The sequence below is a fragment of the Thermobia domestica genome, chromosome 9 (assembly GCF_964235325.1).
Source record: "Thermobia domestica chromosome 9, izTheDome1.hap1.1, whole genome shotgun sequence".
Lineage (NCBI taxonomy): Eukaryota > Metazoa > Arthropoda > Insecta > Zygentoma > Lepismatidae > Thermobia > Thermobia domestica.
The window spans coordinates 177,455,091-177,527,179 of NC_137462.1; the positions used below are offsets into that span (position 1 = coordinate 177,455,091).

The 72,089-nt window shown below is 36.0% G+C and overlaps 2 protein-coding genes and 1 non-coding gene across 6 annotated transcripts in view; 2 read left to right on the plus strand and 1 right to left on the minus strand.

Annotated features, from left to right (window-relative positions):
- The first annotated feature begins 684 nt into the window (after nucleotides 1–684).
- TRNAT-CGU (transfer RNA threonine (anticodon CGU)) lies at nucleotides 685–757 on the plus strand. Its single transcript has one exon. It is a non-coding gene; the product is annotated as a tRNA-Thr (tRNA).
- An 8,918-nt stretch (nucleotides 758–9,675) lies between these two features.
- On the minus strand, nucleotides 9,676–54,448 carry AlkB (alpha-ketoglutarate-dependent dioxygenase AlkB). Of its 4 annotated transcripts, none has more exons than XM_081725500.1 (8): nucleotides 54,148–54,448; nucleotides 36,377–36,505; nucleotides 35,393–35,498; nucleotides 21,968–22,121; nucleotides 18,212–18,290; nucleotides 15,420–15,613; nucleotides 13,834–13,921; nucleotides 10,099–10,232 (listed from the first exon to the last, which is right to left on the minus strand). In XM_081725500.1, the coding sequence occupies exons 2-7, from the start codon at nucleotides 36,494–36,496 to the stop codon at nucleotides 13,861–13,863; spliced, it is 714 nt and encodes a 237-aa protein (XP_081581626.1). In that variant the 5' UTR covers nucleotides 36,497–36,505; nucleotides 54,148–54,448; the 3' UTR covers nucleotides 10,099–10,232; nucleotides 13,834–13,860. The 4 variants fall into 4 exon arrangements, with proteins under 4 accessions (XP_081581625.1, XP_081581624.1, XP_081581626.1 ...); XM_081725501.1 differs by having other exon boundaries at nucleotides 13,834–13,931; XM_081725499.1 differs by lacking the exon at nucleotides 13,834–13,921 and having other exon boundaries at nucleotides 9,676–10,232; nucleotides 54,173–54,446.
- Nucleotides 54,449–66,475: 12,027 nt separating this feature from the next.
- Nucleotides 66,476–72,089, plus strand: part of LOC145660457 (V-type proton ATPase subunit D 1-like) — a 26,011-nt gene continuing 20,397 nt past the window's right edge. Inside the window, exon 1 of the mRNA XM_081725503.1 lies at nucleotides 66,476–66,633. Within this exon, the coding sequence (XP_081581629.1) occupies nucleotides 66,593–66,633 (41 nt within the window). The 5' untranslated portion in view covers nucleotides 66,476–66,592. The remainder of the gene's footprint in view (nucleotides 66,634–72,089) is intronic.

Below are 72,089 nucleotides of genomic sequence, written 5' to 3' on the forward strand. Positions count from 1 at the left end.
GATCCCTGAGGAAACCCACGCACACGGTGTTTGTCTACCACAAAGTTCACTTGGCGAGAGCCGGGATCAAACCCGGGATCCCAAGTACCAGAGGTAAACGCTCTACCACAGAACCACCGCGGCTCCTCAAGACGCTCATTATTTGTGGAATAGTGAGTACATGTTAAACGAAAACTCGCAATACCCATACGTTTATTAATCAACGTTACAAATAATGACCTAGAGTATCGCAAACATCCAAATTTTGGAGGCCTCTCCAATGGGATGGACGAGGCGCGAGTACAACAACATATTTCGAATAAATAGGAAAACCACAACAAGGAGTTGAAAGTTTGATACTTTTTTCCGGAAAACTTCTTAGATAACAATTACATCCAATCACATTCAATAAAAATTGCGCTCACTAAATATTCGATTACACAGGAACATCAATTCTTTTTCTTGGAAACTATTTTCAAGTATCTACTATAAAAGCACTAATTATGAATAATAAGTAAGCAGCGATCCCAATCTTTTTGCAAATGTTCATGAGTACAGATTATTGTGTTAACAGAAATTATTTTAAATTGATGGTTCTTTACATTTTGCTAACGCTTGAGAACCTTAAATCTTGTATAAGCTAGTAAAGAAAGAAAAAGAGACTGTCTACCTACGCCTTGAATCTTGAATATGCCTCACATATTCGCCTCCTTGGCTCAGTGGTTAGAGCACTGGTCTCGTAAACCAGGGGTCGTGAGTTCGAATCTCACAGGGGGCATAAGTCGTATTTTAATTTTTTGCAAATGGCTTTACTTATGGAACAGTTACCTACTGACAAAATATCGATCAGAAACCCAACGAAGTCAGTATTAATAATTTGCTATCGAACTGGTTAATTATAAATATCACAATGCATATTTCCTTTTTTAATTAGCAAGGGGTGATGGAATATATAACCGTCTATTGTCACTAAAATGATCTAAAATACATTATCCTCTATCGTCAGTTCTTTGGTGTTGCGACGTCTGCCGTGTTCGTTCTTGAGGAAGCTACGTTGAGTAATTTCTCGATTCTCTTCGTAAGATAGATTTCCAAAATCCTAGCGGTATAATTCCGAAATCTGAATGAAACAGTTTCACTTTTGCGTAACATGGTTTAAAATTATTACGGGATATGGAGCAAAGAGGATACGAGTACGTTAAACCCGGCGGGAGCTCATGTGGTTCGGATTCCACGTTAATCAGTAGGTCCCGTCTCGTATAGCCTCGCTGCTGAAAGGGACGTTAAACTCAAAATCAACTCAACCAGTACGTTAAAAGCGATGCTATTAGGTTTAATAAATCATAAGAGAATTATCACATCCTCAAATTTTGGGGAGGGGAGATAAATAAAATAATCGAATATGACTGATATTATCGAAACACATCATGGAAAATTAAAAGAATGAATACTGCAAAAACTAAGGTTGGTGGTCTTCCAATTCTACTGGTGCAAGTAGAAAGAAACTCTGCAATTTTATTTTTATTTTATTTTTTTGATACGGGGACTCAATGGCAGAACTCTGATCTCTGATGTGAGGGGTAACTGGTGTGATCCTGGTCATCTGCGTGTGTGGTGAATAGCATTGTGCCCGAAGGTCTTCTCGGAGTTCTGCCGTTTCCTCCCGCGTTATCAGCCCACCATTCGTTCATTTTCAGTTAACCATCCATCTCCTTTAACCTAGAGGGCATAATCGTAGGACGCAAAACTAGAATTTCCATTTAATTTTTTCTTGGTACTAAAACAATAGAAGTGTATTAATTTAATTTTTCAAGTTGCTGAAAAATATGACCTCTGTATATTATTAATAATAATAATAATAATAATAATAATAATAATAATAATAATAATAATCTATACTCGTATTACAAAACTGAAATTGACTATTTGTGACTCCTAATCTTTTGAATCACATCACCAATCTCGATCAAATTTTTAACGCAGATGGTGGTTCTGGTTTGGGATTGTTTGTTATCTATCCACTTTGACGGCAAAACTTAGGGGAGGAGGAGGAGGGGAATATATATATAAAAAAATCAATCTGTATAAAAATGAAAGTGATTATACTTGTGACTTAATACTTCTTTTACTATTACTTAATACTTGTGACTTAATACTTCTTAATACTATTAATGCAGTTAGTTATGGGAATCATTGTAGTAAAATACAATTTCAAATACATGAGTTGTGACGAATTTCACAAATACGTGTATACTTGTTTCAAGATCACTAGATACAGAAGGTTGATCCGTCTATATTTGTCTGATTTTAGCGTCTCACCTACCTTAGGAATAACTACGGGACCACCGTCGGTTGTCCTCGATGTGAGCACCATTTCTTGGCAATAGCCCTGCATCATAACTTCCATTGTAGGAGGCTTCGTTGAAGAAACGGGAATCTTGAGCCGCTCTTCCTGTCAAGCTTTCCAGAGGTCAGGGACAATGGTAACACGAGATGCAAGTCTCTTTTCAATATGCCAAACCCGCGTAAATCAATGGAATTGACATCTGATGCCTTCATTGGTATGTTCTGGAAGATGGATTCCGGTGTTTGTCGCCATCTGTTGCAGAGATCTCTGCGTAGAAGCGGATGTAAGTGATGAAGCCTTATATATAGGCACACTGACTTGATTTATTACATTTCCTTACAAACGGAGCGGGTTGTCTGTATAAATTGGTGTGAGGATATGTTGCTGATAAAATGTGGAGTTGATTTGTAGTTTTTAAGCACCTGCCGAATCGTTAACTTGACTTCATAGCAGTATTCCAGTGACAACCAGAAATTCCTTCTAGAAACTTGCTTTGTAGTGATGGATTAAGTCAGGACGGGTTTCTACGTCTCATGGAGTGTACATTACAGTTCGAATTTTGACACAATCTGATAGATAAATCCAGGCTTTATCCAGTATGATGATAAACTTCCACTTTCCCTAGGATAGATGGCGTTTTTCGAGGCACCTACAATAGATATTTCTTTCCCTCCGATCCTGCCGCAGTAAGGACATGTCCACGACTTTTAAACACCATCAGGAGCTTTAATTTGCCATGTAGGTTCCAGTTCACAGTTGACTGTGCCACGTGTAATTGTCTTGCTATCACACGTTGTATAGGAGTGTTTGCCTGTGGGCCATTCGGCGCAACTACCGAGCTACTGGAGTCACAGCAATACACGGTCGCTTTCTACTCTCCTTACTGGGTGAACGAAGTGCTGGAACGTCCTGGTATTTATATCGATTATGTTCTTGGTGGTCGCTGACCCCAGTGGACACCCAATTTCCCTGCACCGTTTTTGAATCTGTCACAGAAAACTTGGCGTTGAAAAGTGCTATGACGTAGCCTTCACAAAGCAGGTTCACTTTGGGAGCCCTGATGCACATACCACACACACGCCAACTTGGTGCGATACTAGAAGCCTTTGGCTTTCTCCTGCTATTTGAATAATTTGGATCGGCTGATTCTCTGAGCAGAAGTGAAGGTTTAAAATGGAACACAATAGACAGATCAACCTTTGGTACAGTTCTTCTATCAAAAGTGAGGGTTGCATATACATATAATTCTATTCCTGTAACAAATACCGCTTCAATATCGTCAACACAATTACGAGGTAAACAATTTCTAAAATTATTTTAAAAGTCTGGCTTTTAAATGAGAAATAAGACATTCGACAATTTTTATATGATAGCCCTACTTTCAAACAAAAGATTTCATTACGATATTCAAAGAAGTAAAACTATGAATATGGTGCCGATAAGTCAAATTTGAGAGAGAACATTTGCACTCAATCAAGAATGATATAATTTCCCTCAAATGGCCGACATAAATTGGGTTCAGTTCATTTAGAGATAGTCTTGCAACATTCTGGTACCTGCATTTATCACAGTACAATAAAAGCAGATTAACATTCAAAGCCTCTCGTGTTTGATTGTATGCAGTCACCTTCCTGCCAGTTCATCGATTCCATGTCTCGTCAGGTAAAGAAGCCAGTCATTGCTGTTTCCTCCTCCTGCTGATTGATGAAGCATCATCCTTTCAGTGAGTGCAGTAATCCAAAGGGGGAAGGTCAGAACTATATGCCGAGTGTGGTGTAAGTTCGATGCCATCAAGTTCCTGATTTTTTGTTGCGTTTTTTGAGTCGAATGTAGTTTTGCGTTATCCTCTTGCAGCAGGGCAAGTTTCGGTTCAAAAGTGCAGGATATTTTTTCACGTAGTGCAGCATACATCCGCTCCAACTGTTCAAAATAAAGGAGGGCATTGATGGTACGACCGTTAGGAACGAACTCAAAGTGAATGATTCCCTGGAAGTTCCACCACACACAGAGAACGGCTTTATGCTCGAAATAGCCCTCTTTGACGACCGGTGCTGTAAGTTGGACCTTGCTCGACTACTGTGTTGCACATTCGATTTCGAAAAAAAATACCCGTTTTTCATCGCATGTGACAATTAGTTTCAGGAAATGCATATCACGCGATTTTGCAGCATTTGTCAGCACACATCCACTCGCCCCTGGGCCTGAGCTGGAGTCAACTCATATGCTACAATGTAGCCACTTCTGATGTTTCGAGTTCGTGAAGACGCACTAAAGTGGTCTGGGATATATTTGACGGCCATGTGCTGTTGGAGTTTCCAACCCACAACTCTCAACAAAAATTCAACGTATTCTTGCAAAGCATAACATTTCTGCTTCAAGTATTCCCCCCAAAAGTTTACAAAAACATCTCACTGGATTTAAAAGCTATTTTGTCGATCCATTAAATAAGGCAGGTATTTACCGCGTTCATTGCGAATATGATTCCTCATACATTGGCCAAACTAAACGTAATATTAACACGCGTGTGAAGGAACATGTTAGACAATCAAAAAAGTCACAAGAAGAAGGCATGTCGGGTTTAGCGCTTCATCTAAAACAACATTCACATAATATAAAACACGTTAAGGTAATAGGTTCAGCAAAATCCAAGAAATAACGGGAAATTAAAGAATCGTTCTTTATTCATAAATACAAACCTGCATTGAATCTTGATACTGGCAACATTGATCGAACTTGGGTACCTACCTTTGATGTATACTTTGGATCTGGCAATAGTGGCCTAACATAGACACCACGTTCTTTTTTTATTATTATTATTCAGTTCATTCTTTTTTCATTCTGCTCTGTGCTTCTCAGAATCTTTTTTGTTCATTACTTTTATATAGTGGTATATGTTCCTGGTTTTACTCCTTTTTTTTCCTTTTCGTTTTAATCCTTTTTATCTTGCCACTGAGGAAGGAACCAGCTGAGAGTTCCGAAACGTCAAAACCTTTAAATTTTTCAAGGGAGGATTCATTGGTAAGTAGCCAATTTTTTGTTAATACATGGAAAGAAGTTTAGTTGAGAATAGGAAAGAGTAAAGCCTGCGTCAAATAAATCGAATTATTGACCTGAGAAGATCTTTGCTCCAATGTACAGGGTGTCACTCCATTGGACTCCAGTACTTAAACTGTATCATCACGCAAAAACTACGCTGTGAATTAGGATGAAATTTTTAGGTGTCAAAATATTGAAAACTGTATAACTAAGTAAAAACTACATTCTGAATTGGGATAATTTTTTAGTATTTCACAAGTCACCCATCACTTCCATCATCCATCGGATAATTACAATAATGTAATGAAACCATAAACTAAGAATTTAAAAACTAATGACATACACTAAAGGTACTGTTCAGGAATTTTTCTTCCAGTTGGTGGGGTAATGTAATGAAACCATAAACTAAGAATTTAAAAAATCATTTTTTCATAAAAATTATAATGGCAATTTGGTAGGTGAAAATGGAACGAAGTTTTTTTTTGTAATATTTTAACTTTTGGATACGTGCATAACATTATTTTCAAAAATCACAAGGATAGTACTTGTAATCAAGAAATCGTTGGAAGCAGAAGCAAAATAGTCAAGAATCACCTGTAGTCAAATAACATTGCTTGTCAGTAGTAATTAACAAGTCGGATAAAATCACGAAAAAGATGAGAGCAAACCTCAGGGTAAATTAAAGTTCAAAAATACTTATTTGTACCTCATTAGATAACAATATTTTTCAGAAAATGTAATTAGGACTTTCCTAAGATTTTGTAAATTTTTACGTTGGCTTTCAGGCATGTCATTCAATCCGCAATTGATCACATTTTCAAAGAACAATAACAAAAACCAAAAATACTTTTAACTGGGGGAAAACGCCCCACCCCTTTCAGCCGATGAACTCAAATTGATAAAAGAGAATGTGCAAAGAAGAGGAAATGACTCTTATTGAGTGGGCCAAAAGCCCCTTCCCCAAATTGAATACCCATTCCTATCAACAGTTGTTTCACTATATATATATATATATATATATATATATATATAAAAATACCAAAACATAACTTTTTGTTCTCTTTTCTCAGTAACACAAATAGAATGAAACATTGACTTTAGCAGGATTCTAAACCTAATTATTAAAAAAAAAAAAAAAAAAAGTCGCTTTCTGTTGAGTCGATGAAAGTAAAGACAAGACATATGGTGAAGTTGGCATTTTTGATACAAGAATCACTCCCTTGCGACAATCTAATATGATGACGCAGCGACACAGATTATAACTGTCTTTGTCATTCACACAAGAAATACATCGTGGATGGCAATAATGTTTAATATCACACAATAATTCATCAATAAATCAAGTACTTGGAAATACCAAATTTCGTTTGAAACGTAGGACATAAAAGTATGACTTTTTCTTATCATATGATATAGCAGAACATGAATACGTCACTTTTCACGAATCCAATATGTAGGGCACAGAAAAGACACGCAACATATTATCTGTAGTAACACAACCTTATATCTATACGCTAGGATGGTAGAACATTATATGCCGGTTTTTTTTTTTATTTTCTGATATTTCGCTCCAGTAGTTGGCCACACACACATGTATATACTGGAAAATATTGATAATGGCTTAAGTAAAAAAATCTTTACTTTATATATCTATCGTTTTTCACCAGTGAACTGAGGCACTGACCAGTGACTTTTAACTGAATTCATAAAGTTGAAATTTGCTTGCCTGTACAAATGTATGTATCATTTGCTTGCCGGTACTTATCATATCACGTTTTGCCATCCTGCTATACATTAAAAAATGTATTTTTGCAAGCATACGAATGAAATCTTTACCTCCCACGATTATGTCCCTAAGGCTAAAGGATATGGATAATACTGGTAACTAAAGCTTACGGATAATACGGATATGGATAATAAAGCTTAGATTATGACAAAAATTGTGGATGAAGAATGGAATAGAATGAGGGAATCTACGGATACGATGTTTTTCATCATATGCCCATATGGCCGGGATCGAACCATGATGCACTCTTCAAGAAAAGATGTGCGCTCTAACAATCAGCCACTGTTACATCTTTCCGAAGCATTTTCCGTTTCTATAGATAGTTAAAAAAATCTATAGATAGCTGGTTAATAAGCAGCTAATGAAGAGAAAAGAATATTTTTCTTTCACGGCAAAGTTAACGAAGAATAATTAAGATTTTCTTGAGAAATTCTCAGCTTTTATCATCCGTTCTTATCAGGGTGGAAAAAAAAACATGATTTTTTTCAAAAAAATCATTTTTGTTGATTTTTTTGATTTAAATCGATTTTTTTGATTTAAATCAAATCTTTTTCTTCGTATAATATAAGTCACGAACTGAAGAAAAAACATTAGGAAATAGTATTAAATGTTAATTATGTCATTTAAGTGAAAGTATTGGGTTTTAATTGTGAATTAATTCCCAATCGTTAACCTATTTCAATCCCAAACAATGTTTCTTAAGCATTAAGGAAAAAGTACAGCAATGTTTATCAACATGACACTTTTCTTTTCACGAAAGTTACTGATATTCGGCAGGGGCATATTTTTAAACAATTGGAACTAGCTAGCGGCACGAAATACATATAAAGTACATAAATTTCGCCTAAAATTAACTAACTCACTCTATGACCTATGGAACCCGGAGGTTTAATGCCATGTTCACAAAAGCTCTCCTGACTTCTATCCTTAGTCAACTGAATCCAGTTTCTATTTTGTATTCTTATTTCTGCGAGATCCATCTTAATATTGTCCTCTCATCTGCGCCTAGGTCTTCCTAATGGTCGTTTACCGATTGGACTTCCAGTTAAAACTTTGAAAGCGTTCCTACTTTTTTCCATTCTAGCTACATGTCCTGCCCACCTAAGCCTCCAAGATTTGATGACCCTAAAAATGTTTGGTGAATGGTATAAATTATGCAGTCCCCCATCATGAAGTTTTCGCCATTCCCCATTCTCGTTCCTCTTGGTTCCGAATATTCGTTTCAGGATTTTATTCTCAAATACTTTCAGTCTGCGTTCTTCCATCAGCGTAAGCTATCATGTTTCACAATCATACAGCACAACAGGCATAATTATCGTTTTATATATTTTAAGCTTCAAATTCCTCGACAGAATTCGCGACGACAAGAGATTTTGAACTGAATAATAACACGAATTCCTGCAGGAATTCCAAAATAAAAAAAATCAAGATGATCAGTCCCAGAAAAACAAACATTTGTGATTGTTAAAAATATGCTTTATGTGACGTGAAAAACAGTTCAAATGCGAGTTGTCCGTGCATTTAAGACATCTATACATAGCAGGCACGTTTTTATACTTTTCTGTTGGCTATTTTATTTCCTCTGTCATTTTTTCCTGCACAGGCGCGGCAAATTTTCTGCGATCACATCGCAGATCGCGGCATGTTCTGCAATGGGGTCAAGTATCCACTTTATCAAAAGTATTATTCGATATTTTAACGCATCCAAACTTTGTCGTATTACGATCCCGAGGAACTTCTATGTATTTAGTACATAAATTTCGCACAAAATTAAAAAAAAAATTTTTTTTTGTTTCAGAGAGGGGATCGGACCCCTCTAAATACGCCCCTATTATCTGGAAACAAACAAATAGACGTGGACACAAAAGAGTTTTCATCTTAAATGTCCATGGTGATTTCCCCGTTGGAATAAAAATTTTAAAACCCTGTGTTACAAAGAGAAGAAAGCAGGGTTCACCCGTAACCCGTTCAAACGGGATTTTCCCTGATCGTTCCCTATATGATACTCGTTTTCATACTGTGCTTACATACATTTGAGTCTCATTGTATTATGATTATTATCTTCCATAATCAAAATAACAGAAGAGAAACGGGATTTTACTTACTTTCACTTTAAATTAATTCATTTCGGAATTTGATTTAAATCAACGATTTTTATTTAAAAAATCAAGTGATTTAAATCTTGATTAAAATCGTGATTTAAATCAGACTGATTTAAATCAATCCACCCTGGTTCTTATTATGTAGGAAGAGTCAATCAACTTTCTGTCTTCAAAGGAGACTTTTTAACGTAGCCTTCTAAAATACTTACATTTTTGTTATTGTATATAAAGTAACATAAAATACATTTTTACCATTCTGCCACACATGTAAACAGAGCAATCCCGTGAAAACGAATTCAATATACAATTATTATGATTGTTTTGTATGAATTAAACAACATACACTCACTAATTCTTTTTCAAAGCGAAACATGTACAGCCGACAGAAACTACACAAATGGAAACGGACTTAAATAGACCACGAATAAATTAAAATTATTTTATTAATCATACTTCAACACAATTTTGTCCAGACAAAAGAACTTGCCTCACATTTAAATTAATTCTGGAAGTTCTGATGTAGCTATCAAATGGATGCCAGAATTTATCATTCTTAATACAACTCTCTACAAAGTTTCTGAAAAGGGCTGATACTGTACTTATCACTGAGTTACTTAAATCGCCAGCTTTGACATTGCACCTGCAGCATACTTCTTCACATTTCTTATGGAAATCACTACTATTATTTGATGTACACACACATTTATTACAACCCTTCTCATGAAGGAACTGCGAGCTATCACTACTCTTATCCATGTTTACATCCTCCGTATCTCGATGCACTAAAGTTTCAAGTAATGAACGCTCAGTATTATCCATCTGCCATGGATTATCTTCTGACATAATGATTCTGGGAATCCCATGGTAACAAAGTCTACTTAAGCTTGACATTATTACAATATCCCCACTTCGAATGAACAATGCTGTAGGCTTTTCTTCTTTCGAAAATCCACCAATAAGGAAAATAGCCTTCTGTCCAAAACTATAATTTAAAAAAAGAAAAGGAAAAAAAAAATGTTACGTACTACAAAAACTTGAGCTGTTCTTAATAACATATTTTTATATAAAAAGAATGTAACTTCATAGAATAATATTTATTCAAATAAAAATTTAAAATCAATAACTTAAAAGGTAAACAAATAAATACATAAAAATGCTGAAAGTATATTTGATAGAACCTGCTTTTATACAATAAATTAATACGAAAGCTATAGTACTGCAAAATATGTAAGTTCTACATAATGAAGGAGGTGTGTAATAAAGTAACAAGTAAAGTAATAGAAGTAAAACTGTGGAAACACAATCTTTCAAAAAGGTCATTACTATTACATATATTCAAATTACGATGTGTTATATTTTATAGAACTAAGATATATTGAGATGTTCTTCAAACCACAGATTATTCAAAAAGAATTGTGGAAAATTAAAGTGTATTTATCCTGCACTGAAATGTGTAAAGCAAAACTGGTCGAAAAGAAAAAAAGAATGTCTTAAGTTTTATAGTTTGTGTTTGTAGTTTACGTTAAAGCCTTTAGAGGCGCTAGCTGTTTAGTAAACACTTAACAATGCAAATGGTGACCACGAAAGTAGGGTGTACGTATTGTATGATGGAAATTGCACGAGTGGTCTGTCGTAACAGTGCAGAGATAGTTTCGTACAAAATTAAAAAGCACTGCAAAGGATCTGAAAGATTTGAGGCAATCTATCTCTAGTACAGTAGAGCAGATATCCGAGGATATTAGGACGCATCTGGCTAAAACTGGATTATCAGCTAGACGTCTGTTGAGTTACCCAGGGTGCTCAACACTTCCAATATGAGAGCTTCTCCGTGGCTAACCGGTTAGCGTACGCGCCTTTGGCGCGGGAGACCCGGGTTCGATTCCTGGCGGGAGCTCATGTGGTTCGGATTCCACGTTAATCAGTAGGTCCACGTCTCATATAGCCTCGCTGCTGAACGGGACGTAAAACTCAAAATCCATCCATCCGCTTCCAATATGCACAAAATCTTACAACCTTTTTTTTTCTTTCCGATCAATACTGCTTTTGGATGTTATTTCAGTTCAAAATAAATATGCTTCACTTTTGAATCATTCTTTTTCAACAACCCTGTGTATGAAAAAATGTTAAGATTTTTAAAGGTCTGACGTACCAAATACACAAAGGCATATAGCCAAATTTATATTATATGTTAAAGAATAAATTATAATCTAACTTTATAGAAGAAATAATAAACAATATAATTTCCTTCTGTTTTAAATTCTTATTTAATTTCCAAATAAGCAAATAGTACCTGCAGACTATAATAATATGTTTATGTAACTTATGCCGGTCTTCTCTCTTTTCACTTGACTCTAGACAGTATTGCAAGTTACACGTACCACAGATTTAGTTTTATGTACGAGGGTCATTTAACTCGAACTAGTAACATTGCTACGATTGGAGCGTCGTGTGGGCAGGAGACAAATGACGAACACAGTGTGTTCCGTGGATGTGTACGAGTCAGTTCAACGCTGCTGCGGTCCCATATTACGGTGTGTGTGGCGAGTAGACATTGTTAAAGTGATTGTTGTGTGAAATATTGCCCTAACGCAATGTTCACGCGTGCAGAACAGCGTGTGTTTATGAAATCCCAGGTGGCATGAGGGCGAAATGCTAGGACAATTCACAGAGGATTAGTAGAGGCCTGCGGTGGAGCTGCTCCACCGTGGCGAGATGGGTTGCAGCATTTCAGGCGGGACAACAGACAAAATGCATGGTGGAGGGCATATGCGAACGGATACGGGCGAAATTCATCTTGCAAAGACTACGGACACTGCTTGACGGTGATCAGCGCTGGACTTGTAGTGAATTGGCGCAGGAGCTGAACATTTCTTCCGGATCAGTGTTCCGCATGCTAACACAAGATCTTGGCATGCGGACAATTGCAGTCAGATGGGTACCCTATGCTCTGAACGAGGTTCAAAAGTGGCATACGTGGAACTTTGCATGCCTACACCTTCAACGTTACAATGAGGAAGGTGATGACTTCTTGCACCACATTATTGCAAGCGACGAAACGTGGGGAAGATCCTACGTGCCTGAATTGAAACGTCAGTCGAGTGAATGGCACCACACCACGAAGGCATTATCCTGTCACATCAAGTTCCACCGGGCGTTACCGTCAATGCTATATACTATGCTTCATACCTCAGTCACCATTTGCGACCAGCATTGCGGCGCAAACGTCCACACCTCCTGGAGTCTGGACCAATTCTCCTACACGACAATGCAGATACCACACAGCCAATCCAGTACAGACTCTGTTACGACGATGGGGTTGGGAGGTACTGGAGCAACCACCATACTCCCCGGATATGAGCCCCTGCGATTTTGATCTTTTCCCAAAAATGAAAGAACCTCTCAGGCCAAACGTTTCAGAGAAATTCCCAGCATTGTTCCTGCCTTAGGGCGCTCACTGTCAACACCCTCTCACAACGTGGGGCTTTGATAGTGTTCAACTTTTACCAGACATCTGGCGAAAGGTTCAACAGGCTGGCGGAGACTACATCGAAGGACTGTAAGCTTCTTGAGGTGAGTGATTCACTACATTACATTTCATAACTATGTTGCCATTTCGAGTTAAATGACCCTCGTATACTGTCCGGATCTAGCTTGTTTCTCGTTCGAGTTAAATCTACTTCTTATTATTCGCAGTTTATAATTATGTAAAATTGTGTAAAGTAAATGGTTTAGGAATGTTAATGAATGTAGTCATCAATGGTTAATCGTGTTTTGAGGACCTTCTTCGATAAACATTGAATATGCTCTGCTACAGTGACAGGTAGCAATGCAATACATGACATATTGTTTAGTTATGTATCAGTGACCAAAAAATATCAGATATCACATACAGTTACATGTGTTCGATAAGCTCGGCCATTTCCTCATTTGAATTATTTGGAATCACCAAAAGTAATGAAGATTTAATCTTCGTTTTTGCAAGTAATATTTATATTTTGGCAAGTTATTTAATTATAAAATGTATGTACTTTTCGACAAGACATCGAGACTATTCACTGGATGACCGTAATGAATAAGGTGTCTCACTAACCATATACCACACATGGTCAATAACCGACCACACATGCCAGGGGAGCAGAGGTATTTCCGTTCTTAGAATAAGGCTATTCTAGTATTGTCGTATTCTAAATATTCGATTTCGTTAGTTGTGTAAAATATTTTCACAAGTATCCACTCAGAAACTTTCGATGATTATTAAAAATAGGTGAATTATATTCGTAGTCTAGTATAAGTTTACATTTCCATATGTTATAATGTAACTTTACCATGGAAAGACCGTGTGAACCCCTGATCTGCTGAACGTCTGGGGTTGAGACTAGGTATTCGATGGTGGTTTTAAAATGGAAGTCAGGCTACGTTATTTCTGCTCCTACATATATTTGGCAATTTTGCTGCTTTTAGCGAAGGTAAAGTACGTTAGACTCCAGAAGTGTAAATATTAAAGTCCAAAAGCAAGTTCTGAACTGAAACTATAGGAGAAAATCCACTTAATAACTGGAAAAGTATCTCAAGTGTAAAAGTACCTTTAATTTCTTGTGAGAAGTATTATTTCATGAGTGACAACTTGTTTCATCTTCTTGCTGATTGGTAAATCTTGGACAGTACCGGAAGCTGAAACATTCTTCAAAATTAAGGTAAAACTAGATATAACGTTTTGAAAGTTTTAATAGTGCAGTTTAAATTACTTTCACTCGGTAGAAGTTAATTCTGAGAGCATGGAAAAGGCAACGAACATGATTCGTGGCTAGTTTTATTTTATTCCCTTCTTCCACAGAGTAAAATGACTGTATTTCCGAACATTGCACAATATTTTACTACGTATCTAAATTATTAATATTTTAGCACAATGAAAGAACCTTGGTGAATAAAAATGTACTTTTTTAAATTCAGTGATCTCACATTCATAGTATGGACAAAATTCGTCGAACTAGTTTTGTTCCGTGATAATAATACTTATTATTGGACATAATGGAACAAATATAGTTTAATGGATACTTTTATTTAGAATTGTTTCTTGTTAGTGTTTACAGAAATAATTCCCACACATATTTACGCTTGATTATCTTCCTACTTTGATTCTGACACAAATGCATGCTTAGCGGCCCAGTAAAGATGGTTAGATTGTGGTTTAATATCTGTGTTTAATTATAAAAAGTAAAATGTGAATTATGGAATATGAATAGTACAAGAAATTTCTATTTATGTATGGACCAATAGTAGAGTAAAATAGTGATATATATGTTATAATATGTCTAAAAACACGCAAGATAATTGCCCTATTTTTGAGTATATATATATTGTTTTACGTCACACGCTTGTGCCAAGTAGGCTAAAGGAGACAGTGAATATGAGAAATTAATGAAATAGTGGAATGAAGAAAGAGTGAGGAAATGGAAGAAAACCCACGCAACGATGTTTGTCCACCACAAAGCTCACTTGGTGCGAGATAGGATTGAACCAAGCACCCCATGCACCAGAGGTGAACATTCTACCACTGAGCCACCGCGGCCCCTTAATGTAGACCAGTTGTAACTAGAAACTCATTGCAAACTTTCCTTTTCTTTTAAAATGTTTATATATATAATTTGCTGTGAATAAAGATTAACCTAATCATTTCCTTGCATTTTGGGAGTTATTTCATAAGAATTCTTCAGTGTATTTTCAATTATGAGATTATTAAAAATATAAATAAAAAAACTAGCAATACGGTTCAAATGTGTTCAAAGACGAACGTAGAACATATCTTCTGAATTACAAGTTGACACGTTTATAAGTCAGATTTGCAGTTGCTAAAGAATAATAAACATTAATTTTCATTTTAGATACAATTATGTTTTAGCATTTGTAGGGACATTTTTCCTAACAGCTGTTAAATGGGGGCCCTATCAAGGATTGAGATAAACTCATTCGCATTGTCCTGAGTTTCCTTATCAACAGGCTAACAATCAGTCATTTACAAGCCCTTCTCGATATGTTATTTATCAAACATAAATGCAAATGACTTGTCAATGAACACATTTATCTTTGTCTAAAGCAGAAGAAAGAGTCATAGACACACAAAAACTGCAACGATTACATGAAAGAAGTATAACAACTATCCAGAGTTTACCTGAATGACAAGAGAGGGGCTTCTTTGTTTATTTCGGAGTGATCAGTGTGACCCGAAAGAGTAGAATCCATATGATAGAAATTAACAATCGCTGCTTCTGCGTGAAAGTCATTGAATCCTACAACACTCGCAACGTAACACGAGAGTAGGGCTAAATCCTCTGGAAACGGATCTCGTGCAGATTCACTATAGACCTGGAAAGATACACATCTTACTGTATAATGTTCTATGGTTCATTCATATCGCACTGCCCAAGGAAATATACCGTGAACTAAATTTTTGCAACTTGACAGAAGAGCCGAAAGGAAATTTATTTTGTCAATAAAAAACTACGTTGTTATCTTAACTTCTTAGAAAAATATTTATAAATATTAAATTTAAATAGTATCCTGATTCTTCATGAAACAAAAAAACTTTGTCACTTTCTCGTAAAACTGAAAAAATAGGTACTACTTTACTTTTCCTCGGGCAGTGCGATATGTACGACTTACTGTGAAAAAATAAACTATCCATTACGAAAGAAAACAACACAATGTTGAATATGTAATTATTCGCAGAGACTATAAGAAATAGAAATGGTAAGAAATTTATTGTTTTCTCTCTCTCTCTCACACACACCAATAGAATATATATAGAAAGTCAGTCATAATTCATGCAATATTTCCACAAACCAAACAGCAGACGCATGTATACGCCGAGGCCGAAGTTTAAGGTCAAACTGGCTTAAGAGGTAGTGTGCACTATTTAATACGGAGGTACCACTTTATCAGTATTTTGTGGCAGTAATGATTAGTGCTTAACGTCTGATACGCGAACTGTTACTGTATGAATTCGAACCTGGGCATAATTCTGCGGCAGCAACCCAAATTATTCGTCTTGCGAAAGGGAAAGGCGTAGTGAATCACAGCACAGCAATTCGTTCCAGTAATTTGTAAAAAAGTAGTTTTAATAATATCGAAGATCATCCAAGGTCCGGTCGCCCCAGGTAACAAGTTGTGAGGTCATGCAACTCGCCATCGATAAAAATTTATACACAAGAACGAGACGATTATCAAACATACGCGGCATGTGCCGGTCGCTGTAGTGCGTCACCCTCACGAACTCGGGAAGATATCAGGAGCTGCCGAATTGTGCCACATGAGTTGACTCCAGCTCAGGCACAGAGTAGAGTGGATGTATGCCAACAAATGATGTAAAATACGTGTGATGTGTGTTTCCTAAAACGGCTTGTCACATGCGACAAAAAGTTAAGTGCTTTTACGAAATCGCAATGTGCAAAAATAGTGGCTGAGAAAGGGCCAACTTTCAGAACCCGTCGTCAAACAGAAGTCAAGCCCTGGGGTATTTCACTTCGGGTTCGTTCCTAACGGTCGTACCATGAATCCTGATCTTTATTCCGAACAGTTAGAGCGAGTGTATATTGCACTACGTCAAAAATATTCTGCATTGGTGAACTAAAAGTGCGCCCTTAGACAAAACCGAGATTATGGAGGAACCTTCTTTTTACACAGATACAGAATCACGCAGAGACTTGAGTTCGATAACGTTGATGGGTACACAGATCACCATTTAACTCCACTTTACATAGAGCATGTCTTTTTTCACTAGACTACCTCACCTCAACACCTGAAACCACACCGCAGAAGAACGGCAGTAAATTACATCCTATGCCAATCAAATTCAGTCCGGATTGTTACAACCTATGTTCCTTTAGTCTTGCTTTATAGCTTTATATTCTCACATCTTTTTCTCGCCTGACTTAAAGAGTTTCCTCGTGGTTATAATGGTATGCATACGCACCTTCGGTGAGATTCCAGGTGAAAGCTCACGTGGTTTGAATCCTATATTAAGCTCTAGGTCCTTGTCTCATATAGTCTCACAGCATGGATCTATATGTACCTGTTGGGGAGTAAAGGTCACAAGCTCTCGGATTATTTAAGAAATATGCACGAAACACACGAACGAAATGCAGTGATAATGTCGTTGAGAGTTCAGAGGCAGAATACCCACACGACTAAACAGAAAGACAAAAGTACGATTCCCTTCAAGTGTCGATACATTTTGTGTTGCTCTCACAAAACTTACCTGATAATTCGACGGTAAACTGTGGGCTTCACATGAGTTTTACTAGCCTTTCAGATTAATATTAATATATATATATATATATATATATATATATATATATATATATATATATATATATATATATATATATATATATATATATATATACACTTCAGTATGTTGACATTTCCCAACACATCCTTTCTATGGATTTAGAATATCATTTTCACTTTTTAAACAACATCAAAATTATAGGTTCTTTAGTATGCATTCCAGTTAGAATGCGATTTTATGATGATAACTTGTTTCCTTTCGATAGAGAATAATTCAAAATAGTACAAATTAACTAATTTCAAATGAAATGGAAACAACATAACAAATATCAATAGTTATGCCGCACGCAAAACATTTTTAAATACTATGAAATCGCACCTTTCAAGTGTCTTGCGAGACTTTGGCAGCTCGATGTTCGGTAGCTGTACTTCTACTTTCTTTCGAGGTTAGGCTAGGTTTAGTATCTCGGATAATTAATAGATTAGAACAAGATGGTTTCTGTTTTAAAATTCACACTCAATGACGTGTCAATTGCATATCACTGCAAATATCAGATGAATGCAGCGTTAAGTTTTGAAGGAAACACCACAACTGACGGAAGCAAGCAAAAGGCCACGTGAAACATATATTTCCTAATATAACGAATATGGTTTTATTTTATTATTATTATTTACCTTAGTGTCCCAGTTATGATGATAACCTAGTGTAGCCCACCGAAGTTTTTGCATAATATGTTTTCCTCTCTCTCCGCCACTGAAACAAATAAGAAAGAAAAGCACACAAAATTAGGCTCATAACATATTGCTTTCTTTTAATAGATGACGTATATATCACGAGGATATACTATTTTGTGTTATACTCACAGAGTAGTAAATATTGAAGGAAAATTTAAATTTGATTGTTACCGACATCAATATTCCTATTAAAAATCCATAATAAACCACAAAATTTACATTTATCAACAAAAGTATTTTAGTGGCAAACAAATAATCTGATTATTTTGTTCGATTTCTAGATTTAGTTATTTTAACTTGAAAGAAATATCTTTGATATCTAACTTTCGCATATTCCAGGCACAGGTTATCTAATAAAAACAGATAACAACATTATCACTTTGTTCTCTATATGAAGAGAAAATGCGCTCGAAAAATTGATATTATATATATAATGGATGAAGATGAAACAAAGATACGGAAGAAAAATACTTATACAATTTCACTTAAAAAGTGTTTGAAATTTTCACCCATGACACAAGTACGAATCTGATCTTCATAATGTGTTGAAGAGAAACTATAACCTAGGGATGTTATGACCACCGAATTCAGCTTTATAATTTTCTTTTGTATGGAGGAAATAATAAAAAAAAAGTCCATGATACGGCTTTTTCTGTATAATTGGTTGTTGCCTTATTTATATGATATTTCATATAATTTTAATATATGAAATACAAAATATAATCGAATTTATTCTCAGTTGTGCCTACAAATTTAATAAGTTTTTGTCTGACATTCACTTGGATTTTCTGAATAAATATAATCTATACAATGTTGACATTTTTTGGTACACTATTGTTCCTTTTTCAGGCCATCGTTCACATTTGGTTTATCCAGTTTCATAATTATGTTTGCTCTACTGCAGAGAAAGGTAGTGCACGAGGTCTTGGGTTTGATTCATCACTGAGACGCAGAATTATCAGTGCTGATCCAGCATAGCGAAACGAATGGAAACGCTATTTCAATTAAAAGACAGCCAATTTCAATCTCGAAGGTCAAAGTAATGGTGTTGGAAACTGATGCTCTAAGTAATATATATCTATTTTGTCGAAGCATTATACCTTTCCTAAATATATAATATTCCTGCCTTAGCCGTAGTCATAAGCTAAACTTAAAGTTCATTTTTACATCAGAAATATAGGGTAATCACAATATGTATCAATATGCATCATGCTTCTAGTTTCTAGCTGCAAAAGGCAGGCAAGAACTACAATGGGGGCATGGATCTGATTCTTGTTTACTGATTATACTACCTACGAAAACCACGACGACAAATTATTTGCTGCATCTCCCTGGCTGTAGATTTTTAATGATTATGTCCAGTATTACAAAATATTGAGATGGTGAAACTGAAATGTCCGTTTACGTCTGATGGAAAGCCACCCTCGGTAATGCAAAACGAGGCTCGACCATCATGCGTATGACGTCATAAGCTCCGTATATGTTCAGAAAACAGACTGGGATGCCCAGTCAGCCACGAGGTAAGGTGTTATTAAACAAGTCGTGTAAAAGTGCACGGAGAAAGCACATTGCGAGTGAATTTTCTTTTTGAGTTCAAACTCGGACATTCTACAATATAGCAGCAAAATGCTACAACGTATTTGAGCTGGGAGCAGCAATGAACGTATCATACGTGGAATTTGGCTTATGGAATTTTATGCCTGTGACAAAACACTAAAAAAGTTAAGTCCTGCGGCCACCGATTAACAGCATGTTCTGACGAGTTCATCAGGAATGCCGTCGACGTGCACCCTCGAAAGCATGTTCATACAATTGCAGATGTGTTAGGCATACGCTATACTACTTCTCTTGGTGGTTCCGTGTAATAGGTAAAATGAAAAAGTATCGATGCCATATGAGTTGACAACGGTCAACAAGAATCACTACCAGAAGATGAAAAATGAAATGAAATCTGTGAGTTTTACATCCCACGGTTATGCCGGTTAGGCTAAAGGAGACGGTGATTATGAGAAATGAATGAAAATGGTGGAATGAAGAAAGTGGGAGGAAACGGGAGAACCCCGAGAAAACCCACCCACACGGTGTTTGTCCACCACAAAGTTCACTTGGCGGGAGCAGGGTTTGAACCCAGGACCCCAAGCACCAGCGGTGAACGCTCTACCACTGAGCCACCGCGGCCCCACCAGAAGATGAAGTTCTCTGAGATTGGAATAACCAGGAAAGGTTTCCTGGATTGGATACTCACTCGTCATTAAAAGAAACAAGAAAAATGGATCTGCTACGATAATCGTAAACGGTCAGGGGAGTACTTGGACTGTAATCAACGTCCAGGACAGTTTTTGAAACTACCCTTCTACTCGCTAATGTTGTTGCTAATACGGGTGGTCCATCACATCTTTCTCTGCCGAAGCGAAACCATCACTGCGAATCGTTACAGCGCTGAACTCCATGAAATACACAATTAAACATCTTTGCAAGCATTCAGCAATTGTCAACAGATACGGTGTCCCCATGTTACACAAAAATCCACGTCCATATGTCGCTCAATGGACGGTGTAGACTTTCCACGAGTTCCACTATGAAACCATTCCTCACTTACCGATTACCAAATCTTCCAGAATCTCGCCACTTCTAGGCAGGGAAGAGCAGTCGGAGATTACTTTGACTAGCCAGGCATGTACTTTCCGTTTTTTCCCCTTTCAAAGTGATATATGTTAGACGGATATTTCAATCATTCCAGCCCAATAGCTCATTACCTAATTACGATATACATATGCATTATACCTTATGTTATTAAGAATCAATCGCACTTTTATGTGGTACAAAAGTAGCTAAGGCAAATGGTAGGCACTGTGAAAAACTTGAAAATTAAAAACTCGAACACAAGAAGTTTTCCCATTCATTCTGTGGCTGATTCGTGATACCTAATTCAGCGACACCTTTTGATACCAGATGTAAAGAAGTGTCATTTTACTCTACTAACTAAAGTAGCTAAAATCAGACATCTGAATGTTGGTGTAGTGTACAGAAGGGGGTAATCTTCCATTACTATATGGTAACTTAACTCAACGAAGGAGTTAAAAAAAAAAAAATAAATAAAGCTTCCATGCAGCAAGTTGTTTCTATAAACAGTTAAGCTTTGTTTACTCCAAAAGTAAAATCACGATTATCTTTGATTTGAGAAGAAAATAAATCCTCTCGATATTAAAGAAAATTTTTGGAAGCAAAACCAGCAAATCTTGCATATCCAAACATACTATATTATACAATAATGGCAAATTAAGCTTCGTCCCCCCTTCCCCCCTTCCTCAATACCTAACACAGAAATGTAATTTTCCAATACTCCATTACTTTATAGTAAGTCATATTATTTCCCAAATGTAAAAAATAACTCGCACTTGGTAAATTACATCATTATGCAACGAAGCATAAATATTACAGTCACATAATGTCTTAACTATCACACATTACTACCTGGTTTCTTAAGATAAATGACGTAACAAATTGCACAAGTTGGTTCTTTGGCACACAGCATGAGAAACAAATATATTATTTTCCCGATAAATTACTACCTTTTCACAATGAATCATTCTTATTTCTTTAGGAAAGAAATCCATTTTTAAAAATCTGACTTCCAATCGGAATTTAGCGAGATCATGTGTGCAGACCGAAATTATTTCATTTACTATTATTTACCTTATGCATACATCCCACCAATTTTCACTACTTGCCAAATCTCCATGAGCATCGAGGTTCAAGCGATGGGGTTTCTTCGGATAGTCTTTCAGACATCGATGAATCCAATATCTCTGGCCAATTGGTGTGAAAGGATTTGTGATAAACAAAAGACCTAAGTATAACAATAACGTAGTAATCAGTAAAATTATCCTAACTACAACACTACTTCAGTAAATTACACTGAAAACATAATACAACGTTACGCTTCAACTTTTTAACAGAATATAATCAATCTCACTATATGCATGTCACATACAAAATTAGTTTTCCAGTAGTTATTATTTGTGAACATATTATACCAGTGAAGCTATTTAATTTAATATAATTTATTGATTAAACATTAAGGCGTATAATACGTAGTATAACTGTGCCTACAGATGCCCAAACTATGTACATTCACGACTCATTGTATAACATACACTTTAAACTGCGTACATCAAAAGTGTCTTAGTAAAACCAGATTATTTGGGGTCGGTCATTCTTCGTCAAAAGTTATTTTTAAATCAAACTGGACTTTCATATTTTGTGAAAATACTTCAGTTACCACTTTTTTTTTTAAAATATACGAATTTCCACGATAAGTCACAAATTCATTCGGTTTTGAACACACACGACTATTAATATTGTTCCTGTTACGTGGAAGCACAAAGCGTAATCATGAGATAGCATGACTCAGTCATCACGTATACTGCGTCACAGCGCGTTTCCGCATTACAAACCAAGACGGTAAAACATGAAGATCGATCAAGTGGGTATTCGTATACCGTTAAGACACTATTGGAAGAAAGAAATTTGCAAAGCTTCAAAGAAAATCTGTGCTGTAGAAAGGAAGGGAATTGTGAATAATAGAACAGCCCAAAATGTCGGTTGAGATTTAGGTCAGGCGACATGAGGATTGAAAATAAATCCGAGACGATAGACCAATTGCCATGAACAGGAATCTCTTGGAGCAACTGCAGCGACCAATCCACACATAAATACACGTCATTTGTCAACACAGATTGAATCATCCAAAAGTACTGTGTGGCGTTATCTTCTGTCAACTGGAGTTTATCTGCAGACAGCCTCGTCTTTTTCCCCACGAACTGATTAACATGGAATCCGAACCACATGAGCTCCCGCCAGGAATCGAACCCGGGTCTACTACGCCAAAGGCGCGTACGCTAACCGCTCGGCCACGAATGAGCTCGTGTTTGAAACAGTTGCACAATGGATCTTACTCTGCAGCATTTAAGGTAACACTTCGTACAGTGTACAGATGTTTCACACCAAGAAACGAACGAATTTATGACTCATCCTGGTACAATGATAAAAAAACCACAGTCATTTGTATACTTTCGTATCTGGAGTTTTATTATTGCTGTTTGTAATCAATCTTGTAGACAACGATAATTTTAAGTTTCTTGTACTTCCAGTACACTAATTACATTATATTTTAATAACCAAGACTTTTTTCACGCACAAATAAGATAAATGAATTTACACTGTTATATGTAGTTGGAACAAAAACCTAAAATTACAAACTGACCTTCGAAAATACATACAATCACAATCAAACAGATCAAATATCTTAAAAATATACGAAATGAGTCTGTTATTTTAAGTTTCCAACTCAATTGATGAAACATTTCAATATTAAAGGTCCCAAAAAGATATGTCTACATTTTTTTATTTATTTTTTTTTTTAATGATTATGTGTGTTATTTTTCCTAATAAAGTTAGTTACCAAGAAATCCAGTTCCTTCTACAAATTGCCTTATCTGTATTTTACGTAAGAGTTTTTTTGCTACAATGTAAAAGGCTTTACCTATATTAATTCCTATAACTGGCAATGTTTTATGTAACATATGAACATCTTTGATATTATGTTTAATGACATGTAAATATTTGATACCATGATACGACAGAAATGTGTTCTTTGATCCTAGCAAATTTTACTTCACTATTCTTTACTATACAATAGTTCGCTTACTTTCAGAGCGACTACTCGGATTTTGTGATATATAGCTGTATCAGTAATTGTAAATGGTACTTGTGACTTTTTAAAAAGTAAGTAATACTCATAATAATTTATATAATTTTACTGAAGCACTGGTAACTCAATTCAATTTATTATTTTAATAACTTTCAAATCACTGATTATTATTGAAGTGTCGATGCGCTGCTCTTTTTTTTTTCTAAATGTATTATTAATTATTATTAAGAAATTTAATTACCATAAGAATGCATAAAATTCAAAATTTAAAATATGACTAATATCCATATATCTTTCAAAGGTGGAAACGTAATTTTTAAGGGAGATTACAATACTGTCTTTCGTGTTCTCGGAATTAATAATTTGGATAAGCAAGTTTAAGAGCAAAACTATATCGCTACTATCACCACTGAAATTTGCATGAACAATCAAAATATAATGTTACTGTTAATAAAGCGCTTTTATTCTTGTGTATCGGCACTATTTAAAATATAAAGTAAAAACTTGCTGTTCACGTTATCATTTTTAGCTCCCGGGAGCTTATAGTTTCACTCCACGTAAGTGTGTGTGTGTGTGATTCTCTATTAGAATGATCTGAACCAAATTTGGTGGGGAAGTAGCTCATCGTCTAAGGGATAAAGATTGCTATATTTGGTGGTCGAGCTTAGTCAGGATCAGGCTCGGATCGGCTCGATTTGTATATGGTACTTTATTTATAGGTAACTAGTGGCCGGATCTGTATGAAATTTGGTGAGGAAGTAGCCCATCATCTAAAGAATAAAGATCGCTTTATTTGGTCGCCGAGTTTGGTCAGGGAGAGACTCTGCTTCACTTGCCGGCTTCTGAGTTCGGTTCACAGACTGTCCCAACCAATTGTTTATTCTTGTTTTTATGGAATGAATTTTTGAATTTAAATCAGGATTAGGATTATAGTTTTAGCGTCCCGATTATAGTTTAACGTCCCTATTAGCATTAAGACTATATGAGACGTGGAACTACAGCTTAACGTAGAATCCGAAGCTTGAACTCCCACCGAGAATTGAACTTGGGTCTCGCGTGCCGAAGACGCATACACTAATTATATTGCTACAAAGGCCTTCTCAATCGTTTTGAAGACTGGGACAAGATTACACTACACGTATTTCAGAGGCAATACGATCATAAGATGGCAACACCTTTTCCATTTGTTTAGATTTAGGCTTGTGTCAGCAGCTAATTAGAACGCGCAGAATAACATCATCATATTTAGAACCGGTACCTTATTCTCTAGAAAACAAACTATTAAATAAATAAGTTGGTAATGTAGTTTAAACAGAACTATTTATTTCGAATAATCTACAGTAAGACACGTAATTCAAAATATATATATCTACACACAGTTATTTCCTTTTTTACGTTGGACAGCGAAAAACATACAAAGCTTTCCCACGAATCCACATGAAGTACCCACATAAAGTATACTATCACATTAACATAAATACTGCTTTTATTAATATTTAATATCTGAAACTTCAAACATGACTGTCCTTTACAAGCACCACACCTGCATAACCACTTCTAATATTTACTTCAAGAGGGCTTTGTTCCCTTAGCTTATGCTATGTTGACGAAGTTAGAAATTTATAGTCTTGTGTATCACCTACACAGAGCCCATATTACTCAAGTTTTGAGCACCTCTAGGCTTCAAAACGCTCCTCCTGGATTTTTAAATGCATTCAATACTGCGAGATTTCATCATCTTCCTAGGTTATACAATGTAACATATTCCAGTGCTTAAAACAAATGGAGATCAGAAAATAGCCTATTTTGGTCCGAATTACAAGGGTCTCATAAAACTTAAAAGGTACTAACCTTTGCTCCTCCAAATTAATATAGATTGTTTAAAATATTATTTTTAAATATTAATAAATATTAAATAATTTATTAATATTTATTTTAAATATTTGCGGACAGCAGTCAGCATTGTCAAGACTAAAGTAAGGAAAGGTATTTCGTAATATCTATAATACGCTGTAAATAATAATAATAATCTACAATAGTTTGGAGGAGCAAACGAGTACTTTTTGAGTTTATTGATAAGATTGCTCTTCAAGCGGTTTAAATTATTGTACAATAGAAGGGTTTCCGTTTATTTTGGAGGCTTCAGAGTCCTAGCCCTCCATAGTCACTAAGTGAGATGTAAAACGTACTTCTACTGGGAGTCAAACCCACAATTTAGCTACAGGAGCCCAACGCTTCTTTTATATTATTATTGTGCACACTGTTTTATGTAGTACTAGCATCAATTACCCGCTTCGCTGGGTTAAATTAAGAAAAAAATAGTAATATGTTCCGTTAGTTAGTCACTTTTTATTATTACTAAAGCGCTCTTTGATCTTAAGTCATTTTCGATTATTTTTATATATCCCTCTCCCCTCCCCATGTTGCGGGGCACGGTATCGGAAGTCTCGTTGTTCATCTCAGCGACCCCGAAAACTCTGAATTCGACACTGATATTGGTCATTTTGACCACTTTTATATATATATCCCCCTCTTCCAATATGCGGAGCTAAATTGGGATTTAAACGGCATCAGAAGTGTCACTGTTCATCTCAGCGACCCCAAAAATTATAGATTAGACACTAATATCGGTCATTTTCGATCATTTTTAAATGTCTCTCCCCCTCCCTTAAGTCACCGTCAAAGTGATATGACAGACACCATCTCAGATTAGAACTTCATCTAGGTTGAAAATTTAATCGAGACCAGTCCGGTGGTTTAAGAGTTATTAAGTTTTACTTATTTTTATATATCTCCCCCTCCCCTAAGTTCTATCGTCAAAGTGAAATGATAAAAAAAAATCTGAGGTCCTAACATCATATATGTTAAAAAATTAATCGAGATTGGTCATTTCGTTCAAGAGTTATTAGGTTTGATTTTTTAACTGCTCCTCTCCCTTCCCTAAGTTCTATCGTCAAAGTGAATAGATAAATAAAATCCCAGACCCGAACCTCATCTATGTTGAAAATTTGATTGAGATCGGTCGGGTGGTTCAAGAGTGATGAAGTCACAAACACAGTCTCTTCCATTTTCATTTTTTCATATATCCCCTCCTCCCCCTCCCATACGTTTCACCGTCCAAGTTAAGTGATAAAAATTATCCCAGGGCCGAATGTCATCTATGTCGAAAATTTGATCGAGATCGGTTGTATGGTTCAAGAGATAAGTTTTATTTATTTTTATATATTAATATCCCCTCCCCCTCCCCTAGGTTCTACTGTCGAAGTGGCTGACAGTAGACTATACCAAATATACTGACCCAAAACTTTCGTATAGTTTGGTCAGTATAGTTTGGCTATACTGACCCAAAATATATATAGGGTTGGCAAAAACCATGGTTTTTATTGAAAAAAAACAAACGTTTTTTTGGTTTAAACCAGGTTTTTTTTCGGTTTAAACCAGGTTTTTTTGGTTTTAAATAATTTGTTCTATGTATTTATATTACATATTAACAGAAACAAGTTTGTTTCGCCTTGCTCTTATTAAACAACGACAGGGTTATGCTGGAAGGGGTCTTTATAAGCTTAAAGTGGGATCAAAACAGCTTCCCGGCTTACATCGGAGAGAAATTGTCCTCCATTTGGACTCGAAACCGGGACTAATTGGCCACAAATGCAATGAGTCTGCCGACTCACTCACGAAGGACTCCTGATAAAAATACGCTGTACTGATCTTTACATACTTCTTAATATAATTGTCAAGAGTCATTTCAGGACAAAAGATGAATAGTTGCACAAGTGAAACCATTATACAGAATTGCATATAAATCGGGAAACTCCCGCGGTAGCCATTGGGAAAATCCTGTTATTACTTTAAATGCAAAGCAAATCCTGTTATTGCTTTGCATGTAAAATCTAAGGTCAACGTATCATAATCAGTACGCTAAAACTGAGGTATTAAATTCCAAATTTAGTATATACATATCATTCAATAAGATTAAAACGAAGTCCAATCCAAGCTAATGTTGGAAGCTACGTAGGCAGTCGATAAACTTTGCCAATGTCTATCAATACATTTAGGCAACCTTTGATTCTTTATAAAGCAACAAGCATTCAGGCAAGCCAAAACATATAATTTGGCTTCTTTTCGTATGTTTAGGTTTAACATCTCTATGTAATACCAAGGTATAAAGAAGACTCGCTTTAAAGTAACATCCAATCCGCTACTTGGTTTACACATGAAAGAAGGGTTATGGTTCGACCGAGAATTGAACATGGGACATCTTGATTAAAAGGTGAAAAAGGAGATAAAACTAATGCAGATGGTTTGATATGTGGAAACGTCACCATGAAGTTCTCACGATTTAAAGCATTTTTCGTTTTTTTTTTCTTTCTTTTTGGTTTAAACCAGCCAACCCTGTATATATATATATATATATATATATATATATATATATATATATATATATATATATATATATATATATATATTAAAAAAAACTTTCCAGACCCAAACCTTATCTATGTTGAAAATTGGATTGAGATCGATCAGGCAGTTCAAGAGTTATTAACTCACTAATAAGGTCACTTTTATTCTTATATTTATTGATTTTCGTATATCTCCCCCTCCTCCCGTCCCCTAAGTTCTACCGTCAAAGTGAAAAGCTAAAAGCACTCCCAGGCCAGCACTGCATCTACGTCAAAAATTTGATTAAGATTGGTAGGGTGGTTCAAGAGATTAAGAGTCACAAACATGTCACTTTCAATTTTATAATATAATCTTTGATTAATGGATTCACGAGTGAAGTTTTCTTGATTTTATCCTGATCAACTACAGCACTGAGACTGAAATAAAAAGTAAGTTTAATTAGGTGAAGTGTATCATATGATAGAAACTGATGGACTATATACTTGCCTCTGATAAACGTTCATCCCTGTAGCAGCAGCAATTTTAAGGAGAATTGAACAGTGCAGAGAAGTGTACAGAACATAAATTATATTACAGAGAATTATACAGAATTTCAAATATTATAGTAATTCTCTGTGCTAATACGAATTCGTTCTCTAACATTGGTCAAAATTCCTAGATCTTTCTTTTCTTGTACATTCTCTTATTATGTTCCTTTTAAATTCCTTCTCGTATTTTGGCTACTGTGAATGAAACCGCTTCAAGCAATCTCCAAAATTGTAGAATTGGTTTCTGACTATCTTTTCAATTATGTTCTCGCATCCGATGTAATTGATTGATTCTACCTGACCAAAATTTCTCTCTGACCAGTCATGTTAGCACGAAGAAATAGCTATTCACATTAGTGTTGTAAATAGAAAAAAAACGGTTCGTATTTTTTCAGAAATGTACGTTTTTTTTAGAAAAAAAACATTGCCTCTCGTTTTTTTTCTAAATTTCGTTTTTTTTCAAATAGTCATTTGTAATGCATCTTACGTCTATTTAAGTATGAAATATTTCTATGTAGGTGTAATCACCGTAAAATGCAACATAAATTAAACGCTAGATACTGATACGCTACAAATATTTTACAATTTACATGAATACCATACCTATTAACAATTCAGGTTTCAGCAGTTTTCATCAATATCAACTAAGAAATAAAAGTAGAAATGAAATTTTGTTTTTTCGTGAAAGCCGACCTTTAATAAGTACGAAAATAATGTCACGATCAGTATAAAATTCCAATAACTTGTCTAAAGGTAAAAACTAATACTAATTTGCCTAATAGTATTTTTCTAAATGTCATATATAAATAATTTGTCGACTAGATATATATGATATACAGAGTCGGCTCTACCATATATGCAGTGGCGTATTTACGATTTTATTTCGGGAGGGGCTTTGCTAACTTTCGGGGGGGGCTTTGCCTGAAAATGTGAAAATTCTGCAAGATAGTTCATATACTTTACTATAGTAAGTACGATTTCGGGGGGGGGGGCTTAAGCCCGGAAGCCCTCCTAAATACGCCACTGTATATATGCAACACGTGCATTTGCGTGGAACGGCAAGCTTGGATGGTCCGGCAAAATCTGTCATAAGTATATTATTTAAATTAAATATTTCTTGTTGGAAACAGACTTCATGATGATGGTAATTACACTTACTAAGCTGACCTTCTATTTGAATACTACATTCATAAATTATGCTTAGGTTGCATTAGTTTAAGGCCACATGGACAATGCTAAAGCAAATGATCGAATAAATCCGAGCACAAATTCCTTGATTGTTCTCAAATGCAAGAATTCAATTCTCGAATAGTAGTGACTATCTGTTCCATTTTGTAAGTTATCACAGTTTTGATATGAAAGTAGTCTTGTTTTTGTCAGAAGCAAGTTCCTTATCATTGAAGATAGAAATAAGTTTTTTAAAAAATGTTAGAAGATGTAGAAGAAAAATCAAGAAATAAAGATAAAAGAGCTAGTTGCACTGGAATTGCAAACTGATACATTGAGATTGAAGCTTGATAGTGAAGTCTGTAAAAAGGATTACCATCTTTCCTCTGCAGGTGTGTTTGTTTTATCTTTCACTATCATAATAGATTAACATTTAAAGAAAAAAAAACAGACACAACGGAATTGCATTTTTAGTAAGTATTTAAGCCTTTCTGAGTGCGGCAAACGGGGAGGCGGCAAATTATGCCATTGCACGAGGCGACAAATTGACTAGGACCTGAATATAGGATGGCTCAATTTGAAGTAATGCAGGGTGTTTCAAATTTAATATTAGGTTTTTGAAACTTTGTAGTATCTATTACAATTGAACCACTGATTGGAAAAAGGGAATAAGTACAATTTTTTGCGATTTTAACCTGAGATAGCAGATGTGTTCCTTTAAGATAGTTGCATCGTTGAGTAGAAAATTGGAATGTTTGGGCAACTCTATGTGACCAATGTAGAAGGCAAAATCTCTTGCTGATTAGAAAAAGGGAATAACTACGTTTCTTATTTCCTTCTTACAGTCACTACAGGACACGACCACAACTGTGAGACTGTGTGTAAGTAGACAACCACCAGAGCCCTCTGCTTTCGTTACGATACTTCGCCTTCTTTTTGCATTGCACAATCTATGGAGAACTTTTTTGCCCCAATCAGTTACAGATTTACATGTTTTCAGTGATACAAGTGGTGGTCAAAACTGCAATCATTCAATGACATGAATGCTTTTCAGCCTGACCGTATCATAACGGTTCCCACTATACACCAATATTTGCCTGTCAGAGGTCATAGTTTTTACCATGTGACCGAAATTTTGCTGTAATCAAACCAGAACTCAAACGACACAATCGCATTTATTTACCAGCACAGTATAACCACATGATTACGAATGAAACAAATACTGATCCTCCATTTCAGGTTTACGAAGCTGTCAATGAAGAAATCTTAGATTTTAAACATTGGTGGTAACCGCTTTAGAAATCTTCAGGTAGCATTGTGGACAAAACAGTGAAATTCCAAGTAAGTAAATAGATACATTGTTTACAAAGCAGAATCTCCAGGTTATGTCCAAGCTCATAAGTTTATCAATGGACTAAGAACTGATATTTTTTGATTACTCAAAAGTAATGTCACAAACGTTGCACTGCCAACGTCAAAAGCATACGATTGGCAAGTCTCGATCAATCAGAAAAAGATCAACGATTCTTCACAAATTATCAAATACATACCTGACCAATACAAACAGTTTTATAGGATGACTTGTTCATGGAAAACCACTGATCAAGAAACTGTAGAAGTAGAAGATGCAGACGGATAGGACCCTATGTAAACCCATTCTACTGTGATAAGGTATTTTGCTACGTATTTTGTTCAGTTGTCTATTGTATTATTTTTCTTGCTGCACGAATAACATGTGCTGTACAGAAAAACGAACGGTGACAATAAAAGTGTTAGAAGCCTAATATGCGTGATAGTTCGAATACATATATCCAAGATTAACATACAACATTGCATTCAACATGTACATTTTCATAGCTTTCTATCATAAACTGCACATTACATACCCTACACACAATTACAATTGCACCCAACTTTAATTGATTGGAAAAAGGGAATATTTTTTCCATTTTTAAGCTTTTCTAACCAATTCCAGGGCTGCAATACAAGATTCTTCTTGTTGTCTTAGTGTTTGTTAGTTGTTTTGCTACAAGTAATCAATTATACACTTTTTGCAACAAATACAAACAACGACTCTAGAAGGTTTTTTAGCGTTATTGAAAACTTAGGTCTGATGCACTTATTCCCTTTTTCCAATCAGTGATTCAATTAACTTACAATTATAAATTTTATATAAATGAAAGAGCAACTCAAACAGTTTTGTACGCACGCATGCACATGATTTGTTTCTTCTGTCTGTCGTTAGAAAGAGCAAGTAGCAAAGATGGATACTAGAGAGCAGAAAGCTTTTTGTGTTTTAATAAAGACAGAACCTGTACAGTGCAACCGTCTGTGTGAAGAATATTAAGGAGACGCTTGCAACTACGTCTTTATTGTTTGCAGTTGCTACAGGTCTAAAACCTACAGACTACGGTTTACGTGCCAATTTCGCAAGTGAAATATTCCTGCATAACAATGAAGATTTTCTGGATCGTGTCGTCTACAGTGATAAATCGACTTTTCACCTAAGACCTAATGTGAACAATCATAATGTTTGCATCTGGCCGTCAGCAAATCCTCAGAAGATGGTACAATTGAAACGAAACTCCACTAAATTGAATGTGTTTTGTGCCATATGGCGGAAAGTTTATGGGCCTTTCTCGCCTATCGACTAGATGTGTGCCGTGTGATGAATGAATCTCACATTGAACACTTGTAGCAAAGACTGTTTGAGGTGCTCTTTTACTTCATGCATTGCTTATAATTGTACCTAAAATGTAATAAGTACTACGAACCCCAAAATTTATTTTGAAACACCCTACATTTCTCACCAACAGTGTTGGAACTAAGATGTAAAAAGGAGAGAAAATTTTCCTTATAAAGTTATTGTTTACAACGATATTATTATTAGTCGAGACTATGACTACAACAACAACACGAGTTAGTAGTCAAAAAAATGTAATCAAATGTGTACTCGGTGAGCCAGGTGGCCAAAGTGGCACACACAGGTGTGTCACTTGTTTAATCCGCTCCAGTGTGGACACTAATTAAGATATCGGGATATTATTCTTGCAAAATATGGTTGGACTATAGTTTATCATATTCATTTCTTTTTCTTCTGGTGTCGAATTTCACCCCAGTAAAAAATTCGAGAATTTTCTAATTTCGAATTTCCTTTACTTTTTTTTTCCTTGTAGCTTCCTTCGTTGCAGAAAGACATTCTTAAGACTTGCCAGGTAGATACCTCGGATGGATACCTAACTGTTGACATCAATTGGACGGGCCTGCGCGTAGTGTTGCCAATTAGGGAATTTAAAATTCTCCTATATTTGGGCAAAAAATTAGAAATTTTTGTTTATAAATCCGTAGCTATACGTCCGAGTGCAAGTCAACTTACGCCAATCGAACATTTGTCCTTACTTAACAAACGAAAGTACAGATCGTTACAATGGGGTAATTAGGGGACGCACGTAAAATTCGTATTTAGGTTCTAGCCCTTGATTTTTCTAGTTTTTCCTTACTTTTCTGTTTACCGTAATATATTTTTGGTAATTAGAAGCTTTGTTCCTTAAATATTCCCATAATACTTGTAGGATATATTAGTGGTGTACCAATGTTTAATTTAAGATAGTTTGCGTCTGTCTGGTTGCAGTGTTGCCAGCTACAGAATATTTTAATTCCAGATTTTATGGGGAAATTTTGGAAAAATTATATGTTTTGTCTCTATTATTTCCCTCTTGTTGGCTATATCGGAACAAACGTACCAGTATCTGAAAGTCTCGTCTTTGCTCTACACAACGCACTATAGAAAGTTTCAATAATATGAATAGGGGAAGTACAGTTGAGGTTTACAGTGGACCTTGTTCTCTAATTGGAAAGATAACTGATTTTTTTTAAGGTAGAATGAGATATTTTTTATTGACATGCTTACTTTATTAGATATCGTCACAAAACTTGTAGGATATATTAGAGGGATACCAAAGCTTATTTTAAGATAGTTTGTGTGTGTCTGATAGTGTTGCTAGCTACAAAAAAATTTAATTCTAGATTTTAGGGGCAAATTTTGGAAGAAATTCCATTTTTTATTTCTATTATTTCCTTCTTGTTGGCTACATTCGAACAAACGTACCAGTGTCTAACAGCCTCATCCTTAGCCTACACAGCGAACCATAAAAAGTTTCACTAGGATAATTAGAGGAAGTACAGTTGAGGTTTATAATAAACCATGTTCTGGAAATGGTAAGAAAATGGTGAATTTCTGAGGTAGAATGAGATTTTTTTTTTTAATTTCATGCTTACTTTGTTATATATCGCCATGATACTTGTAGGATATATTCTTCGAGTACTACGGTTTATTTTCAAATAGCTTTCGTCTGTCTGATGGCAGCGTTTCCAGCCAAAACAATTAATTCCCGCTATTAGGTGAAAAATTCGGAAAATTTTCCTTTTCCCCTCTATTATTAGCCTCTTACTGGCTACATTGAAACAAACGTACCACTACCTGAAAGCTTCCTCTTTGCCCTACAGAACGCACCATAAAAAGTTTCAATAGGATAATTAGAGAAGCTGTACCCCGGCATATTTGATTTTTGCCTCTGAGGCGTAAAAAGTGTCAAAATTTCATGTGTATGACAGAATTTTTTCTTTCCCCCTTTGGATAGAAGCCAGCGACTTCAGAATTTCACTGCACCTTGTCAACACACCAAAGATTTGTTTAGGTGACTTGAACTCATATAGCAGCAGTGGTGCTAGATACAAAAAATTTTTGAATTTCGGTTGGGGAATTTTTTGTAAATCTTCACTCCTACATTTCCCTCAATAATTTCCCACCCGTAGGTAACACTGCAATGCAACTTACACCAAAAAATAGCCACATCCATTTTCTTAAAAACAAGGCCTTAACCATATCAATCGAATGAATAGTTTTTGAGCAATAAGTCACTAACTGGAAATGTAGGAAAACGCCAAAAATGACCTGGGACCGAAAGGAATAATCACACAATTTTGCTCGTATAGGTTCAAAGAAGCAAACGATTTGTAAGTTACGAGGGCTTCGACTCAAGTTCTGTTGATTATTTCAATAATCTGCAACATAAATCAATAAATAGTAGTTGTCAGAAAAAAAACAGACTTTTGAAAAAAAAACATGAAAAAGAACGATGTTTTTTATTGAAAAAAAACTTCACAGAAAAAAAACCGTTTTTTTACAACACTAATTCACATACATTTGTGACTCGAATAACGAATGTTTTTATAAAAGCACTAGTCACAAACTACCAAATAAATAAAATACTTAACTTCAGCTGAGAACAGCCATTCAACATTTACCTGGTCTGTCCTTTAATTCATAAATTTTCCATTTATTTGGAGATGTGAGACCTAAAATACTTTCATCAACAGCTTGAAACGCGAAACCTGGTGTAATTGTGTTCACCTGAAAATAAGGAATTGAGATAAACGAGTTACGTTCCACCGCGAATGAAATCACAATAGTAATCACGTGATTTCAGCCAGGTTCGAAAGTTATTTAACCTCTTGAGAATAGAGACTGAGGCACTCATCTAAAATAGCTTGATGACAAATAATTTTCAAACATGGCTGAATTTCCTTGAAAATTCCTATAAGGAAATATAAAAAGAGAGAGATAAAATAATTAAAAAATGACTTTTTAAAAAATAAACATGTATTATACACTTCTATTTGTACATAATACAATACACCACAAAGAACATCACATACTGCTATGTAGCCCTCCCCGCTGGTTTAGTGACTAGCATGTGTGCCTTTGGTGCACGTGATCTTGGGTTCAATTTCCGGTGGAAGGGCACAAAAATTTAATTTGGTAATCATTCACTTTCATTAATCATTCGTCTCCTTTACACTAAAGAACATAATCGTAAGATACTAAACCATTTTATTTTTTTCATACTGCTACATAACGAACATCAAAATGAATACGCCTATTCTTTTTCTAAGCAATCCAATTAAACGCAATAATTTAATATTATGTATTTACAGCTTAAGACCAGATATTATGTGTACTTTAAAAATGAAATGAAATTAAATATTTCAGCTTAACGCTCCACGATTATGTCCTTTAGGCTAAGGGAGACTGTGATTAAGGCAAGTGGAATTATGATGGAAGAACTGGTGGAATGAAAAAATGGGAGGAAACGGGAGTACTCCGAAAAAACCCACGGACACGATGTTGTCTACCAAACTTACTTGGGTGACCTCAATCACAAGACGTAAGCGCTCTTCCAAGGAGCCGCCGTGTACCCCTGAATAAAGAACAAGAAGCACCGAACTTACCTTATTAATTATAGAAGCTTCATTACAAAAATCATATACTTCAGAAAAGTCGGGAGCTACACATTTACTTTTGTAATACTTAAAAGCATCTTTGAAGTTGCCAAGTTTCGATGGTTCCATTGAATCCAACTAGAAAGAAAGAGTAAAGAACTTAGTTCTCATGCTGCGGTACTTTTCATTTTATTTTCTAGTAGATAGTCCTATACCTAAATATTATTATTATTTTTTTAAATGTCCTAAACATTGTACAACACACTTTTAGAAAAATTAGATTATGATAAAAAGAGGTAGAACTTTGTCTTTTCCCCTTACTAGCTATCAAAGAAGGGATAACTTTGGAACTGTCACAAAAAAGGCAACTTTAAATTATCTGAATACTGAAACAATTATGATTTCATAATATTTCGAAAGAAAATCTCCAAAAGTAAAAGTAGAAAGAAATAAAATAATAATAAAAACGAACTATTTCCAAGTAGCGCAATGCATTGTAATATGGCAATGACGTAATCCTTCTTTCTTTCATTTTCATCGATCTCCTTCCAAAAATACAATTAAAATACCACTTTGTCAATATTCAAATAACCAATTGTAACCCATGTACAATACGTATGAAACAACAAACAATACGTATACGCTGAAAATGACAAAACACACCGCCTCTAGGTATCTATTAACTTGGGTTCAAAACATTCTCTGCGGACTGAAGGAAATAATAGAAGTAAATGAATAAACACAAAATTATCCTTTATATGAAAATTCTTTACCACGAACAGTTACAAAAGGCAAACTAATACAAAATTCTTCTTGCGAAATGTGTTTTTACTGAACATTCCCACAAACTAGGAGCAACTGAAAAAGCAGACATTGAAGACAAGCTAAAACAAGACTTAACCCTTAACGCACCAAGCCTAAATCGTCAACGTTGTTTACCAAGCTGGGGTCTTCTAGGGACCCTAAATATTATTTTAATTTCTCAACTTATTTTATTTTTGTACTTTTTTAACGAACGTATCATTAATATAATTATGTAGCAGATATCCCAAAAGGATGCAGGGCACATATAAAAATCGAGAATAAATTGGTTTTTATAGTTGCAGGAACATAATCAAATATCACCCTCTGGGGTCCCTAGAGGATCCCGCCTGGTGTGTTAAAGGTTACTATAAAATAAGAAGGTTAGATACTGCGGAGGGGGGGGGGGAAGCCTCCCTAACCCCCTGATCACAGACGAAATAACAATAGCATTATTATCATTATTATAAATATCAGGAATGGCATTTACTATCTCCTTCAAAACCCACTGAGGCTCCGGAGCCGATATTGTGACTTATAGTGAGCTGTTGGAAGCGACCTCGTTTATGTGGACAGCCACACTCGCTGACGCGCCTGCTTCCTATGGACGCATCCCTTCGCTAACCCCTCTGGCCCCGTGCTGCGCTCCTGATCTGACTCAGTTAGATAGCATTCGTGGTTTTTAGTGCCCACCTAGCACAAGTTGGTTCATATTTTATGCACTGTAGCCAGGCCTGAAACCAACCATAGAAGTTTGTGGGGGGCCAAGTCATTAAAAGTTCTTTTACAAATATCTAAATTGTGTTTTTTTCTATTAATAATAGCATTTTGTATTGAGGTCTGGAGGGGCCAGGCCCCCCTCTAGTTGCGGCCCTGACTCTAGTTTTTATGCCATACATCCACATTGTATTTATACTCAGGGGCGGAGCTTCTATTAATGGGGCTCCTTTAAGAAACACTTTCTAAGGCAGTAAGAATATATGTGATGCTGAAAGGAATTAATTTTTCATGAATATAAATACAGTGAAACCTGTCTATGTTGGCCACCATCGGTTCCATCGAAAAATGGCTAACTTAGACAGGTGGCCAACTTACAGAAAATAAGTGTGATTTGTGTATTTTTAGAATAGGATTTCTAGTATTACTTGATTGTAAAATTTTAATAAGCAGTGGCACGACAGCTACTTATAAATAATGGATATAGAGTAATCATAAAAATATACAGTACTAGAAAATATTACTAGAGTATATTTATTATATGTGCATACCTTTCTCTTCCTGAAAACTAGTATGGTACATTGGATTATTCGGATTGAAAAAACAGTAACACAAACAACCGTGAAATTGAAGCGTATGTACGCAGTTTATTGAAATTGATATTATAGCACACTGAGTTATTCAGATTGAAAACAAGAAAAGCTAAATTATAAATTGAGAAATTCATATGCAATTTATATGACTTCTTTTCAGTTGTTACTGAATGGTGGTTCGGTCTAGATGTATTTGTTTTATTCTTTTTGGCAGATATGCACATTCTAATATTGTAGTTAACTACCTCTTGTTAATGAGCTAAAAGTGTTTCCCTCGGAGCAAAAGATGTTTTGAGAAAATCTTGAAGGAATTGATATCTCAAACACTCCGCTATATTTTGACAAGCCGACAGGTGCCAATAGTTGACAATTGAGATGGTTAATTTTAACCTTGAGAATTTTCCGGAATTACTAAAGCTCCCCACTGATAAGAGTTGATATAGCTAATGGTTTTACCAAAACAGACAGGGTAAACAAATACGTACAACGATTTCCTGAATTCCTGTACGTGCTTTTTCTTATTCACACCTTCCTTCACCACCCCTTTATGAGGGTAGTGTTCTGGCCATTGACCTCCAAGAACAAATCATGCGAATCTATGCTTCTTTTTGTCCAGTCACAAATACAGAACATCTGCCTCTCATATGGGAATAAGAAAGAGTTAAGAAAAATAACAACATATTTCGCGTGGCCAAGATACGCAGGTAAATTTATCATTATCATCATAGGATAAACATTGCTTCAGTGTGGCCAACTTCCAAGATAGACAGGTGGCCAACTTATAGAGTAGTAAGTAACGAATGTCTTATGCGAAAATGCAGGTTCAAGACGAACTAGGCCAAGATAAGCAGGTGGCCAAGTTGACAGGTTTCACTGTATTCCCGTATTGAATGATTAGTATCAGGGTGGAAAAAAACCATATTTGCTGAGTTGTTTGATTTAAATGTTTTTTTTTTTTTTATTTAAATCAAATCTTTCTTCTTGTGCAATACAAGTCACGAACTGAAGATAAAACATTAGGAATTAATATTAAATGTTAATTATGCCATTTAAGTGAAAGTATTGGGCTAGAATTTAGAACTGATTCCCAGTCGTTAACTTATTTCAATCCCAAATAGAGATGCAAGGGTTCGGGGGAAAAAAGTCGTCTTTTTTTTTTTTTTTTTTTTTTTTTTTTTTTTTTTTTTTTAGAGGAGGGGAGACTGTTTTTTCTGCTTCACTTTTTTGCTTGGGAAATTTTGGGCTTTTTTCCAAATTTTGCTCTAAATTGATAAGGCAGGTTTTGTTTCGCTTCTCTACAATATAAAAATTCATTTAAGTAGTAGTGGATGCAGATAATAATACAAAACCTCTAAATAAACATGAATTTCGAAAACATATTTCAAACAATTTTAATTCTTAAGAGTCTTCATCCCGGTGAAATTAAAATACCGCTAATTTTACAGTAATTATGTGATATCTTCAAATAGATAAAAAATAATCGAAATGTGGAACAAGAGCGCCCTAGATAATATTATTTTATATGAGAAACCGTTATTACGACTCACTTATCTGCTTTTGATTTCGAGCGATTTTGAAAATCGGCATTTATTTTCGCGTTTCTAAACAGCTGAAAACGGAAAGCCACTAGGCGACTTGTGATAACGGTACCTCACGCAAAATAATATTGTCTAGGGCGCTCTTGTTCCATATTTCAATTACTTTTTATCTATTTGAAGATATCACATAATTACAGTAAAATTAGCGGTATTTTAATTTCGCCGGGATGAAGACTCTTAACACATTTTTATTATGAATCCCATAAAATTAATCGATGTATATAATAAGTTGCAGTTAAGTTTTAACTTTCATATGCATTATAAGCAATATTTTTTATTGTGAATTAAAAATACAAAAACAAGGAAAAACTCTTACAAGACATACAGAATTTATTGCACTATGTGTTTGAGTTCAAACAGATAATACATCGGGAAGATAATAATATATTTACTGAACAAACGCACAAAACAAATTTAAGTTTCGACGCCGTAGCCTTCTCAAAAATAACATGTTCTTCTCTTTGTTCATTACGTATATCAAGTGGCTCAAGTGGTACAACATTGGCTTCGCATTCAGGAGGTCATGTGTTCGATTCCCGCTGCCGACCATCCTGACTGGGCTTTTCCAGTGTTTTCCTCAGTCCTACCAGGCAAATGCTGGAATGGTACCTACTGAAACAGGCCCTGGCCGATACCTCCCCTAATCCTTTCCATGTTGTTGTTAGATATCCAGTATAAAATAGCCTCTGAACTGCATCTGGTGATTGTTAAATAAATAAATAAATATCATTCCCTCGCCAATCTGTTATAGCCTATAAGTTTATTATGTCTGACTTCCGAGACTTTCATAAACATCCGTACTAGAGTAACAATGAAAAATAATGATTGTTTTATTACAATTCAACGTATTACTTTAGAAGACTGAAAAAAATGCAATCCTTGTATGGGACGCTCAAAAATCACCTAATTTGTTAATGCACCTCTTGCTTCCGCCTTTGCTACCCCTAAAGAAACTTCTTTGAAATGGAACAGAAATGTTGAAAATGTATTTTCTATTCATTTATTACATACGTAATAATCTGTTACCACCTATCAGGTGCTTCGGACCTGCAAAATCGGTAAAGTCCCAAATTCTGTAATGCACTGACTGTTCCTTAAGCTTGTTTAGAGTCAGGAAAGTACTGGCTTTTCTGTTCATGGATCATATGCGTAATACTGTTCAGCTGAGCGTTTGATTTCCAAGGCTCTGGAATATATAACCACCATCACGGTTTACCCAGTCCTGAAGGTTTCTGAATTTTTAACAAGAATAACATGTCATTACGGAACTTTTCTTTAAAAAAAAAAAAAAAAAAAAAAAAAAACTACGAAATACATTTAAGTCAAGCACAACAAACATGAGTGAGTGGTTAGCTTTTCCGCTTCTATTAGGAAATCCGGGATTCAGTCCTGCATTCGACCATTCCGACAAAAGTTCTTAATTCCATCTGTGAATGTAGAGATAGTGCGTGTACTGTGATTCCTGGCTGATTTCATTTCTTATGTTTTAAATTGTTGTTATTACTAATTACCAGCAATGACGGATTTGCGAAAGGGGTTAGGGTGGGGGTGTCTTTCGGACTAAAGCCTGTTCTCCGAAATTACGGAATTTCTAAAACAAACGAAATTTTAGTTATGTCTTTACTCATAAACTTCAAGCTCCCCTCAAATGAAAATCAGGCATTTTTAGAAAAAAAAAAACTAATCATTAATAAGAAAAAAAACATCCCAAAACACATTTCTAAATCCGTACTGATTATTTGTATAAAATGGTATTCAAGGTTGCATCCGGAAGATTATAGCTAAATCATTACACAGCTACAGTATAACAGAAATGTGGAAGTATGCTCTGACGGATATATTGAAAAACATAAGTTTAACTATGTGCTAGAAACTAGAGTACTAAGCTCAAAGAAATAAAACACGAATAACTAAGAATGAAATGATCTAAAGAAGATAAAAATGTCGATAACCCAGAAGTTAAAATAAAGTTATATAGCGTCTAAAATTGCTCTCAAATACTACGTACTTAATGTTTAATTCATAAAATATGTGCTCCACCCATTATGATGGTGAATTCTTGAGGGAAATATGGTATTTAGGTCATGAAATCTTGTTTAACTATAGAGTATACTATAAGAAATCTATCTAGATAGAAAAATCATAAAAATGAAAAAAGCCAAACATCAATTCAGAAAAGCCGGTTATTTTGCACCTCTAATCCCAAACAATGTTTCTTAAGCACTAAGGAAAAAAGTACGGTGATATTTATCATGATACTTTTTTTTTTTTTTTCACAAAAGTTACTCATATTTGGCAGGGGCATACCTAAAAAAAAACAACTGGAACTAGTTTGCGGCACGAAATACACGCAAATTTCGCCTAAAGTTATAAAATCTAAAAAAAGATTTAAGTTTCAGATGGGGAATCGGGCCCCTTTATAAATACGCTTCTATTATCTGGGAACAAACAAACAGACGCGCACACAAAAGAATTTTCTCCTAAATATCCATGGTGATTTTCTCGTTAGAATAGTTAAAGATTTAAAAACCTTATGTTACGAAGATAAGAAAGTAGAATTCCTCTGCTATCCGTTCAAAACGGGATTTTCCCTAATCATCCTCTGGATGAAATGCTCGTTTTCATACTGTGCTATACATACATTTGCATCTTATTGTATTAGGATTATCTTTAATAATCGAAATAACACAACAGAGGCTGGATTTTACTTATTTTCACTTTAAATTAATTTATTTCGGAATTTGATCTAAATCAACGATTTTTTATTTAAAAAATCAAGTGATTTAAATCAATCCACCCTGATTAGTATGCAGAAAAGAAGTATTTTCGTATGCGCTTTGTAACTTTTAATGTACCAGGGACACGTCTTTGATAGGGGACTGCACCCCAAAACTCCTGAAACATGCAACAAGGAAGGAAATTATCATTTACAAATTTTTAGCACCAGTTTCCAGGCTATGTCCTTCACCATAGTAAGTAAGGATTTATTTGTTTTAGGGTCATTCCATGTGAAATCAACAAAGCCCACAACCCGACCATCTTAGATTTTTATCAAATTTTAGTATTTCGTAGGGATGGTCGAGATATGGAATTATGCAAAGTTGTAGCTTCCTGTGTGACGAAGTTTCTGAATTATGGGGTCTCAAAAACACGAAAAAATCGTCCACTTTGGTACATACATGAAACTTTCGGACAACACTGCTCTTGATCTAATTGGCGTAGAGAGCTGATTCTTCTTTTGTTTGAAAGAGTATAAAATAAGCTTTGCAACGATATATCGCATGCCTAGTTTTGGAAGAATATCTATTTAAGGTCATCCAGTATGACTTTATGGCCTTGAACTTTTGAGGATGCATATCTTCGATTTTTCTAAAACTCGCACATAATTTACACACAAGCTTACTCTATAACATAACGGAAATAGAAGTTGGGACAGTAATGGAAACTGTCAATAAAATTGATTTTAGTAACAATTTGTTTGTACCAGACAGAGTTGTAATGTATAAAGCAGGGTTTGCCCAAGTGGGCCCAGCCCGAAAAAACCCACCGGGTTTTTTCGGGTTGGACCCACCTGAAAAAACCCACCTGGGTTTTTGAGCTTTTCGTTAGTATATTATTGGTACAACTAAGGTAATCACATTGGAAGGGATTTTTATCAGATTTGGGCGAATTAGGTGCTTTCACGTTAAGGTATACAACATTCAACGAGAGACCTTTATAAAGTTCTGAATGCACTGAATGGATAATAATAATAATAATAAAAAAAAAGCCGTACCTTAGATTAAGATAATTATAGAACAAATTAATGTGTGGATTGTGCTTGTAGCCTATTTGAATAAAATGTGCAATTTTGTATTTTAGAAAATACTTCCCATGAATAGTGTGCTCTACCCACTCGGCGACGCCGAAGGACGTTATCCCTTATACGTCTGATGGGTTTAGGGCCATAGGTGCTGGTACTACTAGTAAATATGTAGTATATTAATAAAGCTGTTAGTATTATTTTTTATTGCCATTGATGGTAACACAAGTATTGTTCAGGAAAGTTTGGTTTTCCAACAGTTTAGTTCAGTTATTTGTTGCTACTTTACAAATAAGCATTCTGTAGAATCAACAGCAGCAATAGCTTAAAAATTCTTGTCAAATTTAAGAAGCTTAATGCTCGGAGTTTCGAAGAGTACTTAACGCTTAATATTTCAGTGCTGGATTCAAACTTCCGTACTAGTGGTAGTTTCGATGTACAGTAAAGAAAGCTTGCATTTTCCTAACAATAATAATAATAATAATAATAATAATAATAATAATAATAATAATAATAATAATAATAACCTTCGTCGCGGAAGAAGTACTCGGGAAATTCCCGCAATCGAACGCACAGAGCATCGCAACTGAATACTTCAACAATAAAACTATTTGAAAAAAGTGAAATGAAATCTTTCAGTTTTACGTCCCACGATTATGCCTGTTGGGCTAAAGGAGACGGTGATGATGGGACATGAATGAAATGGTGGGATGAAGAAAGTGGGAGGAAACGGGAGAACCCCGAGAAAACCCACAAACACGGTGTTTGTCCACCACAGTCCACACGGCGCGAGCTGGGATCAAACCAGGGACCCCAAGGACCGGAGGTGAACGCTCTACCACTGAGCCACTGCACCCCTAATAAAACTATTTATTATACGCTGTGAGATATTTAGTTTCATTTACGACATATTGAAACATTTACTTTATGAAATATGAATTATACAGGGTGTTTCAAAACAAAACCGAAAGCGTTTGGGAAGTGATTCCTGAACACCAAGATAAGACCAACCTGGGTGCATACATGCTTCCTTTCGAAGTTATAGTCTGCCGACAATATGAAAAGATGAACTTTAAAGGTCTATAGCGCCAAAACTATGGGACCTACCGTAGTCGGGTCAAGACTTCACTTAGGAACTAAGATGTGCACTACCCAAAAAATACATGTTTCAGAATCCTGCGGTACTCACGCAACAACTTTTATAGAGGAAGTTTTGCTACGGGCATATAATTTGAAGTACTCACCAACTACCTCAATAAAAATTGTTGCGGAAATACCGCAGGAGTCAGAAACATGTATTTTTGGATAGAGCACGTATTAGTTTCTAAGTGAAGTCTTGACCCGACTTTAGTAGGTTCATAGTTGTGGAGCTATGGAGCTTTAAAGTTCATTTTTTTCGGGTTTTCGGCAGCTTATAACTCCGAAAGGAAGTATATGTGCACCTAGGTTGTTCTATACTTTTTGTCTTATCTTGGTGTCAGGAATCACCTCCCAAACGTTGTCGGTGTTGTTTTGAAACACCCTGCATATTTGTTAATTGTTTTAATTTTCTCGGAGAAGGTCTTGCAACAAGTGCTCGGGAAATTCCCGTAATTGAACATACAAAGTATCGGAAGTAAACTTCAACAATAAAACCATTTATGTTACGTTAGAAAATATTTAATTTTATTTAAGGCATTTTGAAACATTTACAGGGTGTCTATCGGTTACGAAAGTCACAAAATCAGAAAACGGTCATGAAAGTCAAGAAATTTAGCTTTTGGGTCACGATTTTTTTTATCTGTATAAATATAAGTATTTACTATCAAAAATGTCTGCGGTCTACGGTAGACGGTACCAAATCAAAAGCGAAGCACGTTTGTACGCATGATTGAAAATTTTGTCCCAATTCGCACCTCAATCGCTCTTGAGAAGGTTACTAAATTTTGTGGTTTGGAAAAGAAAAGGTCACGAAAAAGTCACGAAATTTCATTTTGGAATTTTAGTAGACACCCTGATTTATTTTATAAAACATGAGTTGTAGATTTATTTTAAATTAACATATTTGGCGAATGTCACAGGCTATTGGGATGACTCGATCTACATTTGTTTGTTCGTCTGCTTGTACCATACATACAACAGGGTACCACTTTCGTCTTTTAAGTTTAAATTTTCAATGTACAAGCACGAGACACATTAAATTTCCTGTACAGATTTTGACGGCATACCGACATAAAATTTCAAAATGGCGGCCATTTTTTTTTAAATAGCAAGTATCCACGCCGCAATTTTCGGTTTATAAGTTGAAATTTTCAGAGTAGAAGCACAAGACACTCTAAATTAGCTGTATATATTTTGGCGGCAATCCAGCATAAAATCTCAATTACGGTCATTTTTCAAAACAGCAATGAATAGAAAATTTTTGCAAGTTGTGACAATGATAATCTTGAAATATAAACGACATTTTAACACTTTCACCCCAAAGGCGTTGAAATATTTCGAAAAAACCCAATTAAACCCGAAAATACCCGAAAAAACCCATATGGGCCCAGGTGGGTTGGGCTTTTTCAAAAATACCCGGTTTTTTTCAAACCCTGGTATAAAGCAGTTTGCAATACTGCATTTAACGTACTAATAATAATAAAAAAGCGATAGCTATCGTGTCCAAGCTGGAAAATAATTTGTTTTTTTAAAAAATAACGTACCACGAAAGCCACAGGAGTGACGCATCCGCTTCGTATTTCTTATTAGTGACATTTTAAGTTCATATGTTTTATATTTTCCTTGCCCAATCATATAATTGTTTTGGTGTTATTTGGTCACTATAAGGTCTTTTCAAACCTGCTCTTGCAGCAAGTCTCTTTCAAGTTTCCCGAGCCCATCACACGTACTTTCTCCATGTGCTGCAGCAAAAAAACATTCAACAGATACGGGAAAATCCCTTTAATGTATCTAATATTGATGAAGTTCTTGTGATTTTTGCAATGAGATGCTGCTCCATCGCAGAAAAAAAGATAATAAGTATTTTCTGCAGTAGGTGCACTAAAATTGTATCATGTTTGAGACAGTCATATGCGAAGATCACATTATCAGTTATAACTGTAGACGTCTGGGGATTTCTGGAGTATAAACAAAATAGTTGCTTGACCGTTATTCCAGTGGAAACCTTGTGACGCTTCTAGGAAAACGAAAGAATAATTTTCTGCAAAATCGGAAAGAACAATGCACTGTTAATCAAGAAATTTTTCTTTCAGATCCTTAAGATATGAAGATTGTTGATGAGTAAGTTCTTTTGCTTTATGAGCCATGTAGTTAGTGCAGTGAAATTCTTGCTGATGTTTTCTGACAAGTCAACTTTTTGGAAGTACAGTTAGCAATTTTACTTGCACACTTCTATCCGCTATTGGAATTTTTTCTTTCACCTGCATTATAATTTCACTTTCTGCTGCATTTTGCTTCCCATACTCTGTAGAAATGTCTAATAATTTTGTGATCTTTTGGGCTGTGGTTCAGAGATTCTGACGCACTGCTCAATATCACTATTTCCAGCATCGGTGCTGCTAATCATGACATTCTCTGTTATTACAGGAGTCGCACCCGCAGGAATCGCTAGATTCTTACGACAGGACTCACAGATTTAAATCCATCTTTTAGCGATGAACACTTTGAAATCATCCACGGCAACATATTTCTCAAATTTCTTTTGACATTCCCATGACCTTCTATATTAAATGCATTGCAGCAAACTGTCTTCTTGAATCTTGACGATGACATCATTCAGATATAATAATTCGTTAAATAAGACTGACTATTGTAACACTGACTTAAAAGACACCACTATCAAGCTTCTGTTTTCAAGTACAAAGTAAGCACCAGCACATAAACACCTCAATCGTACATTTGAACATGTGGACTCAGTCCTCTATCAACACCATTCCTCTAACTAACGTATCCACACCTCTCAATCTTCCAAACCTTTCTGTAGAAGATGACTGCGCAATCTATCATGCTGTTGTGCAATACTACAGTGTTGCAAACTGCTTTACACATTAAAACTCTGTCTGGTACAAACAAATTGTTACTAAAATCAATTTTATTGACAGTTCCCATTACTGTCTCAACTTCTATTTCCGTTATGTTATAGAGTAAGCTTGTGTGTAAATTATATGCGAGTTTTAAAATAATCGAAGATATGCATCCTCAAAAGTTCAAGGTCAAAAGGTCACACTGGGTGACTTTAAATAAATAATCTTCCAAAATTAGGCATGCGATATATCGTTAGAAAGCTTATTTTATACTCTTTCAAACAAAACAAGAATCTGCTTTCTACGCCAATTAGGTCAAGAGCAGTGTTGTCCGAAAGTTTCGTGTATGTACCAAAGTGGACGAATTTTTCGTATTTTTGAGCCCCCATAATTCAGAAACTTCGCCACACAGGAAGCTACAACTTTGCACAATTCCATATCTCGACCATCCCTACGAAATACTCAAGTTTGGTAAAAATCTAAGATGGTCGGGTCAGAAATCCCTGTTTAATTTGTTGATTTCACATGGAATGACCCTTTAGTAATTTCTGAGTAGTGCATAGTTTGCAACACTTAACAGATCGAATGTACTAATTCTGCGCAGTAATACTATATGAATTTAAGAAAGAGCAAAGTAAGCACGAACATTTGTGATTAACAATGAATAGTGAAAGCATTAAATGAAATAGGTACAATTGCAGGTAAGGTATATTAAAGTAAGAAGAGTAATACAACGTTAAAAATAGGATCATGTGGGTTTTATCCGGAGCTGCCACCTGCGTCAGTATAGCTCTAATGACCACTTCACAAACAATACCTCTCAGAATACCAACTAAGGAACTAAGCCTCAATGTCCCATACAAAATACAATCTTTTGAGGTACTAAAAACCGGATTTATCTAAAAGGAGGATATATATATTTTGTAGCTTCTACTGTTACCAGGGTTTGAAAAAACCCGGGTATTTTTGAAAAAGCCCAACCCACCTGGGCCCATATGGGTATTTTCGGGCTTAATTGGGTTTTTTCGAAATATTTCAATGTCTTTGGGGTAAAAGTGTTAAAATTTTATTTGTATTTCAAGATTGTCATTGTCGCAACTTGCAACAATATTCTGTTCACTACTGTTTTGAAAAACTGGGCGCCATTTTGAAATTTTACGTTGGATGGCCGCCAAAATATATATACAGCTAATTTAGAGTGTCTCGTGCTTCTACTCTGAAAATTTATATTCAAAAGACCCAAAATTGCGCCTTGTAGTGTGGATATCCGCTATTTTGAAAACAAAGTTGCCGACATTTTTGAAATTTTACATTGGTATATCGCCAAAATCTATAGAGGAAATTTAATGTGTCTCGTGCTTGTACCCTGAAAATTTAAGACCCAAAGCTGTACCCTGTAATATGTGTGTGTGTGGTACAGGCAGACAAACGAACAAGTAGATCGAGTCATCCCAGGAGCCTTAGTAACGTTCGCCAAATATGAATATCAATTATATCAAAACAAAGATATCATTCATGGCAAATATTTTACAGCGTAAAATAAATGGTTTTGTTTTTGAAGTTCACTTTCGATACTTTGCGCGTTCAATTACGGGAATTTCCCTAGTACTAGCAAGACGGTTCTTTCCTGAAAATGAATTTAAAACAATTAACACAGAGATAATTCACATTTTATAAAGTAAGCGTTTCAAACTGCCTTAAATGAAATTAAATATCTTCCAGCTTAAAATAAATAGTTTTATTGTTGAAGTATTCAGTTCCGATGCTTTGTGCATTCAGTTGCGGGAATTTCCCGAGCACTTCTTTCACGACGTGTTTTCCCCGAAAATGTAGCTTTCTTTACTGTACATCGACACTTCCACTAGTACGGAAGTTTGAATTCAGCACTTGAAATAGTAGGGCTACATTGTCTTCGGAACTCCGAGCATTAAGCTTCATAAATCTGATAAGAATTTTTTACGCTATTGCTGGTGTTGATTCTACAGAATGCTTATTTGAAAAGTAGCAAGTAATGACGGAACTACACTACTGTTGTTGGAAAACAAAATTTTACATAAGAATACTTGCGTTACCATCAAATGTATGAAATAATACAAATGTATTTGCATATTTACTGCTGGTACAGGCACCTATGGCCTTAAACTTGTCAAATGTATGGGGGATAATCTCCCCCGGTGTCGCCGAGTTGGCAAGCACACTATTCACGGAAAGTATTTTCTAAAATATAAAATTGCATATTTTACTTCAAGTAGGCTATAAACACAATCCATACATTAATTTGTTCTGTAATTATCTCAAGCTAAAGTAAGATTTTTTTATCCGTTCAATGCATTCAGAACTTTATATAGGTATAACGTTGAATGTTTTTGTATACTTTAACATGAAAGCATCTAATTCGCCTAGTGATGAGCGCAAAAGTCTTGGTCTTGCAGTTTTTGCAAGAGTCTTGCATGCAAGACCAAGACCAGGAATCCCGATGCAAGACCAAGACCAAGGGGTGCAAGACCAAGACCATACCTGCAAGACTAAGACTCTTACGCAAGAGTCTTGCACAAGTACTGATACTACTTACTTTTTTCGATAGATGTAAAACGGAAGGTAAAAAATCATTACTTGAATTTTTTGGCTTCAGTAAAAATTTTGCTAGAGTGAATGTGTTCTCAGTAGCAATGCTATCCATGTGAGTAGAGCTGCCCCTGTAGTATATAGGTCCGGTATGTTTTTTTCTGAATTGGTCGTTCCCGTTTTCTGTAGTTATTACTCGTTATCAAACTACACAGGTGTCATTCTAATCAAAGCTTTTGCACACAAAGAAATATATCATTGGTGCTCAATTACGATGCATTCCTGCGTTTAGAAGATGACCGGGAGCATAATATGAATTGTTACAACGTATAAGAACTTCAGTGTCTGATTTACTTTGGTCATCATTTGATTCATTTACGGCAGCCCATGATTGGATTTTGGGAAATCATACGAAGAATAGTTGTGTCCATAAGAAGCGGATAAGCAAAAAGTAAACTAAAAAATGTTATGGCCGCAGCGGGTCAGTGGTAGAGCGTTTGCCTCTTGTGTACGGGGTCCCTTGTTCGATCCTATACTGCGCCATGTCAGCTTTTTGGTGGACAAACACCGTGCACGTGGGTTTTCTCGAGTTCTCCCGTTTCATCCTACTTTCTTCATTCCACCATTTTATTCATTTCTCATAATCACCGTCTCCCTTAGCCTCGGTGCAAAATCGTGGGACTTTAAACTAAACGGCATGACAAACATCTTGGCATTTGAAGGCGGCGCTCCAAGTTCCCTTTAAATGCAGCTAACAAATGAGAGGCCAGCGGTATTGCCACGTTTATTTCGTACACATCCACGTCTATCCTCTGCCACCTGATCGCGCTGTAGTTCGTCTGCTTAGCCATAGCTACACCTCTTAGCACTCGGCAACGTCGAGTCAAAGCTTGCGTTTTGTTCGTTTAGATGAAATGCCAAGATGTTTGTCACAGGCTTTAGATATATTGTTTCATTTCAAAACACGTTCGTGGTGTTCCTCTTCCAAAACTATAGAGAAATGTAGTATTGAACATCAGTAATTCCGTACAACACAGGTGCCGACTACATGAGTATGGCCTTGGCTCCGAGGCTTAAGCATACGTAGGAAATTTTTAATGTGTGCTCATATCGAATTGTGCTTAATATCGAAATAACATTTTCATGACATTGACAAAAACTTAGTGCATGTGACCACAAGTTTGATTTCATGGTCGGATGCTTATACGTTGAATAATGGTTTATCAGTATAACGTTTAGCCTCCATAGGTATACGCCACATCGAGGATTCAGCGATATAACATTATACAACAATAAATAACCCATATTCACAAGTGAGAGTGATTTTGTACAATTACTTCAAATAACTTGGAGTTTGATGCCGTTATTTTGTATTTCTAATATAGGTCAAAAGTATTGATATAAATTGAGTTTACACAAAAGACAGACAGTTGAGTCGTTTTCAGGTCTCACTCAAATTATTCTAAAATATTAAGACGTTTGATTAATAATCATTATTATTTTAATTTTCTCTCTCTCTTTTTTGGCCAATATTTCTAAAAAATATCATCATCATAGCTATTCTGCCATTATTGGCAGGTTACTTGCTGGAACTGAAAAGCTTCGATGTATGGTGGCATTAAACTAGTCTCTTCGTCTTGACGATAGCAATTTTCTGTTTTACTATCTTCCTCCAAATACAGTCTCCACCTCTCCCTCTCTTTTCTTCCACCATACATTCTAGCACGTCTCCCATAATACAGTTCCTCCTCAGCAAATGTCCCAACCAGTTCCTTTTCCACCTCTTAATTACAACTAAAATCCTTCTTTTCTCTCCTACTTTTACTATTTCTAATACCTTCTCATTCGTTTTCCCTTCCAGCCAGTTAATTCTCTCCTTTTTTCTTCATGTACATGTTTCAAAAGCCTCCATTTTTTCTCACTTTTGCGTAATGTCCATATGTCTGTCCCATAGAGTACATATTAGACTCAATAAAACAATTAGAAATTTGTTCAATACAAAGATTAGCTAATCGTGGTTGGAAAGAAAATATCTGACTCCTTTAGAGTAAAAAAATAATTTTGCAATTCATGGTATTTCACTAATCTGTTCCGTCCTGATTCTCTTTTATGCGTCTCAGGGGTAGCCTCCCCAGTTTGGGAACCAGTGGAGTGTTTCATCTGTTAAAAAATATAAAAATATTCGAAATATTGTGATTTGTCTTATAAGTAATGAAGCGTGGGCATCCATTGAAAAAAAGTAAAGGTCGTCACCTATGTTGTACACTGTCATCATACTTACTAGAAGGTAAACTATATTATATTTAGAAACAAACGTTGTATTTCCGTTACTATTGGCACATTATAGAATTTATTATCTCTTATATCCAGAGTATAATTTGCCTTTGAAAAGCATAAGATTTGTTAAAAGCAAGACTTTCAAGACTTTTGCAAGCAAGACCAAGACCAAGACTGGGTGTGCAAGAATAAGACCAAGACCACCCCGATCTTGGTCTTGCATTTGCTCATCGCTAAATTCACCCAAGGAAAGTCCAAGATCTGATAAAAATCAATTTCAATGTGATCCCCTTAGTTGTACCAATAATATACTAACAAAAAGGTCAAAAACCCAGGTGGGTTTTAAAGTGGGTTTTTTTCAGGTGGGTCCAACCCGAAAAAACCCGGCGGGTTTTTTCGGGCTGGGCCCACTTGGGCAAACCCTGACTGTTACCTTCAATCCCAATCTGAACCAAAATTTCTATCTATTTTTTATTCAATTAATTGGTGAACTTCTGTACAGTATTCTTATAACATTAGCAAAATAGAAAGCCACCGGTTAACTTCATAATTCATGCTTCGGTCAGTATCTGCCTTCCCGGAGGCGGATTAGCTTACCGCACCCTGGTCATTGTTTTGGGTTCACTCGAACAGACGGTCCAACCAAGTAAAAAACTTATAGGTAAAATACGATGTAAAACATTTTTCGTGAAGAAATGAGAGTACGAATTTCAGTAATTACAGTTAGTGTTGACATATTGATATGAATTTTGAGCGATAGTGAAAGTATTGTATGTGTAAGTATGATATCCGCTAATTTTGTTTGTGTATACCCACCGCCGCTGAAGCGCCTACTCCCTATGAACACAACCCCTCGGGCCTCCCTGCTGCGCTTACCTCTTAAGCCAGCTATATAGCATCAGTGCTTTTTAGTGGCCACTTAGCACAAGTTGGTTCGTGTCTCTTATGTAGTGTACTTTTTATGCCATACGTCAACTCCATTTATACCGAACCCTCCTGAAATCAATCTAAGGTAATAGTATACATGAGAACCCCCTATTCTGCGTTTCTTCTGTGTTCTATTACCACTTCTACATGAAATACCATAAATTTTCTACGTAGTGCAATAGTAAGAAGTATCCATGTGCACAAGACATGCGATATGCGTTAAATCCCCCCCCCACACACACACATAGCCATAGATAAAGTACAAGGGCACTACACATGCAGATATAAAGTACATGTACGTTCTTTTTTTTATTTTCGTATCAGTCGATAAGTAAAAAAAAATTGCTTTGTTACCCCCTTTGTAAGATCGTACATACTCAATGAATAATCCCTAAAAGTATGAGCGTCCTGCTCCTTCGGGAACTGATGCAGCTTCATGTATACTATATCCAAAGTGAATTCACTATAAAATTATTTCGGTTACCATAAACTTTACCTGCACAAACTGTATGTAAACTCACATCAACCCTGCAAATCTTTTCCACAACTGTTTCTTCTTTAGGGTTAATGGAACTGATGTCCTTAGTTACATACGTCTTTCGAAGACACGTATTGAATTTTCAATGCGAATATTCCTTTAAAACAACCTCCCCTATAAAATTATGTTGAACCACGGACCACATAGCATAACAGTTGAACTATGCACAGAATATGGCAAAACTTTATATACACATTTACACAGAAAAAGATTTTTGTCTTCTTCCTTCCATAAGCGACACAAGTAGTGATGGGTAGTTCCGAAATGATTCGTTCTGAAAGAACGAACCCTTTAGAGGAATGAAAGGAACGAATCCCTGAAAGGAATCGGATTCATTTGGGCGGATTTACTTAGGAAGTTTACGTAGTGAATCAGTGGATTCGGTTGGTGGAACCAGATGGCGGAACCAAACAACAGACCAGTGCATTGATATGAATGGAGTGCATTGATATGCATTGATATGGATAGGACAAAAACAGTAGTAAAGAATAGACGGACACTGCACAACAGAGAAGCAAATAATGCACGTACTGCGCATGTCTGGACACAAGCAATCTTTCTTATGCGTTCTCGTGTCACTTTTCCGCAATATTCTGACGACCGCAACAACTGGCGTCTCTGGCATGTAAAATTTGGGGGGGACATCGAAGAAAGTTATTAAAATGGTGCTACCTAGCCCAACCTATTTATTATATTCGATTCCATTTGTTACTTTTCTGCTTACCTTCACGGATCCCCTAAGGTATATCAAGAACTCGATTACAATCGTTCCACAGCCTGAATAATATATTCCAAATAAATATGATTATTATTATTATTTATTTATTTGTTATTCTGTCGTTAGTAAATAAATTAAATTAGAATGAAATATTGAATATTGTGTACTTCAAAATATTGGGGGGGAGACGCCTATGACCGCAACTGCTCTCCCAACTGGATCGACTGCTAGTCTTATCACTATTTTATCTTTCTTTTTCTTTTTACTTTTTCACATGTGTTCAGCATTACCAGGTCTATAGATTTTTGTTGAAAGACGGATAATAAAACTATTTGCTGTAACACACAAGCTCTTATTCAATATATTCTGATGTAATGTCCATATAACCCTATACTAACATAAAATTCGCAATTATTTGTTTGATTAGGTTTTAATGCTTATTTCAACACCAAGATAATATGGAATAGGACTTAATGGACAAGGTGGGACTCTATCCAAGGCAAATATCCTCACCGGGATCAAACCCGGGACCCCTTACACAAAGAGTAGGTGCATTAACAACTCTCGGCCACGAATAGGAAAAGTACAAGGAAGTCGAAATTTGACGCAATGAATTTGTAGTTGGGAAGAGGAACTAAATGTTTTTACGACTATAGATACCGAATAAGTTTTCCATTTTATTTCATTACAACTAATTCTTTCATAGGACTAATTTAGAAGTATTGTTCAAAAATCTAGCGAAGCGTACCTAACCCGTGGACTAAACGCAATTAGGCAGCTGATCTTCTACAGGGATGCTCATTTCCCTAAAACACGTGGGCACAACCTTCAAATTTACCATTCTACAGTTTGATTGCATAATATTCAATGAATAATTATGTCCCCCAAATATTTTCATAAGTGCAACCCTGTGCCCTAAAATCCCTCCGTGGACCTCCATGGAAATGGACACATTTTAAAAGAACTTTCCAGCTAGAACCATAGCTGAACGAATAGATCTATGACGTATAAAACGATGTATCGTCTATTGCAATAGCATTATAGTTATATACAAGTGCTTCCATTTTATGTGAGTGTTACACCAAAAGTAATTCAGAAACGCAGAGTTGCAGACCAGTGTCGACGCCAGAGGGAGAGGGTTATTTCTGAGTGGTAAGACCTGCCCCCCCCCCCAGACATGTATTTATTGTATGTAGGTAAAGTAATACAGCGGCATGGCGCGTCCTCAGGTTGCGGATCGAGGAGAAGGCCTCTAAATATAGAGGTTAGCCGCGAATATACTGAATAAGCAGTCGCGGACAGCCGACTAGGAGTGGTTATTCCAGCTTGGGGGTTTTGGTAGGGCTAACAACCTCATCCTGTTAAAAAAAAAAAAAAAAAAAAAAAAGCACTTGTTCAGAAATATTCACAAAAGCCTCGGACAAGGACTGATAACTTGGCACGACCTCAGCAAAAGAAAATGGACATGAGATTTGGAACATGGAATATTAGGAGTCTTTATAGGGCAGGCGCGTTAAAATCCGTAACGAGAGAGCTAGAGAAATACAGGATGGACGTAGTAGGAGTTCAGGAAGTTAGGTGGGAAGGAAATGGATCTGTGAAATCCGGAAGTTTTACGTTCTTTTACGGGGGAAGGAAATAAAAATCACCAGTTAGGAACAGGGTTTTTTGTTCATAAACGTATATTACCAGCAATTAAACGGGTTGAATTTGTTACTGACAGACTCTCTTTTATTACTCTTAAGGGACGGTGGTGCGATATTATTGTTTTAAATGTACATGCTCCAACTGAAGATAAGGGTGACGATATAAAAGATAGTTTTTACGAAGAAGTGGAACGGATATTTGACCAACTCCCGCGATACCATATGAAGATTCTTTTAGGGGATTTCAATGCGAAGGTAGGACGAGAGGATATTTTCAAATTGATTATAGGGAACGAAAGTCTGCATAAGGAAAGTAATGACAACGGTGTTAGACTCGTAAACTTTGCAACTTCCAAAACCTAATCGTGAAGAGTACAAAATTCCCACATCGCGACGTTCATAAATACACTTGGACATCACCAGACGGGAAAACACATAATCAAATTGATAATGTTTTAGTAGATAGAAGAAGATAATCTAGCATAATTGATGTCCGGTCGTTTAGAGGGGCTGATTGTGACACTGACCACTACCTGCAGCAGCGATAATACGAGAGAGGTTATCGTTGAATAAAGGTAATATTCATTGTTGTCCGAAAACGGAGAGATTCAATTTAAAGAAATTAGAAGAGAGCCAGGTAAGAGAGAAATACCAGATTGAAGTTTCGAATAGATTCTCGGCTTTAGAAGATTCGGAGTGCACTAGTGTTGAGGATACCTGGATTGAAATTAGAGATAGCATTAAAATTTCAGCACAAGAAAAATTGGGACACGCGGAAATACGCAGTACCATGGTTCGACCAGGAATGCATAAAACTAGCAGAGACGAGAAAACAGGAAAAATTACGCTGGCTACAAAATCCGAATGAAATGACAACACAAAATTTCGCAGATATCAGGCGGGAAACTTCCAAAACTTTTAGAACAAAGAAACGCGATTTTCTAAAAGCTAAAATTAAGGAACTTGAAGATAATAGTAAAAATAAAAACATACAGGACATGTATAAGGGAATCAACGAATTTAAGAAAGGCTATCAACCTCGTGCTTATATATTAAAGAAATCTAACGGTACAATTCTCATTGACACGGATAGCAACTTGAATAGATGGAAAGATTTATTTGACGATTTGCTTAACACGCAACCAAAAACTATTGTGCTGCCAAAATGACTTGAGCCGTGGTAAAAATGCGAACTAAAGCTCACACCCCGACACACCCACGCGTTGAGCCAATAAGGGTTCAGCAGCTGCTAAGCGAGAGAGCCTTACCGAAAGAGAGTGGAATTCCTTCAGCCGATAGCAGCGCCTGAAACGGAAGACTGGGTGTCAAGTCAATGTGGCATATTTATAGTGTGCGTGGAGAAAAGGAGATAAACACCGCAGAACCGTATATTCCAGTAGGGATGGTACCGAGACCGAGACGGGCCTTTATATACCGAGACCGAGACGGATTTTATATAAGCGAGACGAGACCGAGACCGAGACAGGCCTCTATAAATCGAGACGAGACCGAGACGAGACTTAGGTCAGTCTCGAAAGTCTCGGTCTCGTCTCGAATATTGATAAAAATTAAAATTGCCTTCACTCAAAATTTCTTTCGTCGCAGTGTTAGATAATATGGGAACGGTTGACTGATGTACAGTCCTGTATTTAGGGAGTACCTATCAGGCTCAAGCCTCTCCCGAAACAAAATCCACTGCTGATGTAGTCTTCTCTCTCTCTCTCTCTCTATATATATATATATATATATATATATATATATATATATATATATATATATATATATATATATATATATATATATATACCGCGTGATTCACTAAGAACGTACCAGGCCTATATCGCAGTTCATACTGCACGTAAAGCCTTCAAACAAAAAATTGCATTACCATATCGTATGTGTAGAATGCAATAAAAATAGAAGCGAGACCAGTGGCGTCTCGTGAATACCTCCAACGGGGGCAACATCAAAATTTGCAATGAAAAGTGGTATAACTGTTGGAATCGTTCGAAAGGACATTAAATGTCATGCAACTTTTAGAGGACAAACTTTGTCATATCCTTTCCCATTTAGCCGTTAGAGGCATTGTTGCAGACTTGTATCTGACTACCCGTAGCAGCCCTTTATCTCAGCTAATAATGCACATAGAGCCGTCAAATAAACAATTGAACTACCAAATCGTATGTGTAGAATGCAATAAAAATAGTAGCGACACCAGTGGCGTATTGCGAATATCTCCAACGGGGTCATCTGCAAAATTTGACATGGAAACAGGGGTTGGTTGTGCCTCCATGGAAACAAGCGCACAATGGGAGAAACGTCGAGAGGAAACACCTGCACCATCTGATTTTCACCTAGTAATGCTACCGTGTTGCTGCCAACGAGGAAGAAATATGCCAGGGTTTGAAGAAATCACCAACTACCTCTGTAAAAACTGTTGCACAAGTACCGCAGGATACTGATACATGGATATTTGGATAGGGCACATACTAGTTCTTAAGTGAAGTCTTTACCCGACTACGGTAGATCCCATAGTATTGAAGCTATGGACCATTAAAGCTAATTTTTTTCATGTTTTCGGCAACCTGTAACTCCAAAAGGAAGCATTTGTGCACCTAGGATGGTTTATACTTTTTGTCTTATCTTAGTGTCAGGAATCACCTCCCAAACCTTATCAATGTTGTTTTGAAACACCCCGTATATATATATATATATATATATATATATATATATAATCGCGGATCCAAGGGGGTCTATATATAAGGGCTATGACCCCCCCTTAACGTTCAGGTATACACTGGATAAAATGGGCTTCAATCTCTGCTTTACGCTAGGTAAAGAGGCAAACTATGGTTAAGCTCCTACATTGATCATATCCTGGATCGGCTACTGGATATATATATATATATATATATATATATATATATATATATATATATATATATATATATAGAGAGAGAGAGAGAGAGAGAGAGAGAGAGAGAGAGAGAATATAAATAAAATAGAGTTTCTGTGTTTCTGTCCGTCTATCTGTGTGAGGTCTGGGGACTAGACGAGTGGACTGAGAGTTGTCAAATTTTGGTCACGGATACCTTGATCCAGGCCCCAGACCAAGACGAATTGTTTTTTTTTTTTTATTCAAACCAGAGAGTCTTAAGGGGGGTCACTTCCAAATTCACCAAATTCGGGTGTTGGCGGGTGTTACCGAGACACGTAAAAATTTTAGAAACTGACAGATATTAGTGTCATATCCATATTTTCATGGTCACTGAGACCAATGGTGACACTTCCAGTAGCGATGACTTCAAATTCAGCTACCATTATATATGGACCCGGGGGTCACCGAGGGGGAGGATACCGAGACATGTAAAAAAAATCCAAAATGACAGATATTTGTGTCAAATCCATAGTTTTCGCGGTCGCTGAGATCAATAGTGACACTTCCATTAGCTTTCAAATTCAACTACCATTGTATGCGACCCGGGGGGAGAGGGCTAACAGCACAATTACATAGCAGGCATATGCCTACCATGTTTCCTCAGGAACATGGGAACGTTTCCAGTATATGCCTTATGTACCTCTGAGAGAGAAATCACATGGATGGCAAATGATAGTCACAGTCCATGTCCGTCCCTAGGCACATGCCTGACATGTACCTGGGGAACGCGCCTATGTTCTAGGTATATTCCCCATGCCGTAAGCATCAATGAACCATAAAATTACTCCCCCAAAATATGTTAAATCGCCTATATGCGTAATGTGTTTACATTTAAAAAAGTCTAAAACAACACTTTAAACAGGTAAAAAATGTGCTCCAGGGTGAGCGCGAACTACCAACCTTTGGATTACTAGCCACATGCTCTTCCGACTTAACCACGGAACTTATGAAGAGGACGTCGCTTGTAGAGGGATAAATTGTTGAGGTCTTTTGAATTTGGCTAATCAGACTGTTCCTTTAAACCGCGTATATTCGACGATAATCGTTTGGGATCAGATAAAATCTGCTCGCCATGTAATTTTATAACAAAATGACGAGTGTCTATTTACTTTATTTCATGGTTCTTACATATTCACTTTCAAATGATCGGCGAAGTTGCCATCTAATAAAGTTGATGCGTTTCTTGCTTTTAGTACACAATCGCTTAGAAAAAGAAGTAACAAATGCATCAAATGTGGGAGATAAATTTAGAACACCTAAGTGCGCATGCCTAGCACATCTTGTGCTGTTAGGGTACCTGAAATAGTAGATTTTAGTGTCAAATTCAGTTTTCGCGGTCGCTGAGGTTAATGGTGCTCGAATCGCATTAACTTCCAAATTCATCCCATTCGGTTTTGGGCCGGAGGTCACCGAAATAATACTGAGAAATGTAAAAATAATCCAAAATGATCGATATTAGTGTCAAATTCATAGTTTTGCGGTCGCTGAGGTTAATGGTGCTCGAATCGCATTAACTTCCAAATTCATCCCATTCGGTTTTGGGCCGGAGGTCACCGAAATAATACTGAGAAATGTAAAAATAATCCAAAATGATCGATATTAGTGTCAAATTCATAGTTTTGGCGGTCGCTAAGATGAATGGTGATACTCCCACAGGCGTTGACTTTCAAATACAGCCCCCATCGGCTTGGAACCAGGGGGTGTTTACCAGGATATGTAACAGTAGTAAAAATGGTCGATACCTTTTCTTCCGTTGTTCTGTTTGTTTACATAGATATTTTATCTGACCCGTGCAAAGAATGGGTATTTCAGCTAGTGTATATACAGACCCTAGTGATACTGTACTTCCATAGTACAATTCGTTTTCCAGACACGAGTCGTTGACACATTAACATTTTGATCGGCCATATTGGATTCAATACGTCAACGTCGGCGAAATTTCAAACCAATAGATGCGTAGTGTTCATACATATATCAATCTGCAAAACATTAAGACAATCTGCTCATGGTAAGTGGATGAGAGATTGCTTGCAAAAGTCGATTGGCATGACCTTCGGGCGGCCATATTGGATTTATCCTTTGCTGTCGGCCCGGCATATTTCACCAGTATTCCTTCATGGCCCTCCTCTATCTAAATATATGTGCAGTTTCCGGATCCCCGATTATTGGGACAGACCTTTACTTGTTAGGCCGGTATACACTTTAGATTAAAACCGTGCTTAATTAAAAGTTCTAATTACACGCTAATTACATTTCACTTGTTTTAGTTTGACCATCGACCGCCTCAAACTCGATCCATACCAATTAGCTACACTGAAAAAAAGCCAAGTTCAGATATAAGGAGAAAACGAGGATAAAATGCTTTCTGTTGGGAACACCGTGACAAGACGGTGATGTCAATTCTAATACTGGGTGTAACACCCTTATTTCATGTGGCTACGTATGTCAGTAAGTGAGAGCACCAATTACTCCTATAAAAACAGTAAGCACCTCTCTCACTTACTATGTCACCATAGGAAATGAGGGTGTTTCACCGAGTATTACGATTGACACCACTGTCTTGTCATGGTGTTCCCAACAGAAAGCATGTTATCCTCGTTTTATTCTGAAATCTGGACTTGGACTTTTTTCAGTGTATATGCAATTATTCATAGACTTACAGTTAGTAATACGCATTGTGTTGATTTTTGAGTTGTTTTGTTTTGGTTTAACGTCCAACGGTTATGCTAGGGCGGCTAAAGGAGACGTGGAGCTACTGATTACAGTGAAATCACTTCAGTCGTTCAACTGTATCCACACCGGGAATCGAACTTGGGACCACGTGAATTGTAGTCAATCGTGCTGCTTACGGCTCTGCTGCAATCAAGCATGCTGTAGTCTGCTTACGTCTCCGCGTGACATCATTGAAATTCTATGGTTAATCAGAGGAAAAGATAAATAAAATAAAATAAAAACAAATAATAAAATAAAATAAATAAATAATTTTTAAAACTTTTTTTATACTTCACATAAACTACTGCGAAGAGTAAAACTAGATACTTCCAAAAGAAAACACGGTATTTTTTTGTCCTACTTAGATGAGTAACAATAACTCTGTGGGCCCCCAAAGCTGATTTCGTCGCCAGCGAGGGGCGACATTTTTCCTAGAGTACAAAGAGATAGATCTGTAGTATCCATGATAATTTATTTAAATTATAGCACTAAATTCTTCAATTTCTTAGGTATTATCCTTTCTTTAGTTCTCAGAGTAGAAATTTTGTAAGTCTGACTGGGATTTTCGACGTACTTATGGGTGAGGACCCCGGGACACTGTCCCAGTTGTTCCTGCCTAGTTACGGCTCTGGATATATGTTTATGTAATGCATTACGACCTTATGAACTTGTGTAAGAAACAGAATGTACTTAAATTGAGACGCGAACTATGCGAAATATCGGACTTTGAATCTAACTTGTTTGGTGATCCAACCCAAGACCACACATAGCAAAGGTGAGTGCCTTAGCTGCCACCATAAGGTTCAGGAAGTTCGTGTTATAAAGTGTAAATTAAACACGGAGATGTGAAACGCTAATAAAGCATTTGATCAATTAGAAACAAAATATATTGTAGTAATAATTTACCCTATTTGTTAAGATCATGAATGTTATATTCTGTTTTTAAAATGACAGTCAAATCAGAATGTATTGGATAATAAATGAGATATTATAAAATTTCAATTTCGGTCCCATTTAATACATTCGTGCTCCTGTGTTGCGTTATCCGTTAGGAAGTATTGATCAATTCTGATTCAAAAGGAAGGAAATAAATTGCCGTATAGTATTGGAGTTAATTTAATAGAGTTTAATTGTATAGGCAGTACTGAGGCTATATGAGACAAAGTCTATTGCTAAAAAGTGAAATATGGGTTAATATTAGAGTTTTAACCCAGGTATGATATACCCACTGATGATTGAACCTGGAACACACGCATGCAAAGCATTAACGCTAGCAAATTAGCTATGAAGAGGTACAGCGTACCATAATTGTCAAGAATGAAGTCAAAAATAAGAAGCGGAAACGATAGACTATACGATAATAATACTATCACAATTTTAATTTCACACTATTTATTTCGAGACTTTCGAGACGAGACCGAGATTTGGTCCTCGAGACCGAGACCGAGATCGAGACAAGCATCTGTTGACCGAGACGAGACCGAGACGGCGATTTTTGACTCGAGACGAGACCGAGACTGCTGTTTATTAACCGAGACGAGACCGAGACTGTACAAAGTTTCGTCTCGTCTTGTCTCGATATCATCCCTATATTCCAGAACCCAACCGAATAGAAGTAGAAACTACTATAAAGAAATTAAAGAAACACAAATCTCCGGGTGTAGATGAAATTCCGGCTGAGTTAATTTTAGCTGGAGGCGGAAAATTGTGGAACAAGATACACAAACTCATTGTCCTTATCTGGAACAAGGAAGAATTGCCACAAGAGTGGAAAGAATCAATCATTGTTCCAGTTCACAAGAAAGACGACAAAACTGACTAATAATTATCGAGGCATTTCCCTTCTGTCAACATCCTATAAAATCCTTTCAAATATCCTATTAGCAAGACTGACCCCATACGCAGATGAAATTATTGGAGATTATCAGTGCGGATTTAGACGAAATCGATCAACTATCGACCAAATATTTACCAATCGCCAAATACTCGAAAAGAAGTGGGAATAAAATACCCCGGTACATCAACTATTTATTGATTTTAGAAAGACGTACGACTCGGTTAGGAGAGAAACATTATACAACGTTCTTACAGAACTTGGGACACCGAGAAAGCTAGATTAATTAGATTAGATTAGATTAATTAAGGTATGTTTAAATGAATCCCAAAGTAAAGTCCGGGTAGGAAAATTTTTGTCCACGAGCTTTCACGTCGAAAATGACCTGAAACAAGGAGATGCGTTGTCGCCATTATTATTTAACTTCGTTCTGGAATACGCTATAAGAAAAATCAAAGATAGCAACCAGGGCCTAGAGTTGAACGGTATTCACCAGGTTATGACATATGCTGATGATGTAAATTTAATAGGGGATGATAGGAGAACAATAGAAAGAAATGCAGAGATCTTATTAAACGCTTGCAGGGACATGGGTTTAGAAGTAAATGCAGAGAAAACTAAATACATGGAAGTGCGTCGGGACCGGAATCCAGCAAATTATGGATGCGTTAAAATATTAAATAATACTTTTGATAAAGTGGATAGTTTCAAATATCTAGGATCAATATTAACTGAGGAAAATCATATTCACGGAGAAATTAAATGTCGACTAAAAGCAGGCAATTCGTGTTACTATTCGGTTCAAAATCTCTTGTCGCGAATTCTGTCGAGGAATTTGAAGCTTAAAATATACAAAACGATAATCATGCCTATTGTTCTGTATGGTTGCGAAACATGGTCACTTACTCTGAGGGAAGGACATAGACTGAAAGTATTTAAGAACTAGATCCTGAGACGAATATTCGGACCTAAGAGGAACGGGAATGGGGAATGGCGGAAACTTCATAAAGAGGAACTACATAATTTATATGGTTTACCCAACATTGTTAGGGTCGTCAAGTCTAGGAGGCTTACGTGGGCGGGTCATGTAGCTAGAATGGAAGAAAGTAGAAACGCTTTCAAAGTCTTGACTGGAAGACCAATCGGAAAACGAGCATTAGGAAGACCTAGACGCAGATGGGAGGACAATATTAAGATGGATCTCGCAGAGATTGGAATACAAAGTAGAAACTGGATGCAGTTAGCTAAGGATAGAAGTCAGTGGAGAGCTTTTGTGAACGCGGCATTGAACCTCCGGGTTCCATAGGCTATAGAGTTAGTTAGGTAGGTAGGTAAAGTAATACAGAACTAATATTTTCGGTTTAAAAGAAAACAGCTCGCCCCAATTTTTTATCCGCCTCTCCGTTTGCTCCCCCTCCCCCAAGATGTTAAAGTTGATGACGTCATTGGTTGCAGCTCGCAGCTCGGAAATCCTTTGCTCACGTGACTCGTGATTTTTCTCGTCTTGTCTCGAAAACAATACGAGAATTCCCTTAACTTTCCTACTGTACTTTCATAAAAATGTGTAAGTCAAGTCAACAGGGGCCATATAGTCTTTCAAGCCCCGGGTCTCCAGATGGGTTAATCCAGCCCTGCCGTTTTCTCCCACTTTGTGATTTCACCAATTCTTCCATTAACCATCTTCTCCTTTAGTCTAAAGGGCATAATCGTGGATATTAAACTGAAATGAAAGATTTTTATAAAATAATTCATGATAAGGGCACTCATCTGTTATGATGCTGGAGGAATTCGATTATTGTTGCACTTGTTGTCATCAAAGAGGGCCTTGTTGTTTCACAATCAGCATTAAAAAATGGAATGAAATTCTAAACCAGACTAGGGAATGATATGTCATCTGTATTTAACAAATACGAGCTATAAAAAAATGGAACCTAAACCTTACAGCTTCTCCACGTTAATCAGTAGGTTCCATCTCATATAACCTAGCTGCTGAAAGGGACGATAAACTAAAAATAAACTCAACTCCCTTTCCCTCTCCCTGAGAAATATGCGTGAGAGAAATTCACTCACTTGTTTTAATCATTGTCTTCTTTAGCCTAAACATCATAACGTCGGTCGTTAAATTGAAAGATTTTATCTATGTTACGTGGGATAATGTCATGTCGTCCAGTGCAAATCTTTTGGAGGATAATAAGGAGGGATTTGCACTCACTTGTAAACATATTACTTACTGCATTACTGTTTAATTCTGCACTCTGCAAAAATTCGTTCGTTTGTTATAAAACTGTCTCTGTATGCATGGTATTGAATTTTACCTGTAAAATTTTCAAAATGTGGTGCGCTTAAACTTGGCCCACATCATTTAAAGTAGACGAGTGTTTCCATCGATGTTTGTACAGAACGCCGTAATTTGTATATCATTGGTAGGTAAATACATTTTATCTGGCAACATTTACGTTCGCACATGCGTCAGGGAGGAGAAGTCAGCTGACGAGTGTGTGTGGAAAAGGAGGAGCTCGTGCTGCTGCAATAGAGTTTGGTATTAAATTAACATCATGTCTGGGAAAGACAGAATTCCAATATTTCCATCAAGAGGGTAATGTTGATTGTCTTCTCATTGTTTGATTCAATTTACGATAGTATTAATACTGTGTTATTTATAAGTTTCCTAAAGTGGATGAAAAAACAACCTTGATGTATGCATTGAAATTTGTGATTGATATAGAATTAATTAAGAAACTTAGCGTCGCTTAATTGGCTGTTCCATAGTCTGTTCACTATTTTAATAATGAAGTCACAATAAATGTATATTATTAAAAATTGGTATACAAGGTCAATATCGCTAGTAATTGTTTTGGATATAGTATACGTAAGACCGTCTGAGTTCCAGAAGAAGCTGGACGCTCATACTTTTAGGGATTATTCATTGAGTATCTACGAACTTAGAAAGGGGGTAACAAACCCACTTTCATTTACTTATCCACTGATACGAAAATAAAAAAGAACGTACCTATTTGCCCTTGTACTTTATATGCTATAGCGCATTACATTATATGCAACAAGGATTTTGGTCTACATCATGATATAAATTTAAAAATATTTAACATTTTTCGAATCGAAATCAACAAAATTTATTCTAGAAAGTAAAAATAGAATGTTAAGCACATATAATGAAGACAACGCAGTGATTTAATTTGGTAACGTATAAATATATAATATGAAGTATCCTCGCGCACGGAAGACAGGGTGTTCTCATGTATACTATTACCATTGTTTTAATTGTTCACATTATAGTTGTGTAGGTCAAGTTTAGATAAATCACTCGAAATAATTGTTGAATATTATAATTCTTTCACTAATTTCCTTGTTTTCCAAAAGATTTACATGACATTACCCCTCAGCATAGATAAAATTCAAGGAGACTATCAGAAGTAATTGAAAAACTAGTTCAGAATTGGTGCATAAATACAGCGTCCACGTTTATGGCATAAAAATTACAGTGCAAACACACAAACCAACATTTACTACATGGTCACTAAACAGCACAAATACTAGTTAGGGCGGGGCAGAGCTGGTGCGCCCGGTCTGTAACGCGGAGAGTTATGTCCGAAGAGAGCAGGCGCATCAGCGAGGGTAGTGAAAACGAGTTTTCCCAATGATACGACTTGTAATATCTGAGGATTTCATACTAGTAACGCTACACTTAAAATAAATAAATCAGCTTTTGTACACTGCAGAAATACTCTGCTGGTGGAAAATTGTATGTAATACAGTCATCTTTGATATGCACTCACTCATCTTGACCGTCGTAAAGCACTTGTAATGATTTTACGGTAGTAACCCTGTGTTTGTAAAGCTAAAATACAGCTGTATTAGTTAGTATTTAATTCTACAGCCTGCAGAAATTTGTTCCGTATAAACATGTCTTACATACAGAATATTGCATTTTACCTCTAAATTGTGCAAAATGTGGTGTGTCTAAAATATGTTGTTTTCTGTCTTTATTACAGCTAAATGGGAAGGGGAACCTGTGTTCTAGAACCTTGCCCATATTTTTAATATAGCTCACACATTGTTTCTTTAGACATAATGGGTGGTATTCAGAGAGAATTCGTTAATCAATAGTTAGTCACCGACTAGTTAGTGTCATACTAGCACTTCAGTAAGGAAGATGTACTTTTTGGTATTCAGAGTCTACTTTGAGTACAACTAAAAAATTGATTTGAGTATGATTAACTAATATAACCCAATGCATCAGGTGAGAAGAATAAATGTGGCAACTGCGAAAAAGAGATGTGCGCATGCGTAGTCTGTAAAAATGGAAATACATGACATACGAAATAGGAAAGGTGTCGCACAAGCTAAACCGTGGCTAAAAGGGTACCCTCTGCTCTAGATTAATTAGTCTCATGTAATCAACTCCCGTCGATTACTACATCCTAATCAGAGTCTCTGAATACACTTTTGATAACCATCTGTTAGTCAACCCTGTAGTATTGCCTTAATCAGACGTCAAAACGACTCTGCATAAGGCCCAATAATTCTTGGATTCAAGTCAAAAGTTACAAACTTACTAATAATTATTGTTTTAAATAGGGTAATATTAAAGAATACTTTCTTCGAGATAGCGTGACAACGTCAAGAAGTTACCTTTCGTTTTCAATACCAAGACTTGCGTCTGATAGGATTCGTAACTCATTATACACAAACTGTGTATTTTCTGCATCAAAGGGAAGAAAGCCTTCCTCTTTGTGATCATAGAGTTGATGTTCATGTCCTGGGGTTCATTCCTGTTAAAAGTAAACTTTTCTAATGAGGAAGGAAGTAGTGTTTTCGCGGATAAATTTATGTAACAGTGAAACTTGTAGTATTAGTTACCTGATGCCTTCCGCTCTTTTGTTGGTGCACACTCAACAGAGCCCTAAAAGGAATTGTTAGAAAGTTAGTTTTTCCGCTGGTTACCTGTCTAGACTTCTGTTATTTACTCTTTTACAAATGCCTTCTAAACCTTATTTTCGTTGCGCTTGCCCACTAATTGCATACAGATTTCTAATATACCTGTAAACTTATGTTCATTATAACCATTAGTTGTGAGAAGAATACGCCCCAACGTGTGCTAAGTAGTCACTATAAGTAAGAATAGTATCCATTTTCAGAGCAGAGTGAGGCTGGTAGGTTTGTGCTGGGTTGCTTCCGTAGGGAGCATGCGCAAAATAATGGTGGATATGAACGTAAACTAAGATTTTCTCATAAAACCATGCACCAACATACACTAGGAGGTCACCGAATTTTTTTTATACATTCCTGTTCATAGCAAAGCGAACCAGGAGGGCAAGCATCGGTAGGGAGCAGGCACGAAGCGACTGTGGGTATACGCGTAGAAAAGTGCGAAAAATTCGCACCTGTTTGTGCTAGATGATCACAATCTGCCTTTGCATTAGTATTGTATACTAATGGACCATTCCTTTTGGCGAGCTATTTTTATGTTCACAGATGAAAGATAATGTTTGTTAGTTGGTACCCCACTAAAATATAATTGCAAACTGTTATATGAATAATGAAACATGATGATTTAGTTATATTTCTGAAAGGAAATTGCCAAAATTAAAAGTATAAAGGAAAGTATAATAAAAAAAGAAAATATCTAATTCCAAGTAGCATAATACAGAAAGTTCTAACACGACAAGGACGTAACCCTTCCTACTTTTATTAACATTCATCGTACCAAAAATACAATTTGAATGCAACTATTTCAATAATCACACATTGCATCTCGTGCACGTCACAATTAAAGCAACTCATACATTAAAAATGACTCACACTGTTACAATACCACCTCGAACAATCACTAAATGAAAACCCACGTGCTAGCCATATCCCGTGACCGAATAACACAAATCCACACATATTACGTGTTATACACATAAGACATACGTCATTAACTAATCACAATTCTTAACATTATGAACCATCGCAGAAGCATGCTAACACCACCACTGTCAACCAAAACAGGCCACACTTTCTCGAAATGCGTGTTAACTTGGGATAAAACATTCACTGTATAGTGAGGTAAATAATTTATATCTGAGGGGATGCAAAAATAAACTTTATATTGAGTTTATGTTAACTGAAAAAGTTAACGACAGGCAATCTCGTGACGCGTATATACACTGAACAACAAAATAGGAAGAGCAAGTAAAACAGCAGACATCGATAATAAGACTTAATATAGTCTAAAATAAATGGTTTAGAGACTGAGGGGAGGAAACAGACTAAATAACATCATTATTGTAATAGTGAACAAAGTAAAGCAGCTATACTGTCACCAAAGTACTTCGTAACAATCCAACTTAGGGTACCACCTAATCAACTAAACTACAGATACATTACACGTTCTACATGTATAAGTAATTGCGTATTCTGAGCACTAAGTAAGCTAGGCATTACTCTTTTGTGAATTAATGAATTTCATCTGTAAATTAAAATTTAAAAAAAAAAAAATGTTCCCGTATATTTAATCTGCACTTTCATTCTAGTGAAGGGCGAACGAGGATCCCTCAGTGTTTGAAATCGAAAGTATTCTGTGAGGTTTTATTATATAATTTACTCGTCATATGCTAAGAGCCAATCTCTATGTTTTATCATACGATAGATTTCTTCAAGAGAAACATTTTAATAACTACACTCACTACATGTTTCTCACACCTGTTACGTTTGGAAGTTGCCGAATTTTATTTCATTATCTTCAAGTTTTAAGTAATAATTGGTAGTTTCACTTCGTTCAGAAATTAGAATAACTGTCTTTTGCGTGAAGTCAACTTAGTATTTAAAAAAAGGCATATTCTATTAGCAACGTCTCATTTTTACTGTTCATACATGCACAAACATCTAATGTGGCTACCACCATACAGTAACTACGAATTGGAAACTGCACTAATATATATATATATATATATATATATATATATATATATATATATATATATATATATATATATAGATAGATAGATAGATAGATAGATAGATAGATATCTAGGTAGGTCGGTAGGTAGGTAGATATATGCCCAGATCGTCATTTAGTGCCTTATAAAAAGTAATCTTTTGTTTGTGATTTTCCATTTTTATTGCCCATACTTGCAAAAGTAAAGAATAAGATGCCATCATATAATTACCATAAGTATGTCATGTCAACTTTACCTCGCTCGTGTTAACACTTTCTACACACCCTTGACTGTTCGAGGTTATCTGGTTCCCGTGACCCTTTTTTACAATGCCAATTTTACAGAAATCTCTGGACGATGCATCTGATTTTGTGTGAATGCCACTGCTTTGTATAATGCATATTCCTATCACTGAAAATTGTAGGTTGGAGCTGATATTACCTGAAACTTATCCTGATTTACTTAGATCTTATTTGCAGAAGCACTATGGGGAGCCATGATTTGCTTTGCAAAGTTGGCGTTGGACGTGTGTACAATATTAAGTTGAATTTACTTGGATGATGTTGATCTGGCGTACTTTTAACTTGCAATCGCAGTTGTACCTCGATGTTCCCTTCAAATCCCTTTGAGGAACTTTCTTTGGTTTCTCCGTCCATATCCCATTTTAGAATCACATTGAATTCGCATCTATAGAGGATATGGTATGAGGAAAATGTGTTTCCTTTATTTATCGTATAAAATCAAATTTCTATTTTCCACCAGAAAGACAGCTTTCTGTTTGTAGGAGTAATATGAACTAGAAACGTGGACATTTATTGTGGGATTTGAATAGAAAGCAAGTGCCTTAATGTTTGGAGTACGATTCGCTGATCGTTGATTATCTTGTTTCTTGCTTTTTCAATTAGACTTATCCTCGATGTATCTGCCATTTAAAGCAAACACGAAACAAGTTTTTAGGGAGTGGTGAATCTTAAAGCCTTTTATTGTTGATTGATTCGTATTGTTAATCGATGTTTTTTTTTTCTTCTTTTTTTTCGAAAAGATTAATAATATGCTTTTTCCAGAATGGTTTAATTCTTGTGGTACACAATGACACTACAGCAATGTAGTT

Bases quoted from the DNA above. Each gene is read 5' to 3' on its own strand.
- AlkB (XM_081725499.1), bottom strand. From the start codon at position 36,496: ATGGAACCATCGAAACTTGGCAACTTCAAAGATGCTTTTAAGTATTAC. The intron at 35,499-36,376 runs GTAAGTTCGGTG...CCTTATTTTCAG, and splicing joins AAGCTTCTATAATTAATAAG to GTGAACACAATTACACCAGG. The intron at 18,291-21,967 runs GTAAATAATAGT...TATTTGTTTCAG, and splicing joins TGGTGGGATGTATGCATAAG to TGGCGGAGAGAGAGGAAAAC.